The sequence below is a fragment of the Gossypium arboreum genome, chromosome 4, assembly GCF_025698485.1.
Source record: "Gossypium arboreum isolate Shixiya-1 chromosome 4, ASM2569848v2, whole genome shotgun sequence".
In the NCBI taxonomy this organism is placed as follows: Eukaryota; Viridiplantae; Streptophyta; class Magnoliopsida; order Malvales; family Malvaceae; genus Gossypium; species Gossypium arboreum.
In genome coordinates this window covers 13,177,557-13,249,645 of record NC_069073.1, presented here as the reverse complement: position 1 = coordinate 13,249,645, position 72,089 = coordinate 13,177,557, and the positions used below count along the sequence as shown (strand labels likewise).

General features: G+C 35.7%; 1 protein-coding gene and 2 non-coding genes across 3 annotated transcripts; 1 reads left to right on the top strand and 2 right to left on the bottom strand.

Moving 5' to 3' along the window:
* Positions 1–12,469: 12,469 nt before the first annotated feature.
* On the top strand, positions 12,470–12,578 carry LOC128292048 (small nucleolar RNA R71). The gene has a single exon (XR_008282032.1). It is a non-coding gene; the product is annotated as a small nucleolar RNA R71 (small nucleolar RNA).
* Positions 12,579–35,454: 22,876 nt separating this feature from the next.
* On the bottom strand, positions 35,455–38,911 carry LOC108458045 (protein SIEVE ELEMENT OCCLUSION B-like). The gene is made up of 7 exons (XM_017757284.2): positions 38,232–38,911; positions 38,057–38,158; positions 37,498–37,946; positions 37,306–37,415; positions 37,063–37,211; positions 36,478–36,972; positions 35,455–36,350 (listed from the first exon to the last, which is right to left on the bottom strand). The coding sequence occupies exons 1-7, from the start codon at positions 38,826–38,828 to the stop codon at positions 35,709–35,711; spliced, it is 2,544 nt and encodes an 847-aa protein (XP_017612773.1). The 5' UTR covers positions 38,829–38,911; the 3' UTR covers positions 35,455–35,708.
* A 12,854-nt stretch (positions 38,912–51,765) lies between these two features.
* Positions 51,766–51,872, bottom strand: LOC128292246 (small nucleolar RNA R71). Its single transcript, XR_008282230.1, has one exon. It is a non-coding gene; the product is annotated as a small nucleolar RNA R71 (small nucleolar RNA).
* Between the last annotated feature and the right edge of the window lie 20,217 nt (positions 51,873–72,089).

Here is a 72,089-nt window from a genome sequence, read left to right as displayed (position 1 = left end):
TTTAATTAGTCGAACTAAAACATAACACTATAATCACATTCGGTTTCCATATTTGGAAACACATATTCATGTTTTCATATTACATAAACAATTTGATAGAGTCAATACTCGTTGAATATAACTTATAACCATCTCATAAGTGATTCCCCAAGTACATTTGTAATACAAACGAAATCGAATTCACATAGCAAGTAAGTATCACTTACCATATACTTAACCTTTGTACACTTACCGTTTCTATAGTTACCAATTACCAATTCAATCTTTCAATACCTCTAACCACTTAATCATATGCACTCATTTCGTGCACATACATAAATATATATATGTATTTAGGAGCTTAGTTCTTTAGTTCATATTCACATTAATATTTCAAATAAAACATAACACTATAATCACATGTTACCACATTTCACACAAACTATCACCATTGTAATTCATTAACCTCATTCGAATATAAGCATATAGCGTATACCTTAACTTCATGTCCTAATATCATTCGACTTTAATACATATTTATATATATATATCTATATATATCCCTTTCAATAAAATTCCAACTAAATAAGAAAATACACACATGACTTACATTCTTCTCATGACAACCATTCGGCTAAACAACATATAAGTCACTACACCTTCAATTTATAAAACTATCAACACATATTACATATACATTACTTACGTTTATAAAATAGCCATTCGGATAACTTGCACACATTTAAATTTTAGCCATTTTGGCCTCACCACCTATATATTTATCTTGTGCATCAATTCAGCAATAGCTTATAAGCAACTCAATTAGTTTCATCAATGCTTACAACAAAATCACAGATTCACTACAAGCTGTTTTCTTGAGCAACAATCATTAGATTATTTGTAACTGGAGCTACGGAACTCCAAATGAAGTTCCATAAATTTTCTCTGAAAATAGACTCATATATCTTCTATCCATAAAATTTTCATGATTTTTGGTTTGGCCAATCAAAATCAGAATTTTCTTAAAGTTTCCCCTATTTCACTGATATACTATACTGACCACTCTTCACTACGAATCAAATTTCTCATTGTACAGATTTCAAAATATGTTCTTGTTTATTTCATTTGGAACTAGACTCATTAAGGAGTCTAAGAATATAAATTTTATCTTATAAATTTTTTTTAATATTTATAATGATTTTCTAAAAATAGAATAGGGGATTTTAGATTCATTCTGACACTATCACAGACAACTTTAAATATCTCTCTATAGGAAATTCCTTTGCTTACACTGTTTATTTTATAAGAAACTAGACTCATTGAGCTTTGATTACATATTTTATTCAGTCTCTAATTCCACTCCAACAATTTATGGTGATTTTCAAAATCACGCTACTGCTGCTGTCCTAAGTAGGTTATTACAATTTGCTCTTAAATTTCCAAGTCCAAACACTTAAGAACTTAGCATTTGAGTTTAAAAATATCATCATATATAAGTACTTCTTATTATCACATACAAATCATAATTTAAATATCACTTTTCTAATAACAAATCGGCTAAGGCTCATAGAAGTAACTTATTCCTTATCATTTTACTATAGGTAATTACACCAATTCATAGTCCCATCTTTACCCGTATTCCATATCATTCTTCATTATAACTAAACTTATATGCTAGAAACTTACCTCGGATGTTGTCGAACGATTTCAACGGCTATTCGATTACTTTTTCCTTTCCCCTATCCAACTTTGATCCTCTAAGCTCTTGAGCACAAGGGCAGATAACAAGATTCTGCCATGTAGGCATAAACAGTTCCATCAACCATGGTTTCTACCCGATTTTTCCCTTGATCCAACTGTTCTTCCCAGCATCAAGGTTTCGTAATTTTTTTTTTTGAACATTAGAAATTTCTTCCTAGCTGAAATTGCCTACACCACTTTCTCCTTCCCTTTAACTCTTTGTCCTCCTCCTTCTTTGTTAGCAATGCTTGAGAATCTAGCCTTAAAATGAGTGAAATTTTTTGTTTGCCTCAACATGCAAGCCGTGGCTTTCCTTTCCCTCTCGTAAGACTAAGAGAAAATGAAGAAACTATGAGCTAAAACTAATGTTCTCTCCCCTCGGTTGATAAAGATGAAAAGAAAATATTTTTTCTCCTTAACAATATAAAATTATACAACCATCATAAGTAATTATTTATGTCTATTTTAATATAAATTCCTCATCATGGCCGCCACTATAAACAAAAAGGAATATTTGACATGCAAGTACAAGCATTTTATAACATGCATTAATAGGCCACTTTAACATTTAGCTAGCACATTTCTAAATTTTCTCACACAAGTCCTATTTAATAAATTTCACATACTATTAACAAAATTTAAGCATGAAATTTTCACACATGCATATTCATATATAATCATCATCAAATATGTCGGTTAATTATTTTTATGACTCGGTTTTGTGGTCCTAAAACCACTTTCCGACTAGGGTCAAATTAGGGATGTCACAACGGGCCTGTCTGGTGGCCGTGTAAGGCACACGGCCTGTTCACACGGGCATGTGTCCCTTAAATGTTGGAAATTTTATAAGTTTATCAAAGTTTGCATATGTTATCGGTTTAGTCCCGAACCAATTCTAAGGATGTTTTAAGGTCTCATAGAGCCTTGTAAGGGACAATGTGAATGTTTTGAATGGATTTTGATTATGACTGCATAAATTTGTGTGAATGAGGTGTATTATCTAGTAATGCATCGTAACCCTATTCCGGTGACGAATACGGGTTAGAGGTGTTACATTTTGAATCTATGTTTTGGAATATATGGCATGTATAGGGACTTTGGTCATTTTGGTTCATAATTTGATAATGAATATAGCAAAATGAATTGGCTTGTAAATGTCTAAGGTTTAGTTTTGTGTATAGCCATGTAAGTTGGCCTATGTTGTTTGGTTGGTGTTATATATTTATGTATGTGCCGATGCTCTATTTGTGATGTAGCTTATAATTACTTGATGAATGATTGTGGTGGATGAGTAGCTTGAGTAAAAAAATGGTTGAATTTGAGATTTGTACGCTTGAAATTTTAAGTAATTGTTGCATATTTGAATGAAACCTTTTAAGTAAATTTTTAGGTGAGAAATTGGTATGTTTAGAATTGGAAAAACATGATATCATGTGCTTTGTGGTTGATGATATTGAAATGGCATGTTTTAGTCTTGGTTGTGGATGTTTTAGATGCCTATTTATGCCTTGTTTTTGTGCAATTTGGTTTAGTGAAGGTTTGTGCAAGTTTGGGTGGCAAATTGGCTTGGTAAATAGCCTATTTTTGTCCACACGGGCAGAGAAACGGGCGAGTGTCTCAGCCGTATGTGATACACAGTCATGTACATGGTCCTATGTCCCCTGGTGTTGAATTAGAAACCAAGTCAGTATGCTCTACACGGCCTCACACACGAGCGTGTGACTTGGCCGTGTGGCATAAGTCATTATACCCTACAGGTTTGGCACGGACTAGCACATGACCTGGTACACAGGCGTGTGTGGCCATTTTTAAGGCACACGGGTGTGTGTTGGTCGTGTGACCCAAGTGAGAGAGTTACACGGGGCCGGACACGGGCTAGAACACGGCCATGTGGTTTTATTTTGAATGTCCACACGGCCTGTGACACAGGCTTGTCTTTGGTAGTGTGAGAGACACGGCCGGGCCACACGGGCATGTGTCCCTTATTTTTGAGAAAATTTTCTAAGTGTTTACTAAGTTTTTAAAGTTATCGGTTTAGTCCCAAGCCACCCCAAATGCATTTTTTTAGCTTCATAGGCTCGTATTCGGGACGATGAATGTAGTTGATTGATATTTGCATGAAATTGAAAATGTATGAAAAAAATGTATGTGTAATTGTATTATATGTTTGTTAATAATCTGTAACCCTATTTCGGCATTGAATACGGGTGAAGGGTGTTACATTCATTGGTATAAGAGCTACGGTTTAATCGCTTCTCAGACTAATGTAGCGTGTGTGAGAGTCTTGCTATACATGCCATATATAAACTGTGATAGTGTGATGACTCTTGATAATTTAAAACGTGTTTTCGTATAGTAAATGGATCCCAATCGAGCTGTAGCTGATGATGTCGAGAGTAATGCACCAGCTCTCACTCAAGGGGCAGGGCCATCTGAATCTAGACAAGTATCGAGTAGTTACGGAGGAGAGGCTAAATAAGCCTTTTTCCAAATGATGAATGAGTGGTTTTCAGACAATGTTCGAACTAATTTGTCTATTCAACAACCTATACCCCCACCTAATCCATAATTTATTCCCATAGCGCCTCAAGGTGTGGAACTTCTACGATTAATTAAGCCATCAGTTGAAAAGATTCAAAAATATAGGGCTGAAGAATTCAGAGCTACTATTGATGATGATCCCGAGAGAGTTGAATTTTGGCTTGAAAACACTATTCGGGTATTTGATGAGCTTTTGTGCATGCCAGTCGAGTGTTTAAAGTGTGCTATTTCATTATTGAGTGACACAGTGTATCAGTGGTGGAATACTTCAGTGTCTATAGTACCAAGAGAAAGAGTTACCTGGGAATTCTTTCAGACTGAGTTCTGGAAGAAATACATAAGTCAGAGGTTTTTCGATCAAAAGCATAAAGAGTTTCTACAATTGAAGTAGGGTCGTATGACTGTGACCGAGTATGAAAGAGAATTTGTAAGATTAAGTAAATATGTTCGGGAGTATGTTTCTACTGAAGAAATCATGTGCAAATGGTTCATTGATGGGTTGAACGAGGATATTAAACTTCTAGTCGGAATTCTAGAATTGAAAGAATTTGTTGTCTTGGTTGATAGAGCTTGCAAAGCCGAGGAGCTTAGCAAAGAAAAGAGAAAAGCAGATTCAGAGGCTAGATACTTAAGAAAAAGACCGATGAATAAGGCATATCAATCTTTGTCAAACAAATCCAGAGATTCGTGCACTCGTCCAAATGCTTCAATCGAGTATTCGAACAGAGATCGTGGAAAACAATACTCAAGTCCTAAAGCTCAAACAATTTCAGTATCGAGTGTTGGCAGTGTGAGAAACGATAAACCCGAGTGTCAACAGTGTGGGAGATGACATTTTGGAGAATGCTGGAATAAAAGTAATAAAGCTTGCTTTAGATGTGATTCACCAAATCATTTTATTCGGGATTGTCCTGAGTTAGCTGAGAAAGACCAATTCCAAAATGTAAGACCGAGTAACACAGCCAGTAGAGGGAGGTGATCGCGTTATTTCGTGATAGGTTTTAAATATTTATAATTAATCGTTCTTCAAACTAACTATTATCGCTATGTAGGCAAGTGTACCTATCGAACAGTAATATAGTTTTAGCAAGACAGGATTGTCGAACCCAAAGGAACTAAAAGTACTAGTAATGACTGTCTTTTTATTATCTATCCTAAGAATAAAGAGGTTTTGTTTTGACTAACTAATTATCTAAACTAAGAACTCACAGAGAATGAAATTGGGGAATTGCTTTTTGGAAAATCGATTGAATTAAGACAATACCTAAGGAAAAATCCACCTAGATTGTACTTGTTATTCTGGCTCCGAATCGGACGATTTATTCATTTAACTTGTTCCGTGGAGATCCCTGAGTTATGTTATTATCCCTATTCAAGACTAATAACGTCTAATCCCTAGATTGAATAATTGAGACTTTTCTTTAATTAACACCCTACGGTTGCATTAACTCGATCTATGGATCCCCTTATTAGGTTTCACCCTAATTCAAAAAAATCTTGTCACCCTATGTCTAGGTGTGCAAACAACTCCATTTAATTATGACAAATGTACTCTTAGACAGGGTCTATTCCTCCTCTGAATAAGAGCTTATCTTGAATCAATATCCTGGGATATCAAAACAAGAATTAAAAACACATAATTAAGAACAAGGTAAATATTTATCATACAATTAAAATAATAATAACAAGATTCGACTTAGGTTTCATTCCCCTTAGGTATTTAGGGGTTTTAGTTCATAAGTAAGAAAACATCTCAGAATAATAAAGAATACAAAACATAAAGAAAACCCAAAACTTCTGAAGGGGAAATTGAGGAGAGATCTTCAGTCTTGATGGTGAATCCAACTTCTGAGATGGATCAATCTGCTTCCTTGGAGTAATTTCTTACTCCCTCCCTGTGTGTCCCCTTTTCTTCCTCCTATAGGGTGTATTTATAGGTTTTGGAATGCCTAAGAGCCCTCAAAATTAGCCTTTTCTGAATTGGACTCAATTTGGGCTCGGCAGGGACACGCCCGTGTGACACGCCCGTCTGCGATTACTTCAGGCCGTGCTCGAGCCTACCAAATTGACACGGCCGTGTGGTCTGCCCGTGTGAGGAAGTCCAGGCCGTGTTGATTTCGTACTTTGGCCCATTTTCTCCGTTTTGGCCTGTTTCTCGTTCCTTTCGCTCTCCTATGCTCTCCTAAGTATAAAACATGAAATTAAAGCATTTGGAGCATCAAATTCACCAATTCTAATGGAAATCATCCATAAAACGCGTTAAACATGGGGTAAAAATATATATAAATTACGGTTTATCAAATACCCCCACACTTAAGCATTTGTTTGTCCTCAAGCAAAATTCTCAACTAATAATCAAAATAAATTCTTCTCAATTTATAATTTCTATCGATAATATCTCAAAATAATCCATAGGTAATCATACATTGAGAATTCAACTAAAAGAACATCACAGTTTCAATCATTCCAAGTTGAGCATTATTCCGAAAACATAGGTGTCTCCCCTCGTCTAGGTAATTACCTTGTATTCAAAATGTCACAGAGTTTTACATCCTCACTAAAGATTCACTCAAATCACTCGAGGTGTTTAAGGACAATAAATGAAGCACTCAATAGTCAATAATGAAAAGTCATTACCATAGGCTTGCATGAAAATCAAAACTCCACCACTATAATTTGAGATGATACATCAATCAAAAGATCTTTAGAGGGTTGTAATGAGGCTTGGTTAGGGGGTGTGGTTACAAGATGAAAGAAAAGGTTAGAATCAAGATTGACTTGAAAAATTTGCCTAACTAGAAAAATGGCTAGTCATTAATTGCGTACAACGGAGCTTTTTCTCAGAATATGGAATTTAACTTCTTTAGCTCAGAAGATTACTACTATTAAGATGTATACACACTCTTTTTTTAAGAACAAGTTAAATAACATAGACTAACTATTAAGAACAAGACATAGCTAAGCAATTTATTCAACTCAAATCTTGACAAAAATAGGGATCAAATTAATTAGGGGATTTCAACAATAATGGGTTAAGGATTAATATTAAGGGTAATACAAGAAATGGTTTGTTAGGCTCAAGGGGGTTTACTAGGGGTTAATCGTGGAGGTAGGCTTTTCATGGCATGAGTGGGTTAATCCTAAGTGTCTTTCTCATTTTGACATATCAAATCAAATGGTGTGGTCTTGACACGCATAATCAAGCAAGTTCTAGAATAACAATTCAATACTGATGCACTCAAAGCAATAATAAAAGTGAGCATGAAAGAATTAGTAGATGCTCAAAAGGCTCAAAAATCTCACAAAAATTATGGCTTTTTGATGTTTAAAACTTGTTAATTCTGACTCAAAGTAATACCTAAACTTTGGGGAAACAACCTAAGATTTTAAATTCTTAAAAATCAACTTATCATGCTTGATTCTCTAATGTCTTAAGGTTTAAACAATCAATGAATAAATGCCTATGTTTTAATTCAAGATATATCAATAAAAATCATAAATCAATCAAAATTTATCCTAAATATGATATGAGAGCTTTTCAAGAGAACAAGACAGTCATTCAGGGATTTTTCTGATAGGGAAATGAAGTAAATACCCCCCACACTTAAGATGTACATTGCCCTCAATGTACAAAAATAGATATAAGAATATAGAAAGAAGATAGGGAGAGAAGTGAAACTTCCTGTATGATGAATTCCTCAAACTAGAGTTTTGGAGAGTAATCGGTGCAAGAGTGGAGGAGGATACGCCGGCAGTGGTAAAGGTTCATTAGTCCATAAGTCCTGCGCCAAAATAATATTTATATCCAGTGGTAGCTATGGTCGTGGTCGATCAGGACATAGTAGTCATGGAGAACCTTTCCCGGTGGAGTTTTTAGTTCCTATGCGATGATAAGCTTAGGGGCTCTATATAACTGTGATAAAATCAGGAAATTTTTAGGGGATATTAGTAAGAATAATTACTCTTTATGAAATAACTGAAATTTATAATAAAATAAAATTCTAAAATCTTAGTAAAAATAAAAAGTAGTTTTATTAAAAATTAAAAACATAAAATAATAAATAAATATTTTTAAACATCTTCATCGTTGGATGGTTCGCGAGGTGGGACTGGCGATGAGATATGGAGGTGCTGACAAATCTGTTATAGAGTAGCATCAATGCTGTCAAATCATTGAAAACACTGCTACTCAAATCGAGTGAGGCGCTTAGAGATGTCAGCATATGAAGCCGGCACATGAACTGGACGAGAGGGTGGTGGTGGCTGAGTCGGTGGGTCCTTGTGCTGTGGAGGGACATCATTAGAAATGTCCTCGTAGGCCTCCTCCTCAGTAGATTGGGCGAGACGATATTGAGGAGGGTAGGTTCCTCGGCGCTTTTTGATCGTCCTCATTCTAAGCATGCTCAAGATGCCTTGTGGAGACATCTGGCCAATGAGGGTTAAAGATGATTCTTGGGCTGCGGTGCTGAGGAGCCCGAAGTGTCAAGCCAACCGAGTAACATAGGGGCCAATGGAGATGACCCCCTTCCTATGCCGCTCCGTCTGGTGCTGAATCACGAGGGCGATGAAATAGGCAAGGTCGATGACGTGCCCATGCTACATACACCATAAAAAGTAAGCGTCGTGAGTGTTGACGACGTCGGTGCTCTCTCGCCTTCCTGTAATCATGTGAGCCAAAATGGTGTGTAGGTACCTCAGAGATGGATGGAGAACTGATGCCTTGGAGCGGCTAGGATTGTAGGTGGCCCCACCTTGTACTAGTACGTCCCAGCACCGTGAAGGAGAACGATGGATGTAGCGGTTGAGAGCATGTAAGTCATTCTCCTCATTGAATTCCTCCGAATATAAACCCAGCGCCGTACCGAATTCTGGGACGCTGAGCTGGTGGACTAACCCACATAGGTGAAATTAGACCGTGCCGGGATCATCGTAGTTCGTCATTACGGTCTGAAGATGGAATGTTGAGAATAGTTTCATCGTGATCTTGAGGTATGTTGGCTCGATGATCCCAAAGAACAGCTCCCAAGGGTCGGTGATTAGGAGGGCCTGAATCGCTTCAGCCAACTGAACTTGTTCTACTGCCGTCCAATTAATGTAGCGCTCCGCAATTAAAGGTCAGGCCCGGAGTATTTGGAATAGTTCTTCTTAGGGCCCGATGAGGAACCTCAGGAAAGGGTGACGAACTTCCACGGTAGGACCCAAGGAAGATGACGCTCCCTTCCTTTTCTTTGAAGCAAGGACAGCGGCCTTTTTACCACGTGAAGATGACATGGTACCTGCGACTAGAATCATCAAGTCATCTTGATGAGTGGTCAAAGTAAAACGAAGACAAATTTTAAATAAAAATCATAATTTCAGACCACAACTACTAAAACTAACTAAAACAATAAGTTCAATGGCATACTTTTGTGGCACTAGATGGTGATATGAGTAAAAATGGTAAAGAATTTAATAGAAATATAAAGAGCATAAATTTAGCACATGGTATGAGTTGTAATGGTAAATGACAAGAAGCAATTGAAAATTATGAATATTGATTTAGAATAAGTGAATAAGGCATGAGAGTTTCATAAAAATATGTCATGTGGAATGAATGATAACTAATCTAAACGAAATGAAACTTGAATGATAGCATAGTGTGAGATACATAAAGATTATAGCATTAAAAATGAGTGGAGTTAAAGGTAAAAGAGTGAACAAACACTACAGGATTGAAGAATAAGCGTCAGGAATGAAGTTGGAAGCGGTGTACGGGCATGGCAAGGAGGCCGTGTGGACTTGTAACAGCTAGGGTTAGGGTTTTTGAGTGGGGAAGACAATAAATAGTGCAGGGTATTTATAGATTTTGGGGCACACGGCTAGGAAACACACCCGTGTTCCCCAATTTCAGCCCGTGTGATTCGCGAATTTTGAATTTGGGCTCGTCTGACATTTAGTACACGCCTGTGTTCCTTGGGAGTATGGGTGCACACGGTCGTGTCGCACGGCCATGTCTGGCATTGTTCACTTCTCCCACACCCGTGTATGTAGACCCACGCCTATGTCAATCTAACAGGTTTGACCATGGGTGCTGGACAAGGGCGTGTTGCACGCCCATGCTGTTTTAACAGGTTCACCCACGGTTCTTCCACACGGGCGTGTCGCAGGCCAGTGTTGTTTTGGCAAGTTCAACCACGGCCATGTCGCACGGCTGTGGCGTTTTATTGTAGCCCGTGTTTGTGAAAATCGTTACCCTGTTTTCACACAGCCCTAAACACGCCCGTGCTCTTGGCCGTGTCTTTATGGAAAACCTGTATTCAAGAGCTCTGTTAGTAAGTTAGGTATTGAAGACTAAATTTTAAAGAAGTTAATACAGTTAGTGCTCGGGTTGCCTCCCAAGAAGTGCTTATTTATAGTCTAAGCTCGATGTGGTAGTGACAATGTGGGGATCTGCGGCATCTAATAAGACTCTATCTCCAACCTTAAGTTGATTGGGAAAGGTATTGAGCTCTCCTTGGCGTAGTTTTGGTTTATCGTGTGTTCTTGGTTTATGCGTCCACCATTCATCTAGCTCCTCGATTTGTAACCTTCGATCTTCATGAACAGGTCCTCTACTATTGCTTGAGAATGACTCATGTGCTTCCTTCAGACTCATCTCCTGCAAAGTAGGTTGTACCATATTGCCAATTTTAGTAAAATGGGTGAAACGATCACCTTCAATTTCTGATGTGTTGCCAAAATTACGAGCTTGAAGAGTGATTGTTTTGTCTCTCACACGGAGTGTGAGTTCACCTGCGCCAACATCAATAATCGTTTTAGCAGTTGCTAAAAAGAGCCTTCCTAGAATTAAAGGAATGTTGCTATTCTCTTCTATGTCTACAATAATGAAGTCCACGGGAAATATAAATTTATCGATTTTAACTAGCACATCTTCAATAATACCTCTAGGAAATCTTATAGTTTTATCTGCTAATTGAATGCTCATCCTAGTCTGTTTGGGTTTCCGAAGACCTAATTGTTTGAATATTTTGTAAGGCATGACGTTAATACTAGCCCCTAAATCAGCTAATGCATTATTAACATCTAAACTACCAATTAAGCAAGGAATTGTAAAACTCCCTGGATCTTTTAATTTGTTCGATAGCTTATTTTGCAGAATAGCTAAACACACTGCATTTAGCTCCACATGCGACGCCTCGTCCAACTTCCCCTTATTTGCTAGAAGCTCCTTGAAAAATTTCATTACGTTTGGCATCTGTGATAGAGCTTCAATAAACGGTAAGTTAATATGTAATTTTTTTAAGAGTTTAAGGAATTTACCAAATTGTTCATCTGAGTGGTCTTTCCTTGTCGCGTTGGGGTATGGCACACGAGGTTTATATTTGACATTCACTGATTTGTTTTTATTATGACCTACCTTACTTTGACCTTTGCTTACCACGATTTCTTGCCTCGGTTCTGGTTCAGGCTCAACGACTCCTTTGTTATCTTGAATATTAATTGCGTTGAGCTGTTCCCTTGGGTTGGGTTCAGTATTACTTGGCAAGCTACCTTGTGGTCGTTCGGAGATTAGTTTAGAAAGTTGACCTATCTGAGTTTTGAGCCCTTGGATTGACTCTTGTTGATTTTTAAGTGCTATCTCGGTGTTCTGGAAATGGGTTTCTGACACCGAGATAAACTTTGAGAGCATTTCTTCAAAGTTCGGCTTCTTTTCCTGTTGATAGGGTGGTTGTTAAAAACCCGGAGGATGTTGTGGTCTTTGATGTCCTTGATCGCCCCACGAGAAATTGGGATGGTTCCTCCAACTTGCATTATAAGTGTTACTATATGGGTTATTTTGGCATCGAGAGTTATTGTTACCCATATATTGGACTTGTTCCTCCTCGATGCTAGGGTTGAAGGGTTGATACTCTGTGCATGCTCCTCCTCTATTCGTCTCGCACCTCATTACTGGATGTACCTGAGAAGAACTAAGAAAACCATCAATTTTCTTATTCAAGAGTTCTACCTGATTAGAGAGCATGGTAACCAAATCGACGTTATAAACACTGGCTATTTTCGTTGGTTTTGTCCTTATGACTTGCCACTGATAGTTATTCAGTGACATCTCCTCTATAAACTCATAGACATCTTTAGGTGTTTTATTATTGATGGTTCCGCTAGTAGCTGCGTCAACCATTTGCCGAGTCGAAGGATTCAAGCCATTATGGAACGTTTGAACCTGAAGCCAAAGTTGTATGGTGATGACACCTTCTCAGTAAGTCCTTGTATCTCTCTCATGCATCGTAAAAAGTTTCTAAGTCCATCTGCACAAATGAAGAGATATCATTATGTAATTTGGCCGTTTTAGCCGGCTAGAAATATTTTAATAGAAATTTTTCAGTCATTTGTTCCCAAGTAGTGATTGACCCTCGTGGTAACGAGTTCAACCACTGTTTAGCTTTGTTCCTCAATGAAAACAAAAACAACCAAAGACGTATGGCATCATCAGAAACACCATTGATTTTAAATGTATCGCATAACGTATGGCATCATCAGAAACGCCATTGATTTTAAATGTATCGCATAGTTCCAAGAAGTTTGCTAAGTGAGCATTGGGATCCTTATCCTGCGAACCATCAAACTGAACAAATTGTTGTATCATTTGAATAGTGTTAGATTTTACTTCAAAAGTATTTGCAGCTACAACAGGTCTAACTATGCTTGATTCAGTTCCTGTTAAAGAAGGTTTAGCATAATCATACATAGTGCATGGAGCAGGATTTTGATTAACTGCAATTACAGGAGGTAGCTGATTGTCTTGTTTTTCAGCCATCTCTTTGGTTGGGGGTTGAGTATCGTCCTCTTGCTCGTTCTCTATGTATCTTAAGCTTCGCCTTATTTCTCTTTGGTTTCTACAAACTGTACGATCGATTTTTTCGTCAAAAAGTAGTGGTCCCGATGGGTTTCTTCTAGTCATAAACTATAAAAACTTTCCAAGAGAAAGAAAAAGTAAATTAATAAATAATAATAAAAATAAAAAAATAAAAAATTTAAATTGCAAGAAAAATAAATGGCTAAAGAAATAAAAATTGAGCGTTCCTAATATCTTAATTCCCCAGCAACGGCGCCAAAAACTTGATTGCGTTATTTTGTGATAGGTTTTAAATATTTATAATTAATCGTTCTTGAAACTAATTATTATCGCTATGTAGGCAAGTGTACCTATTGAATAGTATTATAGTTTTAGCAAGACCGGATTGTCGAACCCAAAGGAACTAAAAGTACTAGTAATGACTGTCTTTTTATTATCTAGCCTAAGAATAAAGAGGTTTTGTTTTAACTAACTAATTATCTAAACTAAGAACTCACGGAGAATGAAATTGGGGAATTGCTTTTGGGAAAATCAATTGAATTAAGACAATACCTAAGGAAAAATCCACTTAGACTGTACTTGTTATTCTGGCTCCGAATCGGACGATTTATTCATTTAACTTGTTCCGTGGAGATCCCTAAGTTATGTTATTATCCCTATTCAAGACTAATAATGTCTAATCCCTAGATTGAATAATTAAGACTTTTCTCTAATTAGCACCCTAGGGTTGCATTAACTCGATCTATGGATCCCCTTATTAGGTTTCACCCTAATCCGGCAAAATCTTGTCACCCTATGTCTAGATATGCAAACAACTTCGCTTAATTATGACAAATGTACTCTTGACAGGGTCTATTCCTCCTCTGAATAAGAGCTTATCTTGAATCAATATTCAGGGATATCAAAACAAGAATTAAGAACACATAATTAAGAACAAGTTAAATATTTATCATACAATTCAGAAAATAATAACAAGATTCGTCTTAAGTTTCATTCCCCTTAGGTATTTAGGGGTCTAGTTGATAACTAAATATGAAAACATCTCAGAATAATAAAGAATAAAAAACATAAAGAAAACCCAAAACTCTTGAAGGGGAAATTGATGAGAGATCTTCAATCTTGATGATGAATCCGGCTTCTGAGATGGATCAATTGGCTTCCTTCGAGTAATTTCTTACTCCCTCCCTGTGTGTCCCCTTTTCTTCCTCCTCTAGGGTGTATTTATAGGCTTTGGAATGCCTAAGATCCCTCAAAATTAGCCTTTTCCGAATTAGACTCAACTTGGGCTCGGTAGGGACACGCCCGTGTGCGATTACTTCAGGCCGTGCTCGAGCCTGCCAAATTGACACGGTCGTGTGGTTTGCCCGTGTGAGGAAGTCCAGGCCGTGTTGATTTCATACTTTGGCCCATTTTCTCTGTTTTTGGCCCATTTCTAGTTCTTTTCGCTTTCCTATGCTCTCCTAAGTATAAAACATGAAATTAAAGCATTAGGAGCATCGAATTCACCAATTCTAATGGAAATCATCCATAAAATGCGTTAAACATGGGGTAAAAATATGTATAAATTACGGTTTATTAGGAGACCACTGAGAAATGCTGGAAACGTGACAAGTAGTAAAGGTACAAAAAAAGACTCTGCTTTGAGATCCGAGGCGATATCACCTGCTAGAGCTTACGCTATTCACGCTCGTGAAGAGGCTTCATCACCAGATGTTATCACCAGTACATTTTCTCTTTACGACATTAATGTTATTGCATTGATTGATTTTGGATCGACTCATTCGTATTTTAGTGTTTAGTAAGAATTTGCATGTTGAGTCTACAGAGTTTGTGATTAAAGTATCAAACCCCTGAGGCAAGCATGTTCTAGTTGATAAAGTTTGCAAGAACTATCCTTTAATGACCCGAGGTTACTATTTTTCAGCTAATTTAATGCTTTTGCCATTTGATGAGTTCGATGTAATTCTGGGTATAGATTGGTTGACGTTACATGATGCTGTTGTGAATTGTAGACGAAAGACTATTGAATTGAAATGTTAGAATAGTAAAATCATTTGAATTGAATCAGATGAGTTGAGTGGGTTTCTAGTTGTGATTTCATTGATGTTAGCTCAGAGATATGTGAGAAAAGGTTGTGAAGCTTATCTTGCTTATATTTTTTTATACAAAATTGTCTGAATCGAAGAACGAATAAGTACCGATAGTTTGTGAATTTTCGGATGTGTTTTCAGAAGATTTTCCTAGGTTACCACCAATATCGATAGCTCCGTATAGAATGGCTCTGACAGAGATGAAAGAGTTGAAATCTCAGTTGCAAGAGTTAATTGATAGAGGTTTTGTACGACCTAGTTTTTCGTCCTTGGGTGCGCCAGTGTTATTTGTGAAGAAGAAAGATGGATCAATGAGAATGTGTATTGACTATCGACAACTTAATAAAGTTATAATAGATGACTTGTTTGATCAGTTGAAAAGGGCAACAGTATTCTCGAAGATTGATTTGAGATCTGGCTACTATCAGTTGCAAGTTAAAGATTCAGATGTGCCAAAAACTAATTTCAGAACGAGGTACGGACATTATGAATTTCTTGTTATGCCTTTTAGATTGACTAATGCTCTTGTAGTTTTTATGGAATTGATGAATCGGATTTCTAGACTGTATTTAGACAGATTTGTTGTTGTATTCATTAACGACATTTTGATCTATTCTCGAGATAAATCTGAGCATGCCAAGCATTTGAGGATTGTGTTACAAACCTTGAGAGATGTATACGAGCATGCCAAGAAACTATTTGCTAAATTTAGTAAATGTGAGTTTTGGCTCAGAGAAGTCGAATTTTTGGGGCACATTGTTTCAGCGGAAGGTATACGAGTTGATCTAAGCAAGTTTTCAGCTGTTATTGATTGGTAACCACCGAGAAATGTATCCGAAGTCAGTAGCTTTCTAGGATTAGCTGGCTATTATCGACGATTTGTTAAAGGATTCTCGATGATTGCTACACCGATGACTAGATTTTTACAGGAAGATGTGAAATTCGAATGGTCTGAAAAATGTCGGCAGAGTTTTGAATAGTTGAAAGCATTGTTGACTGAGGCACCAGTGTTGGTTCAACTTGAATCGGGTAAAGAATTTGTGATTTTCAGTGATGCATCATTAAACGGTTTGGGTTGCGTTTTGATGCAAGAAGGAAAGGTCATAGCTTATGCCTCTAGATAGTTAAAACCACATGAAAAGAACTATCCCACGCATGATTTAGAGTTGGCCGCTATTGTTTTCGCATTGAAAATATGGCGACATCATTTGTACGGTGAAAAGTTTCATATCTTTACCGATCACAAGAGTTTGAAATATATAATGACTCAAAAAGATCTAAATTTGCGACAACGAAGATGGTTAGAGTTGCTAAAAAATTATGTGTTAGTGATTGATTATCATCTGAGAAAAGCAAATATAGTCGCAGATGCTTTGAGTAGAAAATCTTTATTTGCTTTAAGAGCTATGAATACTCAACTAACTTTGTCCGATGATGATTCGATTCTAGCAAAGTTGAAAGCTAAATCTGTTTTTCTTTAGTAAATTTGTGAAGCTCAAAAGTGTGATACTGAATTGCAAAATAAAGAATGCAATGTGAGTCGACTTGTGATTCAAAATTTTAGATCGGATCTGACGATTGTTTAATGTTCCGAGGCAGAATATGCGTACCAAAGAATTTTGAGCTCATTCAGAAAAGTTTACATGAAGCACATAGTGGTTGTCTATCTGTTCACCTAGGGAGTACTAAAATGTATAATGATTTAAAACAGTTGTATTGGTGGTTGGGCATGAAACGAGACATTTCCAAGTTTTTATCGAGATGTTTCGTTTGTCAGCAAGTTAAAGCTGAACATCAAGTGCCTTTGGGATTGCTACAACCAGTGATGATACTAGAGTGGAAATGGGATAGAGTTACAATGGATTTTGTATCGGGTTTACCTCTGTCTCCAAAAAAGAAGGAAGCTATCTGGGTTGTCGTAGATCAACTGACGAAATCAACACATTTCATTTCGGTATGTACTGATTATTCACTTGATAAATTAGCTAAATTGTACATTTTCGAGATCGTTAGATTGCACAGAGTGCCAGTCTCAATTATTTCGGATAGAAATCCATGGTTTACATCACGATTTTGGAAGAAATTGCAAGAAGCTCTAGATGCAAGATTGAATTTTAGTACCGTATTTCATCCACAAACCGACAATCAATCTGAGAGAGTAATTCAAATTCTCAAAGATATGCTTCATTGTTGTGTTTTAGAATTTGAAGGCAACTGGGAGAAAAATTTGTTGTTGGTTGAATTCATGTATAATAAAAGCTTTCAATCGAGCTTAAAGATAGCACTGTATGAAGATTTGTATAGTTAAAAATGACAAACTCCATAGTAATCGATCGAACTTAGTGAGAGAAAGATTCAGGGGGTTGATTTGATCTGAGAGACTGAAGATAAAGTGAAAGTAATTCGTGATAGTTTGAAAACAACTTCAGATCGAAAGAAATCATTCGCGGATTTGAAATGAAAAGACATTGAATTTCAGATCAGTGAAAAAGTATTCTTGAAAGTATCTCCATGGAAGAAAATACTTCGTTTTGGTCGCAAAGGCAAACTGAGTCTGCTATTCATCAGGCCGTTTGGAATCATTGAGAGAATAGGACCAGTAGCATATTAACTAGCTTTACCATCAAAATTAGAAAAGATTCACAATTTATTTCATGTGTTGATGTTATGCTATTATCGATCAGATCCAACACACGTAATTTCGCCGTCAGAGATTGAGATTCAACCTGATATGATGTATAGCAAATAACCGTTCAGAATTTTAGCTTGTGAGGTTAAACAGTTGAGAAATAAAAGCATCACTCTCGTGAAAGTACTTTGGCAATGACACAGTGTCGAAGAGGCTATGTGGGAGCCTGAGGAAGCTATGAGAAAATAGTACTCTAACCTTTTTGTTGGTAAGATTTTCGGGGACGAAAATCCTTAACGGGGGAGAGTTGTAACAGCCCGTTTTTAGTCAAAGTAGAACAATGGTTTCAGGACCACAAATTCGAAGTTGAAATAATTATTTCATTATTATTTTAATATTTACAGCATGATAATATGATGGTGTGAAATTTTCATTAAGAAATTTTATCGTTTAAGTGTTTAATTCGATAAAAATGACTAAAACGCATAAACTGTAAAAGTTATGTTCTATTAGTTAAAGGTATCTAATAGCTATTGATTATTAAAGTAGAGGTCCTTATGTTATAATTAGACCGTTTGAAACATGAGTGGACAAAGATAGACATGGTTAGGTGAATTTTTAATGTTATACATTAAGGTTAAATGGGTAAATAGTTAATTAAAAGATGATTTAATAAAACAAAAGGTAATTTTATTCATTCATCATCTTCTTAACCGAATCTAGGGCATAGAAAAACCATGAAAAGAGTTTGAAGCATTCTCCCTTGTCTTCTTGAGCATGTAAGTTCATTTTTGTCCCGTTTTTAATGATTTCTATGTTTTTGAGATCGTTGCAAGTAGGTTTAGCTAGCCTAGGGACTATTTTGCTAAATTGTTAAAGATTTTAGATGTTTCCATTGATGAATACATGAGTATTTTTATGTTTAATGATAGATTATGAATGTTTGATGATAGTTATACAAGTTTTGTTAAGTGATTTTTAGTGAAAATGCAAATTAGAGACTAAATTGTGAAATATGGAAACTGTGGTTAAAATGTGAAATAAATGAAAAATATGGGTTTCTAGGGACCTAATTGTAATTCGAGTAGCATGGGTTTGGTTGAATTGCATGAATTTGTGTTTTTATGAAATAAGGACTATATTGTAAAAATGTGAAACATTAGGGGAAAATGTGTAAAAGCTCCTTAATGTGAATTTAGACTAAATTGAACAGAGAGATAATTAAAAAAGTAATTTTGATTATATTTATATCGAGAAAGGAGAAATACAGACTTAGATCGGGGGAAGAACATGGTTTCGGATTAGTTGACTCGTGTTGTCGTTTTTACATCCGAGGTAAATTCGTATGTAATAAGCATTGCTATATTTTTGCTTTAAATGCTTTGATATTGCATAAATTTTGAATTACGATCTTGTGGATACATTCGATGAAGATTCGAATTAGAAATCTCGGTTGAACCTTAGGAATAGATTAGGATACGAATGACATGTCATTAGGGGATACATTGAGTTGGCTTCGGGCCATGATATTGGCACTTTGGGTGTGAGTTACATTGAGTTGGCTTTTGGTCATGATATTGGCACTTCGGGTGCAAGTTACATTGATTTGGCTTCAGGTCATGATATTGGCACTTAGGGTGCAAGACTCTCAAATATCCGAATTTTATTTTAAATGGTTCAATGCGTATATTGAAGTTATGAAATGGTAAGAAATGGATACGTATCAGTACAGGTATGTATGGAAAACTATACGAGCAATGAGTCTAAAGAGGTTGTGAGCTTATAATCAATTATGTGATTAAATTTCATATTAGCTTGAGATTAATGCATTGTTGTATATTATGTCATTTAATTTGAATGGTAAATGAATGGTAAGACTTGCTTATTATTTTCAAACGAGCTTACTAGGCTTTATAGCTTACATTGTTTATTTTTTCCATGTTTTATAGTGATTTCAAAGTTAGCTCAGATTCGGGATCGTTGGAGACTTCATCATACTATCAAGATATCATTTTGGTACTTTTGAATCTATGTTTTGGAATATATGGCATGTATAGGGACTTTGGTCATTTTGGTTCATAATTTGATAATGAATATAGCAAAATGAATTGGCTTGTAAATGTGCACGGTTTAGTTTTGTGTATAGCCATGTAAGTTGGCCTATTTGGTTGGGTTGGTGTTATCTATTTATGTATGTGCCAATGCTTTATTTGTGATGTGGCTTATAATTGCTTGATGAATGATTGTGGTGGATGAGTAGCTTGAGTAACAAATGGTTGAATTTTAGATTTATATGCTTGAAATTTTAGGTAATTATTGCATATTTGAATGAAACCATTAAAGTAATTTTTTAGGTGAGAAATTGATATGTTTTGAATTGGTAAAACATGGTATCATGTGCTTTGTGGTTGATGATATTGAAATGGCATTTTTTAGTCTTGGTTGTTAATGGTTTAGATGCCTATTTATGCCTTGTTTTTGTGCAATTTGCATTAGTGATGGTTTGTGCAAGTTTGGGTGGAAAATTGGCTTGGTAAATAGCCTATTTTTGTCCACACGGGTAGAGACACGGATGTGTGTCTACGGTCATATACACGGCCGTGTGTCCCCTAGTGATGAATTAGAAACAAGTCAGTATGCTCCACACGGCCTTATACACGGGTGTGTGACTTGGCGAATAAGTTAGTATAACTTACAAGTTTGGCACGGACTAGCACACGGCCATGTGCTTCCATTTTGAATGTCACACGGCCTGTGACACGGGCGTGTCTTTGGCCGAGTGAGAGACACTGCCCGGCCACACGGACGTGTGTCCCTTGTTTTTGAGAAAGTTTTCTAAGTGTTCACTAAGTTTTTAAAGTTATCGGTTTAGGCCCAAACCACACCAAATGCATGTTTTGAGGCTCGTAGGCTTGTATTAGGGACAATTTGAATGTAGTTGATTGATATTTTCATGAAATTGAAAATGTATGAAAAAAATGTATGTGTAATTGTATTATATGTTCAGTAATACTCTGTAACCCTATTTCAGCGTTGAATACAGGTGTGGGGTGTTACAGATACCCCTTTAGGGGTTTCATGGAAGAGGTGGAGAACTTGTTAATTGAGAATTTGTGTCAAGGTGGAGATTGTTAGAGTTGTGTGACCTGAGTCCTTGTTAAAAAAATAAAATATAATGAATAAACAAAGGGATCTGTGTAGGGCTTAAGGCCGAAGGCTGAAACTCTTCTTATATTTGACACGATGCACAAGTAGAATCTGTATAGAACTACAATTCTTCTATTTGACATTGATTAGAATAAGTTTTTTCAACCTTTAAACAGATATAGCCGAAACTCCACTTGGATCATTTGTTTTTCAACATTAGTGAATTTTTTCTCCTCTGCCAGTGTTTTTTCGAAAAACGTAAAATCTGTGGGTTCCTATTTTTCTTATTTTTGCAAACATACTATTTCCATTATCGACGTCTATTATAGCAAACATGTATCAAAGATTTTCGGGTTGCTTTTCTTGATCACGGTAATGGTGAAAATAAAGTATGATATTTCGGTGTTGGATCACAACACTAGATTTGTGTTATGGTAGGTAAAGATGTAGACAGTTCTTACATAGATGGATTTAGAGGATTCCCTCTTAGGGTTAGATAAAATGCCTTTGACATTGATGGATGAAGAGAATAAGCATAAAGATTGAAAGGCTTTAACACAATTACATCTACATCTGTCAAATGAAATTCTACAGGAGGTGTTAAAAGAGAAGACTACCCGTTGCATTATGGACAAATCTGTAACAGCTATGCATCTAAAAAACCCTAACTAGCAAGTTTCATATGAAACAGCATCTTTACTCTCAACGTTTGGAAGAAGGTACGTCTTTTCTCGAATACTTAACCATGTTTAAGGAAATTGCCTTAGACTTCGAGGCTATAGAGGTTTAGTATGAGAAAGAAGATTTAAGCTTAATTCTACTTTGTTCGTTGCCCCTATCTTATTCAACCTTTACAGATACAATTTTATATAGTCATGAATCTATCACAGATGATGAAGTCTATGCTTCCTTATCCTTGTATGACGACATGAAGTATCTTGTGGCTAGATCTGAATCTCAAGAAGAGGATCTCATTGGTCATGGGAGATAAGAACAAAATGCTAATGATAATCATGGGAAGACACAAAAACAAAATCCTTGCAGTAAATCTAAAAGTAGATTGAGATCTTCAACCAGAGGTTAAACTTGTAATTTCTACAACAAAAAAAGGAGGCTCATTAAGTCTGAGTGTTATATGTTGCAGAATAAGATCAAAAGGGAGGCTGTAAATAAAAAGGGAAAACAACCAGAATAATCTGATGAAGATGATGTAGTAGAATACTACATCGATGGTGAACTCCTAGTTGCCTCTGTTGACAGCTCTAAAGTAAGCGAGGAGTGGATCCTTGATTTTGGTTTCACTTTTCATACGAGTCCCAATCAGGATTGGTTTACAACATATGAAACAGTGTCTGAAGTTTTGTTTTGAGGAGAAATAGTGCTTTATGTAAAATCACATGTATTGGCATGATTAAAATTAAGATTTTTGAAAGAGTCGTCAAAACACTTAACGGCATACGACATGTACAAGAATTGAAGAGAAATTTGATTTTGTTGAGTACTCTTGATTCAGCAAGGTACAAGTACACAACTGAGAGTGGGGTTCTAAAGATTAGCAAGGGTTCCCTCATTATGATGAAAGATTAGAGAAAGACTACTAAGTTATAGGGTTCAATTGTTACTGGTGATGCAACCGTTACTTCCTTTTCCTTGTCAGATGATTATGTTACTAGACTTTGGCATATGCATTTAAGATATGTGAGTGAGAACATCATGACAAAATTAAGCAAAAGTGGACTTCTTGATGGACAAGGCATTAATAAACTAAGTTCTGTGAGCACTACATTTTTGGAAAGCAAAATAGAGTTCGATTCACTAGAGGAATCCCTAATATAAAGGGAACACTGGATTATATTCATTCTAATCTTTTGGGACCATTTAGAGTGCCTTTGAGGAGTGACACTAATTATATGCTAACGATCATTGATGATTTTATCAGAAAAGTTTGGGTATTCTTCCTTAAGCAAAAAACTGATGTGTTTTCCACGTTTAAGGCTTGGAAAACTATGATCGAGAAGCAGATAGGAAAATGGATAGTTCACCTCCGCACAGATAATGGCTTGGAATTTTGTTTTGATGACTTTAATGAATTGTGTAAATCAGAAGGGATTGTGAGACACTTGATAGTTCACCATACTCCAAGCAAAACAACGTTGTAGAATGAATGAATAGAACAATTATGGAAAATGTTTTATGTATGTTTTCGAATGCTTGTTTACCAAAATTTTTTCGGGTCGGAGTGACCTCTACTACATGTTTTCTCATTAACCGATCTTCGTTCGTTGCCATTGAGAAAAAGACTCCATAAGAGATATGGTTTAGTACTCTTGTTATTTATTCTAATTTGAACATATTTGAGTATCCTGCGTATGCTCATGTTTATAATGGTAAATTGGAGTCTAGATCTATTAAATGTGTTTTTCTTGGTTATAAAGTTGGTGTTAAAAGGTATAAGTTTTGGTGTCCTAAAACAAGGAAAGTTGTAATTAACATATATGTTATTTTTGATGAAACTGCTATGCTACCTAACTTACCTCTTAAAGACTCTTCCAATAAATACCAGCAAAGTTCAAACACACATGTGAAGCAGGTGAAGCTTCAAATTGACTTAGGACCTACAATAGAGTTTACTCCTCAGGTTAGTACGGAAACTCAAAGTAGAGTTGCTTCTTCACAATAATATTCTATTGTTAGGAACAGATCTAGAAAATAAATTAAACCTCCAAAGAGGTTCACCGAGGTTGATCTAGTTGTTTATGCTTTAAACGTAGATGAAAATATATATGCAAATCAAGAATCATGTACTTATTCTAAGGCAGGTAATTGTGAAGATTTAGGAAAGTGAATGTTTTCCATGCAAGAAAAGATGGAATTGCTCCAAAACAATGAAAAATGGGACCTAGTGAAGCTTCCTAAAGATAAAAAGATTGTTCGTTGTAAATGGGTGTTCAAGAAGAAAGAAAGGACTTTAAGATTTAAAGAACCTAGATATAAAGCAAGTTTGGTTGCAAAAGGCTATAATTAGATTCCAAGTGTAGACTTTACATATGTGTTTTCTCCAATTGTTAAGCACAGTTTGATTTGAGGCTTGCTTAGTATTGTGGCCATGTATGATTTTGAGCTTGAGAAGTTAGATGTAAAAACAACGTTATTGCATGGAGAACTTGAGGAAGATATTTATATACAACAACTAGAGGGTTTTATATCTCAGAAAAGGAGGAGTATGTTTGCTTGCTGAAAAAGTCCCTATGAAATAGTCACCTAGGCAGTCGTACAAGAGGTCTAATTCATTTATGACCACTCATGATTTCAAAAGAAGTAGCTTTGACTGTTGCGTTTATTTTAAGAAATCATTTGTATATTTACTCATCTATGTTGATGACATGTTGATAGCAGCCAAAGATAAAGGAAAGATAAGAAAGGTTGAAGCCTAACTTAGTAAAGAATTTGAGATGAAAGATTTGGGAGCAGCAAAGAAGTTACTCGGGATGGAGATTCTCAGAGATAGAAAAGTATGTAAATTGTATTTAAGTCAGAAAGAGTACATTGAGAAAGTTCTTTGTAGGTTCAATATGTAGAGTGTCAGTCCTATTAGTACTCCATTAGCAGCCCACTTTAGACTTTCATCGGCTTTGTCTTCGCAATCAGATGATGAGATTGACTACATGTCACATGTTCCATATTCTAGTGCAATGGAATCTCTTATGTATGCTATGGTTTGCTCACGTCCAGATTTATCATATACAGTTAGTGTAGCTAGTAGATATATGGCGAATCCTAGTAAAGAACATTAGAAAGCAGTTCAGTGGATTTTCCTATACTTACGAGGTGCTACTAATGTTTTCTTATAGTTTGGAAGAAATAGAGATGGAGTAATTGGGTATGTTGATTCTAATTTTGTTGGAGACATTGATAAAAGAAAATCTCTCACAGGGTATGTCTTTACTATTAGGGGTTGTGCAATTAGTTGGAAAGCCACTTTGCAAACTACAGTTGCTTTGTTTACTAGTGAAGTTGAGTACTTGACGATTACTAAGGCTTCTAAAGAAGCTATTTAGTAAAAGGGACTCTTTGGTAAACTCAGTACATGTAACACCCCTAACCCGTGTCTGTCACCGAATTAGGGTGAAGAGGTATTACCAATCAAACTCAACATTTAACTAACATTTCACAACTCAGTAAATATTCATTATCAAATAACATTCATTCACATACAAAATATCCCTTAATTAGGTCTACAAGACCTTAAACATGCTTTAAATAAGGTTCGGGACTAAACCGATCACATATGCAAACTTTGAAAAACTTAGAAAATTTTCAAACATTTAAGGGTCACACGCCCGTGTGAACAAGCCATGTGCCTCACACGGCCACCAGACACGCACGTATCACAGGCCATGTGAAAACAGGGCATACATACTGACTTGTACCACATGACCGAGGACACGCCCGTGTGTTAGGTCGTGTGAAATCTAGAAGGGGTTACTGACTTGGCCACACACCCGTGTACCAGCCCATGTGCCACACACGACTAGTAGACACGCCCATGTGTCTAGGCCATGCCAAACTTGTAGGGTATACTGACTTTAATTTGAAGGGCATCCCAGGGGACATGTAACACCCCTTACCGGTATCCGTCGCCGGAACATGGTACGAGGTATTACCGAATCATAGTACATACCATTAAATAAAACCAAGGAAAAAATATGGCATACAATTAGATCATGAATCATTATAACATATGCCTTTAATAATATTAGCCAATTTCAAAGGCTTCGTACAAAATAATCGGTCAAATACTATACTTAATATTTTAAAACCTAGACAATTATGACACGTAACAAAATAACTAAGTCTACTATACATGCCATAATTCAAAATGTTTAGTTCAAATACCCAAAAATATTGATAGTGCAGGCAGATCTTCAACGATCCTTGACTCCTGTGCAAGCTGGATGGCACTATAAGACAGAAGAGAGAAAAGAAGGTAAGCTTATAGCTTAGTAAGCAAGTATGTAAATAATGAATAAAGAATCTAATATGTTTACACAATAACTCAAGTGTATCTACTTTTAATTTCACTATTTACTCCACTTTGGTCAAGCTGTCTCTACTGCATCATACTCACTAAATAAATCATAACTTGAGTTACAAAACTCAAAATTCAAATCCGGAAAATTTTCCTGAAACTAGACTCATATTACTTGAGTTAAAATTTTCCCCTGTTATACAGCTCGACTGATCTGACCTCTGTTCACTACGAATTTAATTTCTCCTAGTACACAATTCAAATAGCCATGGGATTTGTTTCATTTAAAACTAGACTCAATAAGGAATCTATACATATAAACTATATTTCTTAATTAGTTTTGTAAAATTTTTAATGATTTTTCAAAGTTAGAACAGGGGATCACATAGTCATTCTGAGCAAGTCACACACAAATATAAATATCTCAAAACATAGAGTTCCTTTAGTTGATCTGTTTCTTTTACATGAAAATAAACTCATTAAGATTTATATTCATATCTCATTCAGCCTCTAATTAAATTTCTACTATTTTTGGTGATTTTTCAAATTCACATTACTGCAACTGTCCAAAACAGTATTATTACTAATTCACTCTTTCACACTTTCTTTGTATTTACCTCATTTAGCCTACATATCACAATTCACTTTCACCACATTTCATACATCACAAGTGTAGGTTCATGATTACAATGTCACTATAAAATCATCCCGTTGAATAATTCGGATCAATCCTCGATACTTGGTGGTTTCAGCATACAACTCCACCATCATATTTCATATAATTCGGCTCTCTTGTACACATGGTGAACACTTAGTACCACCTATGTGACCTAGCCGATTTATCTCGTAGCTCTCTTGTCTACATGGTGTCCTTCACTTGGAATCACACATGCGACCTAGCTACATTTATCCTCTCCCGTAGCTCTCTTGTCTACATGGGATACATCCCGTATCACACATGTGACCTAGCCACTACATAGTATCTCGTAGCTCTCTTGTACACATGATGTGCACTCAGCACCATACATGTGATCTAGCTACATTTCATCTATATTATTCAATCTTTCCGAAAGTTCAACCGCGATTTCTCTCACTATTACTTATTTCCATTCTTCCAATAGTCGATTTATGATTCACAATCAACTAAAATATATAAAATAGGCTGAAATACAAAAATGTAAATGAAGTTAATGTATTATTTACATACAAACTTACCTCGGTGCAAACTATGGAAATTTTGCAATTTAGTCCAAAACCTTTTCCTTCTTCCGTTCGAGGTCGATTCCACGCCTTTCTTGATCTATAACAACACATTTAGCTCATTTAACACTCACACTATTTATTTCAATCCAAAAATCACATTATGAAAAAATTACATTTTTGCCCCCTAACTTTTACAAAATTATGATTTTGCCCCTAGGCTCGGAAATTTAATTTCAGCCCTTATTATTATGTTTTATGACATGATGAACATTTTTCTCTTCTATAACAACATCAAATTCTCACTCTAACATGTACTTATGAGCATTAGGTATTTTTACCGATTATACCGTTTTGCTCGTTTTCGCTAAAAATCGCTTAGAAAAGATCGTTCTCCTAACCTCAAACATTCATATTCTACCATAAAACATCAAAATACATGCATATCATTCATGGGTAAATTTTAAACATAAACCCTAACTCAAATAATGGTAGAAATAGGTAAACCGAAACTACGAGGTTTTCAAAATGTAAAGAACATCAAAAAGCAGGCTTGAATGCACTTACTATTGAGCTTGAAAGCTTGGAAAAACCCTAGCTATGGTGTCTACGAGAGTTTCGGCCAACTTGATGAAGATGATAGCAAATTTTGGCTTTGTTTTCCCATTTTATTATTTTATTTACTAAATGACTAAATTACCCTTCATTAAAAACTATGATGTTTTATCTTCATTTAGGTATTTTTGTCCAAACTAGTATAATGGTCTAATTACTATACAAGGACCTCCACTTTAAAAACCCATTAATCACAAGTACTTAGTACCTTTGTGAACTAGAACACACATTTTACAACTTTTGCAATTTAGTCCTAAATGCCAAATTGGACCCTCTATCGATAAAATTTCTAAACAAAATTTTCACACAATCATGAAATCATGCCATAGACCTTAAAATGATAATAAAACTATTATTTCTATCTCGAATTTGTGGTTTCAAAACCACTATTCCGTTTTGGCCTTAAATCGGGCTGTTACAGGACACACGGCCGTGTAGCATAACCGTGTGTCGCACACGGCTGAAACACATGCCCGTGTCTCTACCCGTGAGGACAAAAATAGGCCATTTGAAAAGCCAATTTTGTCATCCTACTCTCATGCACACAAAGTAACCAAAATAGTACCAATTTAATACATATAAAGGCAGCCAATTCATACACATATCATGCCATCTATCCACAACCATTTCAACTACTCAATTCCATATTCAAAAACATACCATATCATCACCTCAAAATCAAACCCCAATATACCAACTTCCAAGCAATAATACTCCAACTTACAACTATCCAAAAGAGCAATCATATAACCATACCAAACAAACCAACACATAAGGCATTATATACATCATATTTATCACTTATCAAACACATAATTTGAGCTAACTTAAATGGCCAAATACATACCAACATTTACAAGTCAAATCTCATAGCTTAAAATCATAACTCAAAACATATCAAGATAACACTAGCTTATACATGCCATATACCATATATATATATAAGCTTCAAAAGTACCAACAAAATGATCGATAGTGTGATGACATTTCCCAACGATCCATGAGTTCGAGCTAGCTTTGAAATCACTATAAAACATGGAAGAAACAAACAAGATAAGCTATAAAGCTTAGTAAGTTTGTACTAAATATACACAATAGTTCATAAAATACAAATCATCAATTTGAACTAATTAATGTCTAAATCATGGTAACCAACAAACTTTCCTCATACTTACTCAAGTGTTTATGAACAAGTTCATAACTTCTTCTATTTGGATTTCATGCTTTATATGTACATACCTATACAAATTCATATCAAATTCATACCTTTACATGATACTGTCGAATACTCAATATCTTGCACACTAAGTGCCAAAACATATCGAAGTTATTATAGTCTCGCACTCTAAGTGCCTTTCATAGTCGAAGCTATCTCGATCTCGTGCACTAAGTGCCATATATATCCGAAGTTATTCCAATATGCACACTAAGTGCTATATATATAGCTGAAGCTATCTCGAAACGCACACTAAGTGTCAATCATAGTCGATTTATCATCGTACAGAACCGTAGTCTCATATATACAATTTATGCAATAATAAAGCATTAAAACATAATTGTAACAATGTTTATCACGTACGAACTTACCTTGGATACTAAAACGACAAATCGAATCGTTCAGTCAATAACTTTAGTTTTCCCTCGATCTAGATCCAAATTCATCCTTTCTTGATCTAAATGTATTCAAAATTAACTTATTCAATCACATATTTATTCAATTTAGTCCAAAACACTATTTAAGGCACATTTACACAATTGCCCCTAACATTTCACATTTGTACAATTTAGTCCTTATTGCATAATATCACACAATTCACAAAATTTCATTACACCCATGCCTAGCCGAATTTCAAGTAGGTCCCCAACAGCCCAAAAATTTCATTTATTTCACAATTTAACCCCTGAATTTACATATTTCACAATTTAATCCCTAAATTGGATTTTTACCCAAAAACCACTATGTAAAACATATAAAACTATCATCAAACTTCCATATTTTATCATCAAACATAAAAAATCTTGAATATTCATCAATGGAATCTCAAAAAATAATTAATAATTTTAAAATTAAAGGTACGGACTAGCTAGTACTCGATGCAACGATCACAAAAATATAGAAATCATAAAAAAACTGAGCTAAAACAGACTTACCCTCAAGCTTGAAGATGGTCGAATGCATGAAAGCTTCCCAACCCTTATTTCTTTCCTTAGTTTCTGTCAAAAAGATGAATAAAGATGAACATTTGGTTTTGTTTTACTTTAATTATCATTTAATTAACAAATTACCTAAATAACCTTATTAATACACATTTAAATCATCAAGTATAAGGCTACCTATGTCAAATTCCACTACCAATGGTCTAATAACAACATAAGGACCTCCACAATTCAATTTGATAACCACTAAACACCTTTAACTATTAGCATGCTACTTTTGCATTTTACGCGATTTGGTCTTTTTATCAAATTAAACACTCAAACGATAAAATTATTTCACGAAACTTTCAAACATAGATATTCACATGCTATAAACACAAAAAATCATATTAAAATAATTTTATGACCTCGGATTAGTGGTTCCAAAACTACTATTCTAATTTAGCTAAAACCGGGTTGTTACAGTACAGACCTTCAAATCAATACAATGTTTTGTGATAGTCAGAGTGCCATCTTCCTTACGAAGGATAAAATGTTTCATAAGAGAACAAAACACATTGATGTTTAGTATCATTTTGTGCGTGATATTATTGCTCGTGGTGATATTGTTGTGAGCAAAGTTAGTACTCATGATAATCCTGAAGATATGATGACTAAGTCACTTCCTATAACCATGTTTGAGCATTGCTTGGACTCGGTTGGTGTTCATTGTTGAAGAATACCCCTTTAGGGGTTTCACGGAAGAGGTGAAGAACTTTTTCTTTGAGAATTTGTGTCAAGGTGGAGATTATTAAAGTTGTGTGACCCGAATCATTGTTAAAGAAATAAAATACAGTGGCAAAACAAGAGGATCTGTGTAGCGCTTAAGGCCGAGGGCTGAAACTCCTCTTGTATTTGACAATATGCACAAGTAGAATCCGTATAGAAATACACTTTTTCTATTTGATATTAATTAGAATAAGGTTTTTCAACCTTTAAATAAATTTAATCGAAACTCCTCTTGTATCATTTGTTTTTCAACATTAGTGAATTTCTTCTTCTCTGCTCGTAGCTTTTTTCGAAAGGGTGTTCACGTAAAATCTGTGTATTTTTATTTTTCTTATTTTGAGATCAAATTGCCATTATCGACGTCTATTATAACAAATACTACAGTAATAATGAAAATTTTAATAATTATGATAAATAAGAAAATAATTATAAATTTCATGATTAAAATTTTAAAATTTGGATAAACAATTTGTAAGTATTATTTTTATTCCTTTACAAATGCCATCATTATTGTAACATTCAATTTTATATTTTAAATTATATCAAGTTTTTAAGTTAGCTAGCAAGTATATACCATTACATTGCATGTTTGTATAATTGCAAACCTGTTGAAAATAAATTTAATAATTCCTTTTATAATTAGAAATTAATTGAAAAATAAAAGCAAAAATTGATTGTAAATATAAAGATTAGTAACTGTAAAATAATAATGAATACTAAAAGTAATAAACCATCAATAAAATAGTAGTATATAATTTATAATTAAAACGTAAATTATAATTATGATCACAATAATATTTTAGAGATTTGATTTCACATCAATTTAAGTATAAATTTAATGACATTCAAGATTTTATAACTCAATTATTATTCACTAATAGTTAGGTTACATGAAAATGTAACATCTATCCGTTGCGGTAATATTTATTAACTAAGTAAAATCAATTATATATTTATATTAATACCATAATATTTGTTACTAATTAAAGATATATACTTACATTAAAAATTATTCTTTAAAAGATTAACTTATAATTAAATTAATGATTATATGTTTTTAAAATTGTCAGACCAAATTAATTAATATAATTTTATTGTAAAATATTCTAATATTCATGTTTTAAACAATTCACTGTAAATGCATATAAAATATAAAAATAGATAAAGATTATATATTTATTTATTTGGTTGATATTACACTTTGAATTTTTATTATATTTATTTATATTTTGAATTCAAATTTATATTTTATATTGATGTAATATAATGATGGTTACTTTATTTATATATATTTGAGTTAATTCCACCAAACATTCTCAAATTATAATCTTTATTCTAAATTGATAGTTAAATTTTAAAACATTTTAATTATATCCTTAAACTATTGATGTTATATCAATAAGGTCCATTTGTTACTAAAATTATTAATTTAACTGTTAAATAAGACGATAAATCTTTTGTAACTTAATTTAAAATAAAAATTTAAAGAAAATGACTATTACAAAAATGAATGTTGTAAAAATCTTAGTTTTGAGGTTTTTGAATCTTTTGTAAAAATCTTGGTTTTGAGGTTTTGTATCTTTCATAGAAATTATCGTTCATTCTCTTCTTTTTTTTTTTTCCGATTTTACTTTATTTTAGCTTTTAATTTTAACAGCTATGTGTACTTTTCTTTAAAATTTTCATTTTAAATTATATCACATAAGGTTTTACATGTCATTTAATGGTTGAATTAATAATTTTAATAATAGAAGGACATGATTGACATAATAACGATAGTTTAGGGATGAGATTAGAACATTTTAAAGTTTGAGGGTCTATTTAGAATAAGGATCATAGTTTGGAGATGTCTAGTGCAATTAACGCTTTATATTTCTATAAAATTATTAAATAAATTTAATATATTATGATTGGATAAGGTAATGTATACAACACATGCCATGAAAATTAGTATTATATACCATCAAGTGTTGAGTATAGACGTAAAACATGTTGCATTCTTAAAGAAGAGATACAGATTCAAACCTTGAAGATAATATTTTTAGAAATGACAGTCACAAATCTTGAATCATAAAACAATTATGACCCGATAAAAAGAATAGTATTATATATTTGAATAAATTCTACAAACACAAACACTTTTAAGGATTGTTTTGGACAAGATAGTGTGTGTGTGTTTATTTTCCCTTGCAGCTTCAGTGGCTGATTTGAAATGGCAACTAATATTCAAGGTGAGAATGATAGATAGTCAATAGGACCAATCTCTCAGAACTTCCAAAACTAGCAAACCTAGATTGGAATGCTACCGTCATAAAAATTTTGCTAGATTCATTGTTATAAGTTACAGTAATGTCGAAGGTGGGGTTCGCACAACATGTTTTAGCCATATTAAGCCAACAAAAAGTGCAGAAGAAAGGTCTATGACTTTTTAATCCACAAATGAGACTTCGATTACCAGCAAGGTGACAGAGGAACCCTTATCAGTAAACTTTTTTAAGTCACATGGGCACAAAAGCTGCTTTTTTTTTTTTAAATTCTTCCTGCTTAAATGGAAGGACATAATTGTGTATCAATAGAAAAATATCACTTCTGTCTGTGCATTGCTTCAACCCCGATGTGTGTTGAAACCTGGCTACCACGTGAAATCCTCGTTTAACAATTCTAGCTCCATAAATGGATCAAGAACTTTGGCTTGTTTACCAAGAAAGGAAAAAAAAATAGTGGTGACCTCAACCCTGGAAAAGATTCATGATGTCAAAGAGGGTTGCTTTCTCCAGCACTTTAAACCCTGTGTTAAAAGTAGCTTCTTCGGAACAAAATCTAATCAATTCTTAGCCTCTGCAATCATTTTTCCTATTAAGTCCAACACTGGAGCAAATAAAGCAAATGATGATTTAATTTGATTTGATATCGTGTTCATAATGAACCGGGTAGAGAAATCTTTTCAGTTGATTTGAGATTCAAGGAAAAATGCTAATTTGGTAAAAACTCAAAACAAGTCATGTTGATCTGGTCTAGAAATGCTGCAAGTTGGGCCATGGGAGACCCTGCCTTCAAAGAACAACTGCAAAAACCATTAACCTTAGGACCCAAATATTCTAACTTTGTCGGAGAGAAAATGACTCGATAACAACTCATATATTATAATCAAAAGGATAATGAGAGATGAGACTAATGAAAAGAATAATGGGATGCTTGTTTCATTAGGGTGTTCATAATATTAAGCAAAATGGAAACAGAAGCAGTGGGCCACCAGGGTCCCAATTCATCTTTAACCCCATCTTATTATCGTTACTCTAATGAGATGATGGACACGTCTGTTGCAAATAAGTTTCAAATAGAAAACAAAACCATGAATCCAGTTCAACTTCGAGTTTGAATTCAACTAATATATTTGGATGGTTCTCAGTTTTGATATGCTTCTATTTTCAGCAATCAACGATGTTGTGCTCTTATACTGGGTTCAGCAAATCGGTTCCGGTTCATTAAAAAAACAAATTTAATGCAAACTTTTTTTTAATAATTTTATTGTAATGTCCCAGCCATTATTCAAAGGACTAAATTAGAAATGTTTAATAATGTTAGGAATTAAAATGAGTAAAAAAATTTTAAAAATTAAAGTTTCTTTTAAGCTATTTTAAAAAAAGAAAACTATATAATAATTCAAATCTAAATTATTTTTAAGAAAAATAAACACTTCATCAATAAACAAAGTGAGCATTGGAGTGATTTAAATTGGTCCATTATAGGAGATGCTGTCCCCTTTATTAAGAACAATGGGCCAAATGAAAGGGAAAAAAAATCAGAAAAGAACAAATATCCCCTAAACGCATCAAAGAAAATTGAATTTACCCGCTTAAGGCACATTACTAGACACATACAAAGTTTTTTTTCTTCTTTTTTCTCTTTGAGATTTTTTGATATCTGGTAATTATATTATATCTCGATTAAATTTGACGTGAAATTGAATCAGAATTTTAAACTAGAGCAAATTCTCTCAATTTTATCTTTTGACGTATAATATTCAAATTCGACAAGAGACTTTAAATTTCTTACCACTTAACACAAAAAAAGGAACTTGACCAAATAGACTGAAACCAACTATTGCAAAGCTGAAACTGACCTTTAAGAACTTCAGCTTATAACGATACGTTTCTGAACCATGCCTGATTTTAAGTCTCTTGGAATGCATTTCTTTTGTGACAGCGAACCTTGTTTGGAAGACCCGTTTACAAGTAAACACTTTACCAAATATCAAACAAAACTCATTGTTGTGGATGCTTTGTGGGCCCAACATATGTTAAAAACCATTGATTTTTTTTATTTAGTTAAAGCCTACCTTGTGATTTTGTTTTTTTATTTTTTTTAATTGGGACTTTTTTTTTTTTTTTTTTTGTATATTTCCAATTCAAATACTTTTTATCTTTTTAATTTTCTTTCTGTTCTATCAAGCAAAATGAAAAAAACGTTATATCGCTGATGAGTCTTAAAAGTTTCGTACTTCTTTTGATAAATTTTGAGTTGTTTTATTATTCATCACTCATAATTGAATTTTAAACTCGAAATTGTAATACTTATATGGATTTTGGAATTGAGATTATAGTTTGTTTTGATGGGTTGGCTCACTTCATGATGAGAGATTACTGAAGTTGAAACCGGGAAAAAGCTACATTTTTCTGAAGACATGCAGAAATCAAGATGAAAAGCAAAGCCCAAAGAGTCATCGTTAAATAAACTTTATTCTTTATTATATTCATATCCCTGACAATAATGTGGAAATCAAACATGATTATTTTACTCTTAACTGTTATAGATAGGTTGCCAACTAGGCCATAGTGGCTATTGGTGATACATCTCAGACACAAAACCTTAACACGCAAAGTGAAATTTTAGAAGAAAATTATTGATTTTGAGTCCCATAGGAACATCATTATTTAGCAGCAATAGTAGTAGGAAAAACAGTGAAGGGCTGATCCCCGCTTAAAATAGTGAGCCTGGAATGCCTTGCTCATCATGGCAGCAAAGGAAAGCGGTGTATTTCTCCATGAGCCTGGGGCACTCTGGGCACCTCATCGTCTCTGGGATTCTTATGGTATTCGGAAACTCGAACCGGCAGCAAGGGTGAGCAGCATCATGAAGCTTGTCATGGTACTCCTTGAATGCCCCATCAAAACCTTTTTCAGCCACATTTATCTTCCATTCATCATAACCACCCAAAGCAGGCAAAACTGTGCTGGAATGGCCATTCACCGCTATATTAGACCCTCTACTAAGCACTGCCCATCCACCTTCTCTGCCATAGCTAAGCAGCTTCTTTATTTGTTGCAGCATTGGGTCTTGGTCATCACCTCTGCCTAACTGAATCTTTGAAAATAGCATGCTCTCTAACCTGCTCCAGAAGAACCATATCATGGCTTGATCTTGCCAAGCATAGCTAAGCTTCTCCGCATTGATAATTCCTGTCACTTTCTTCACTTGCTCCCTTTTGTTGCTTTTCCCCACATACACCATCTCAAGAGGAATGCGAGACGCAGATGCAACACTGCGTGCTGAATTTGCAAATCTTCTTATCCACTCGATATCGTCCCCTCCATACAAGAAAATGTATTTTTCTTCTTTAATCTGAACACATACAAGTTCAAAATATCTTATTAGATGCATGGACTTATGGTAAAAGTGAACATTTATTTAACAATATTTCTAACAGGTCAATGGAGAAAACTGGTAAGCTTGAATCTAAAATATATACCCAAGTGAGGACCGTCGGGTCAATTCCATCAACCAGAAGATCAAGCCTCCATGTTTCTTCCCTCCAAAGAGCTTCTTCTCTCAAACTAGTGAAGGGGAAAGCAGTGCTTCCCCAAATCCACATCATATGAATTGCATTAGGGGAAACCACCTTCCCTTGAGGATCAAGCACCACAAGGATTGGCTTTGTCCTGAAATGCCAAACCTCCTTGATGAACCTGATGACCGGCTTCTTTATGAACAAAGGGTCCTGCACTGAGTACCATGGCATGGGACTTTGTAGGTTCTCGAATTTGGTTTGCATTTCTTCAGGCAATGGGATGATGGAATGATCCACAATTGGGATCCAAACGACTTCATACTGACTCTCGAGCCTCGTTGCATGGATCCTTGATTCATTATATATCTGCTCAAGAATTGCTAGCTCATCGTTGGCGAATTCGAGGCTTGAAATGAGCAAGAGCACATTTTTCCTTCTTAGCACGTCCAGGCTAACCTGTTCAATGTCGCACAACATTATGAAATATATCCTACAAACTAAATGATTAACAAACGAACTATTATAATTTTTGTAAGAATGCAATACTTGTCTCTTTGTAGCACCATCAAGGAGGGGCTGTTTATCATCCTTGTCATAAATCAAGGCCTTGAGAGCTTTCATGTTGTCAATGTGCAACACGTTCGGGTCAAAGATAGCCAGAAGCATCTGATAAATCTCAACATCCATCCTTTCATCTGCAATTAACAATGATTATATCATCCGTAAGTCTTTTAAATCCTTTTTTTTTTTTTTTTTGTACTAGATAATATTTAATGGTTATTTATGAACCTATATGTTTGTAGCAGTAGCTCAGCTGCTGCTTCAGATGTTCATATATGTTTCTGAGTTTGTGAGCCAAGGTTGACAACTCCCATGACTCTGTGGTTGATACTCCAAACCTGAAATTAATGTCAACTGTTAATCCAACTATTTTTAACTTTCAAAATTCACAATATCGGACATAAATGAAGTAAAACATACTCATGACCCGCATTAGTAAGGCTGGAAATTTGAGTTGCACAAGCCACCATGCTCCTGATGGTCCAATATACAGCAGTTGGGATGTGGGTCATGGCAGTGGCCAATGCCGGTGCATCCGGAGAAATGTACTTTAATGGCAGCTCTTTGAACTGCACGACACATCTAGTCACGTCCATCATTGTCCGAATCAAACTGTTTAGTGCATCAAACCGAGGTTTCAGAGGAGCAGCGTGCTCTAGCAAAGATGGCAGTTGCCTCAAGACTGCCATTGATTTGGCAAGTTGGTTTGTGGAGTAAATCTGAGCAAGAAGCCAAAATTCTCCATAGTTCAAGGCAAAGGCTGATAGGGATATCACTAGCTTAGCATCCCACGTATAACTTGATAGCAAGTTGAAAATTGCAGTTGTTGTTGCGTGTGCATCAGAACCTCCCAAAGCCTTGTATGATAGCTGGCATGTAAAAATGTTTATAATGTCGACATGTTAGCATACATGAATAACAAATACGCCTAGATTGTACTAATCAACAAAGACAGTTTCTTATAATAAAATGGCAGAACCTCGCATGCAATTCGATCAATAGTATATGTAAGAGCTTCAAGCATAGCTATATGATTTGCTGCTTGGGCTCTCTCTTCCAGTTCAACCTGATCTAGAGTACCCTGCAGTAAGCATCAGGAAGTATGAACATTTTACACCATTGATTTAACAAGATAGATGCAATACATGTTATACCTTAACAAGGAAATCAACATGTTGGGTGGCGCGGTTGAGGATGTCCTCAACCAAATAGAGAAGAGGTCTGACATCAAATTCTCGACCATCAGGAGCATGAGTTGCCAAAATTTGGTTCATCATCACATTGTCATCCGACATGCTTAACATGCTCCCACGGTCACCCCGGATGAGTGCCCGAGAATCACTAGGACTCCTCATCAGTGCTTGAGCAGTACTAGGTTTGTTGATGGATCCCTGACCAGATCCAGGAACACCCATGAGCTGACCAACACCAGGATTGCTGATGTGTTGCTGACCAACTCCGGGATAGCTAATTAGTTGCTGACCAACACCAGGATTGTTGATGTGTTGCTGACCAACTCCGGGATAGCTGATGAGTTGCTGACCAACCCCAGGGTTATTGAGGTGTGGCTTATGAGTAACACCATGGTTGCCAAGGAGTGCCTGAGCAGCAGTAGCAGCAGTTGGATTATTATTGAGTGCTTGAGTAGCACCGGGGTTATGGAGGAGTGCCTGAGCAACAGCAGCGGGATTGTTGATAGGTCCAGTCATTGGTGTCTGAAGAGCCCCTGCGGTTGTTTTGTGCTGATCCATTGGATAAGTTACAGAAAAACAAAGGCAATATTTATATATTGAAAGACAAAGGCTTGTGTGTTTATTCCCATGAACCAAGCCTATTTATAGTCATTTCAAAGAGAATAAAGCTCAATTGAATCAACTTCCTTGCTTCATATCCAATTAAATTGCTAGTTTGTCAATAAGAAGCCTTTACTTTAACTGTTCTTCATGTCCCACCTCTTCTCACTTTATTTTATTTTGCTTGGGACCCTGCTGCTCTGGTGTTTAACCTGCTTTAATTGATTTTAATCAAACCCAATAAAAACTACTATTGGCTAACCAGAATATACTGATGACCTTAGTATGGAACGAATTTGAAAATAATTTAGAATATGAACATCTGTCTTTTTCCTTTCCTTTTTATGCTTATTTAGCCTTGCAACAATTAAACAGGTGCTTTTATTTATTTTACTACTTAATATTAATTATATTCAGGTTGGTATGATATTTAACTAAATCCTCTTAATAATGACAATTCTAAAATAAAATAATTAAATAATATTAAAAATTCTATTTTTACAATGTTTTAAAAATATTTTAAAATAATAAAATATTATTTATTAATAAATTTTATATTAAAATAAAAGTATAAATCAATATGAATTCAAATGTAATTCAATATGTATTGGAGTTTACTTATTTAAAACTTATAAAGGCTTGTAGAAATACTAAATGTGTAAAAATATCTAGTAATTTATTGGAGATAATTTTATTGTTGGATAAATAAATTTATTTTATATATTTATTTTAATGTTGTAATTGGTTGAATGTTTGGATTTTTGCTCAATTAAATAACTAAAAATAATAAAAATTGTTTATAGGATAATTGAATAGTTTAAATTATAATGAAAATATAATTCAAGATTTTTAAGGGTTGATATTTTTGAGAATTTTTTGAAGTGTGTCTCTTGGATAATGGATCGACCCTTCAACAAGTGAAGGTATTGTCCCCATGTTGGGGTTTTGTCTCTGGCTCAAGTGTGTCATAGGATGGTGGTTCAAGTGAGCTCTTATAGATTGTTTCTCCACCAATCGAAGCACTCTCCTTTCGTAAACCATACACGACTCTTCATGGAGGTTGTATCACAAAACCCTGACATGAGAATAATAGGAGACCGATCAACTGTTTGAAAGACAGCACTTTGAAGACTTCTCTTAAAAGACTCGATCATTCTCAACTATATATTTATTAATTGAGTAGGTTATATAGTTTAAATTGTAGTGAAAGTGGTAATAAATAAATTTTAAAATTTAATTTATTGATTGATTTAGTTATAAATCTAAATTTTTTTTCAATGAATGAAATGAAGGAAATAATGGAGCGAAGAAATGTGCCATCAAACCTTTTAATCTCATCGAAGAATCAAATAGATTTATTTAAATGCATTTGGTTGCTTAATTTCCTTTGTTTTAACACAAACATTATGATTATTGGTTTTCCTGTTGCCCTTAACCTTCACGAGCAATGTGTGTTTTACTTTGCTTCCTTGCTTGATTCTGTTTTAGGTGTGCCAACAAATGAGAATATATCCTTTTATAACAAACAAAAAGTGACATACATTAAAAAAGAAAAAGTAGGAAATTTGATTCTTTGCTCTTTATAAGGTTAATATTTTAGTTTCATTTCTAGTATTGAGTCAGAACCAATCAATTAGGCTGCTAATATCTTCACTTTTACTGCTCAAACTATGTTCTCTTTAGCTCTTCATTGCATTGCCTTATTACTTATGCTATTCAGATTGTTGGATAAAAAGTTCATTTTTTAATTGTTTTTATGTATTTGAAATATCATAACTGCATATTTACCTTTAAAAATGTAAATATTTTAAGAAAATTGAAAAATTCAAACAATATAACCGTGATACTTCGAAATTCAAGATTCAAAAAAATTAACTAAAACAATGTAAGAATTTCGTGAAACAAATGCGTTAATTTGGGACCCTGTGTTTCCTTCTTGTTTTTGAAGACACGTTGTCTGCAAATTTAATATTTACTTACTTTTTTATCTTTGCTTTTCGTTTAGCTTAGACTTTGTATTCAACCCTTTTCAATTATTACATTTAGAAATAAAAATTTTCTCTTGGGAATTAACTCATCTATGCAACGAACAAGTAAATAAAGTAAAATAAAAAAGATCCAATACACAAATTTTACGTGAAAAAATTCTTCAAAAGAGGATAAAAAATCACAAGTAAAAGGAGATTTTACTATAATAAATGAGAGTACAAAAGATAGAGATAATTAAAGGAGAAACCCAGAGTCCCAAAAGAAAAAACCCTTCGAAACAAAGAACATAATTCTCTCAAACTAAATATTTTTGTTGTATGTAAGCTAGAGTAACAAAGGCCTATTTATAGGCTGAAATTCGTAGCATATATGACTAGAATAATCCTAGGTTAATTAGAGTTTAAACTAAAAACATAGTTTAATTGGGAGAAGAAAGTCGAAAACATTGAGGTGCACGTTGCCACGTCGTGACGTGGCATTCGCATCGTCGGGACGAAGGTTCTGTTCTTGTTGTGACATCGGTTGTTCATCGAGATGAAGAACACTTCCTTGTTGCGATGTCACACACTGCTTAGTCCGAAAATGCGAGGCATAACTCCACAAATCTCCACCTTGACTCATATTTGACTTAATTTCCTTGCCAAGCCCTATTATGGGTCTAATTTGTTCTTTTTCGGATACTCACCAAGTCCAAGAAATGCTCGAACTTTGAAACCGGAAGGATTTTTGTCAACATGTCATCTAAATTGTGTTCTGTGCCAATTTTAAGAATTTGAACATCCCCTTGTATGATCACCTCTTGAACAAAATGATAACAAATGTCTATGTGCTTCGTTCTTTCGTGATGAATTTGATCTTTGTTGAGATGTATGACACTTTGACTATCACAATATACGACAACTGCCCTTTTTTCACTAAACATGCCTTTTAACCAAATCATTTCCTTTACTACTTCGGTAATTTTCATGTATTCTGCTTTAGTAGTAGATAAGGCTACTGTAGCTTGAAGTGTAGCTTTCCAACTGAAGACACAATCTGCAATAGCGAATAGATAACCTGTGAGAGACCTCCGCCGGTCTAAGTCTCTTGCATAATCAGAATCAACATATTCAACTTAGCCTTTTTGGCTTTTTCTAAACTCTAAGCACATGTTAGAAGTACCTCGTAAATATCTAAATATCCACTTAACTACATGCCGGTGTAACTTGGTTTGGCCATGTATCTACTAACAACACTAACTACATATGAAGTACCATTTACCTTACAGCCATGGCGTCTTTCATCCATGGTTTTACACCATTACCATTTTATCGTGTACCATGTCACCGTGGCATCTTTCATCTATAGTCTTACACTTCATACTAGATTGTCATAACCTATTTCATCTATATTCTTACGCCATTTAGCTTGTACCCGACTGCCATAATCTCTTTCACTTATGGTGTTATGCTATATACCGTCGTCATGGTGTCACCCCGAAGGACTAGTCGATACCGCTGTTGTAGTAAATACCATTCTGTAATTTCATTTCCCAAATCCTCCTCCTATTACTTCTTTAACACCACCTAACCTTGATGCTCGAACACCTTAATGTTCCCTCCGCAAGTCTAGAGCTTTGCCCAAGGCGGTATCTAATAGGTTCATTCCCCATTCCCATTCTAACTTCATCTAATCCCCTTGAGGTTTACCCACAATCATGCAATGTATGCTCATGCCATCATATCTCATGTTTATGGAACATGACATATTTAAACAGTGTAGACCATAACAATAGGTTTAGAGTCTGGAACTCATTTAAATCATTACCGTTCCCATAGCTTAACTTCCTCGAACGCTAGATCTTCCATTCTCCTGGCAGTAGCTAAGTATTCTAACCAAAAACCATGGGTTATACTCAATATCTCAACTTAAACCTGTTTTCCAGAAACATGCAAACCCCTTAAGACAATTATGGAAATCCATAATTTTATTTCTTAACTCTTATGTACATAGAAAGGTTATGAACCTTACTCGCTTATTGTTTTCCCTACTTTTCCAGCTTCAACCTCATGAAGTCTGTTCCACGCAAAACCTTCCATGACTGCTCATTGTTCGAGCTATCAAAGAATATGAAGCACGATAGAATTTGGAACAAGGTCGGGAAGAAAATCATCCATGGGAAGTTGTTTCTTAGCTATTTATAGCCTTTCTCGTACTTTTTCCAACTGTAGGAGAACTGTGCATTCTCAATCATTATGTCTCCCACTAAGGAACTGACGAGTTTCATCCTAAATGAATAAGAATTAGATCTCAACCATGTCAAAATTGGCTTCTAGCTTTCTTTTTTCTTCCAATATAGGCTACCAATTTGCGGTCTCTTTCAATTTAGTCCCTTAATTATTCTTAATTTTGGGTTATTATAAATTTATGTCTTATAGTTTAACCCGATGAATAATAATAAACATATACGGATACACAGGTAACCACAAAAACACACATGATTGCTCGTTCAAGTGACAATAACAAAACACACTTGAGCACCAAAGTGCTAAGCCCGTAGGCATCATCTTTCATAAGACAATACATCCCTCCAGAACACACTAGGGTCTCCATAAAGACAAGACTCAGTTATTCGCAACAAATGTTGGATTTTGGTTTAAATAGTGTATTCTCCATACATCAGAATCATCTCGTATCATATCTCGTACAATGTGCAAATACCCCTATTGGCATGTCAATTGTATCCTATCTTATCTTAATTTCATCTAAACACATTTAACACATTAGTTCATTTATTTATAATTCAGTCCAATCCTCACCTTTTTGTACCAAGTTGTAAATAATTTAAAGTATATTTATATAACATAAATACAAAATTGAAACAAATACATCACAATTACATATATAACTATACTATATGAACTAACTAGGTAAAATCAATGATAATTGAAGTGTCAGAGACTAATATGCAATTTTCCCCTTTCCTCGATTATCTATCAATCGATTCAAATCTATACGGTAATTCATTTCAATTTATCAGTTTCAATTACATAATAACAATTTATTTTATGCATATGACAGTTCAATTTTATTTTACAAAAATTCCTTGAATTTTTACATTTTATTCAATTTACTCTTTAAAACTTAAATTATCATAACTTTCATATTTAAGCCCGTTTTTCAATCTAATTTCAATCACATCCCTTTATATTCATCCAGCATTAATATTTACAAAAAATATGCTAATTTCAAAAAATAATTGCACTTTAGTCCCAATACTTAAAACTATCAAATTTCTCTTTACAATTTAGTCCTTATTTATATCTAAGCAACAAAATCTATCAATTTAACACTAAAAGCTTTACTATTCAACAATGAAAACATTTCAAATCTTTAACATTTTTGAAAATCAATAAATGGGTTAGTTAAACCGAGCTGCAATGGTCTTAAAAATATAAAATTCATGAAAAATGGTTTAGAACACCCTTACCATGCAAGGGCCGAACTTCCTTGAAGCTAAAACAAGGGCTTCTCCAACTCTCCTTTTGTTTTTTGGTGAAATAAGGTAAAAAAAAAGAGATGAGTTGGTTTCTTTTTCTTTTAGATTTTATGATAAAACATTTTTTATTACTTTAATTAATATATTTTTTATGCAATCAAGACATTAAAGCCCCACCAACCATCCATCAATAATAAAAAATAGCTTAATTTCCATTTTAAACCTTAACTTAATTGATAATTAAGCCCTTGAACAAATAAAATTCTAGAGACCCCAAATAAGATAAAATATTATAAGATAATGATGTAATGGTCATGTTAGTAGATATATAGTGTTGAATAAATAAAAATCATGCAACAGTTGATTGTTGTTGCTTCGAGAATAGATGTGACATCTTATAGCTTAGACCTATCAATCGGGTCGGGCACAATTTCAGCCATCTCAGTTGGGCCTACATGAGTGTGGCATGCTTGACAAAACAAGTAGCTTGGTTCAGCTGGGGTGCCAAGTCTTCCAACCGATTCCTTGGTGTACTTGAGGTTATTGGATAAGTATTAAAGTCTTATAATTATCTCTTTGGTGATTAAAGATTTATTTTAGAGATAATTATTATATTTTCTCAAGGTATTTTTCAAAGGTTTATCTGTTGAATTAAAATAGTTTATCTTACTACTATCTCAGCCTACAAATAGGCATTTTTCTCCCTTAGGGCGACACAATTTGTGAAAGTGAATCACTTTTCAAAGCTTGAATATTTTTCTTATCAGCTTGTGTTATTTCTTCTTGTTTTAAGGGTTGATTCGGTTAGCTGAAGTGTTGAGATACACTTGAGTGAATTCTTGTTTTATTGTTGTTGTGTGGTGAGGAACAAATAGTTCTCTACTAGGGTTGTATGAACTTGTTTGCTAGAGGAGTTATGAACTTTAGCTGATAGGGAAGGAAGTGTATCTGTAACACCCCTAACCTGTTTCTGTTACCGGATTAGGATTATGGAGTATTACTGTACAAAATAGAAATTTTAACTTCAAAACAAAATAATAAGTCAACTTACAAATTAATTACTAATTACTCAATTTAATCATGGAAATAATACACATTTGGGCATTAATCGAGCTTTCGAGGCCTTAAAAATAATTCGAGGACAATTAGGGATCAATTTAAAAAAATCAGAAAATTTTGGAAACATATAAAAATTTGAGAAATAGGGGTCACACGGCTGTGTGACATGGCTCAGACCATGTGGACATTTGAAGAAGGGTCACATGGTTATGTCCCAGGCCGTGCGTCCGCTCGTGTGTATATTCGAAATAGGGTCACATAGCCGTGTCGTAGGTTGTGTGCTCCAAAATTAGCCCTTAAAACAAGCCATTACAAATGAAACCTTACCCAAAAAGCTATCCATTTTTACATACAATCAATGGACCTAAACACACCTCAAACATTCATAAACATACAAATTAAAAGAACCTAAATCTTCTAACCAATATGCCATTCAAAAACACCTTATTTCATACCAAAACAAAATTAATTAAGAACAAAGCTATAATGCCACTTCTCAATCACTAAACTTAGGTAAAATAGCTACCTAATGTCAACCATTATCATCCCATATTACCATTCAAAATAAGTATATAGCTTTTAACATGTACAAGCCAACTATACTATATATGCATATAATCGTACAAAAGTATAAATGACATTAAATCCTATATATTAAGCCTTATATATGCCATTTATAACCAAATCCAAAATATTCAAAAACTACCAAGGTGACTTTTGGATAGTGTGATAAGACTCCGACAAGGTTCCAACCGGTCGAGCTTTCGATAGACTACAAAACAGAAGAAACACAACTACATAAGCATTAGTCGCTTAGTAAGCTAAACTTACTGAACATTAATTGATAAACCATTCAACCAAGTTCATTTCAACATTTAAACATTATACCTTCTTATCCACCATAATCTACATGGTTAATAACCAACATATAAACATAACTTCTATGTGATATAGCATATACTAGGACATGAATTTCCAAAATTCATCTTTTCCATCACATGATAAAAACTCACCATTAACATTTCATATAGTCATGAATAACAATCAATTGTAAACAAGCCTTTCTTCAACTTTTACTTACCCGTTGAGCTTAATAGAATCATAACGGTTATCTAATTCACTGCACTAGCACAAAGGCTACTAGGCTTAAGGCCTAATTTCATACACTGACACGAAGTCTGCTAGGCTCAAAGCCTAATTCATTACACCGACATGAAGCCTGCTTGGCTCAAGGCCTAAATCGTTACACCAACATAAAGCCTGCTAGGTTCAAAACCTGATACATGTCTCCAATAAAACTCAATTTCCATCTATTAACAAAATTGTGATAACAACCACTTTGACTAATTAAATAGAAAAATTAACTAAGAATTTAATATAACAATTTGTATAATATGTGCTTACCTCGATAAATATGGTTGTAAAAATAGAATCGAATGCTAGTCCAAAGCCTTAGCTTTTCCCCGATTTAAGTCTGGTTTTTGCGTATCTTGATCTAAATAATATTTTCATTCAATTAAGTGTTTCAAATAACTTCAAACATTCAATTCAAAACTATAATCCAAATTAATCAAAAAATAAAAAATTACCCCTAATATTTTAACCTTTATACAATTCAGCCCCTAGGTTTATAACTTGCAAATTCATCATTTTTATTTAAAACACTGTAACAACCCGTTTTTAGTGAAATCAGAACTGTGGTTTCGGGACCAAAAATATAATGTGAAAATATTTATTTTATTATTATTTTTAATTTCTTCAGCATGATAGTAGAGCCCTATGAAAATTTTATTAAGAAATTTTACTGTTTGTGTGCTTAATTTGATAAAAAGGACTAAATCACGTAAAGTGCAAAAGTTGTGTTCTAATAGGTAAAGGTATTAAATAGCTATAGAACCTTAAAGTATAGGTCCTTATATGGTAATTAGCTCATAATTATTGATAGTGGAATATGATGGCTTGGTATTGTTGAAATTTGTGATAATTTAAAAGGTTATAAATGTAAATTAGTAAATAAAAGAAAAATAAAATAAAACAAAAGGTTGTATCATCTTCAACCTTGAGAATTACCACCTAAAATTGAAGAAAAATAAATAAAATTATGGCTTTGAAGCATTCAATCACATCTCCCTACTGCATGTAAGCATTTTCCATCCATTGTTAATGTTTTCTATGTTTTTGAAGTCGTTGTAGCTTAATCTAGCTAGCCCAGTGACTAATTTGCAATAATGTTAAAATTATAGAGTCCCATGAATGTGCGTTAGGTGTTTTTGATGTTTGATCGATGAAAATGAAAGTTTAGTGATAGTTAAACAAGTTTAGTAAAGTGATTTTAGTTTAAAATGTCAAATAGGGATTTATTTGTAAAATGTGAAAATTTTGTGGTGAAATGTGTGAAATAATGAAATGTGTGGGCTACTATAAAGATATATATAATTTGGTTAGTATGGGTGTGGATTAAATTGCATGAATTTTCATTTTTATGAGATAGGGACTAAATTGTAAAGAAGTTAAAAGTATAGGGGCAAAATGGTCATTTTGCCATAACATGAAATTTGGATTAAATTGAGTAAAATATGAATTAAAATAGTTAAATTTGATTATATAGATCAAGAAAAGCAATGTATAGAATTAGATCAGGGAAAAGCTAAAGTTTTGGACTGAACGATCATTTTCCTTCATACGAGTTCAAGGTAAGTTCCTATGTTAATAAGCATGTATAGGTATTTTGGCTAATGAAAGTCTATATGTTTTGGTTATGTAATTAGTCATTTAATATGGCATGATATGATATATATTGGTATGCATATATGTGTGGTTTGTGATGGTCGCTAAACTAACTAAAAATTCGACTGAGGCAAGCGCACCTACCGAACAGTAGTATAGTTGTGGTGAGACCGGAAATATCGTATCCACAAGGACTAAAAGTACTAGTACTTACTATCTTTTTATTATCTACCCTAAGAATTAAAGGGATGTTTTTAACTAAAATTAACTATTTATATAACTAAGAACACGAAAGAAATAAAAGTTGGAGAATACTTTTGGAAAACCGATGGAGAAGACAATACCCAAGGAAGAATCCACCTAGACTTCACTTATTACTTCTGAATTAGATGATTTATTCACTTGACTTAATCTGTAGAAATCCCTGATTTATGTTAATATCTCTCTCGAGACTAAAAACAACAGACTCTAGGTTGATTAATTGAAATCTCTTTCTAATTAAAACCCCTATTGTCGCATTAACTTGATCTATGGATTCCCTTATTAGATTTGACTCTAATCCGACAGATTTACGTTGTCCTATGTCTAGGATTACATTCAACTTTACTAATTATGCTATATCTACTCTTAAACAGGGGCTTTTGCTCCACTGAGTAAGCACATTAGACTTGAGTTAATATCCTGAAATATTAAAGCAAGAACTAAGAACACATAATTAAGAATAAGAACAAGTATTTATCATATAATTCAAATAGTAATAAGATCTGTCTTAGGTTTCATCTCCCTTAGGTATTTAGGGAGTTTAGTTCATAACGATGAGGGAAAACATCTCAAAATTGGAAAACAACAAAACATAAAGAAACCCAAAGAACTTCTAAGGAAATTGAATGGAGATCTTCAGCCTTGAAGTAGATTCTACTTCCGAGCTGATTCTGATGGCTGTCTTCGAGTATTCTCTACCTTCTGCTCTCTATGTCTCTCCTTTGATCCTCTTCTAGGGTGTTTATATAGACTTTAGATGCCCAAAATAGCCTAAAATTAGCCTTTTTCGAATAGAATTAGACTTGGGCTTGACAGGGACACGGCCGCGTGCCACGCCCGTATGAAGGTGCTTAGGCCGCATGCAATTCTGACGTGGTTTAATGTCGACAAGGCCATGACACACGGGCGTGTGGCCTACCTATGTAGAACATTGAAATTAGCCTATTTTGTCCCTTTTTGGCTCGTTTCTTGCTCTTTTCACTTTCCTATGCTCTCCTGAGTATAAAACATGAAATTAAAGGATTAGTAACATCGAATTCAATAAAACTAATGATAAATCATCCATAAATATGCCAAGCATGGGATAAAAATATGTATATATTATGGTTTTATCAAATATCCCCACACTTAAGCATTTGCTTGTCCTCAAGCAAAATCTTCAACTCACAATTAAAATGCATTCTTCTCAACTTATAATTTTTATCAATAGTGTTTCGAAATAATTCACAAATAATCATACATTGAGAATTCAACTAAAAGAACATTAAAGTTTCAAACAATCCAAGTTGAGCATTTTAATCATAAGATCATAGGTATCCCTCTTTATCTAATTAATTACCTTTCATTCCAAATCGACAAGTGCTGACATGTTTATAAATTATACATATTTTTATCCCAAGCTTAGCATAATTTTAGATGAATTATCCTTAGAATTGGTGAATTCGATGCTCCTAATCCTTTAATTTCATGTTTTATACTTAGGAGAGCATAGGAGAGTAAAAAAAGTAAGAAACGGGCCAAAAACGGAGAAAATGGGTCAACATGGGAAATCAACACTGCCTAGACTTCCTCACACGGGTAGTTCACATGCCTGTGTCCATTCAATAGACTCGAACACGGTTTGAAGCAATTGCACACGGGCATGTCCCTATCGAGCCCAAGTCTAGTCCTATTCGGAAAAGGCCATTCTTGAGGGTTTAGAAGCATTCTAAAGCCTATATAAACACCCTAGGAGGTACCTAAAAGACACACGGAGTAGGAGGCAAGGAATTACTTGAAGAAAGCCAATTGATCCATCTCAGAAGCTGGATTCACCTTCAAGACTGAAGATCTCCCTTCAATTCCTTTCAAGAGTTCTTAGGTTTTCTTTATGTTTTGTTATCATTATTCTTTTGAGATGTTTTCTTTCATAAATATGAACTAAACCCCCTAAATACCTAAGGGGAATGAAACCTAAGATAGATCTTGTTATTATTATCTGAATCATATGATAAATATTTGACTTGTTCTTAATTGTGAGTTCTTAATTCTTGTTTTAATATTCCAGGGTATTGATTCAAGTATTGATGTGCTTATTCAGAGGAGCAAAAGTCCCTATCTAAGAGTAGATCTAACATAATTAAACGGAATAGATTGCACGTCTAGAGATAGGGTGATATAATTTTTCCGGATTAGGGTGAAACCTAATAAGGGAATCCATAGATCGAGTTAATGCAACACTAGGGGTTTTAATTAGAAAGAGATTTCAATTAATCGACCTAGGGTTAGAAGTTGTTAGTCTTGAGAGAGATAATAATATAACTTAGGGATTTCTACGGATCAAGTCAAGTGAATAAATCGTCTGATTTAGAGTCAATAACAAGTGAAGTCTACGTGGATTTTTCCCTTAGGTATTGTCCAAATCATTCAGTTTTCCCAAAAGTTATTTCCTCAATTTACTTTCTGTGTATTCTTAGTTTAGTAATTAGTTTAGATAAAACAAACCCCTTTATTTTTAGACTAGATAATAAAAAGAAAGTTAATACTAGTACTTTTAGTTCCTTTGGGTTCAACATCCCGGTCTTGCGATAAGCCATACTACTGTTCGATAAGGTGCGCTTACCGTTGTCGTGATAATAGTTAGTTTTCAAGAACGAACATTCATAAATTATAAAACTTATCACGATTTACATCACATCAAGTTTTTGGCGCCGTTGTTGGGGAAGTAAGATATTAGGAACACTTAATTTTTATTACTTTAGCCATTTATTTTATTGCAATTTAAATTTTATTTTGATTTTTGTTACTAAATTTTCTTTTTCCTTCTGGCAAGTTTTTATAGTTTATGACTAGAAGAAACCCTTCAGGACCATTACTTTTTGATAGTGAGACCGATCGCACAGCTTGCAAAAACTGAAGAGAAATAAGGCGAAGCTTAAGATACATAGAGGAAGGGCAAGAGGACGATATTCACACCACATCCGAGGAGATGGATGAAAATCATGAAAACCCACTACCTCCTGCGATAGCTATTGATCCAGTATGTATGATTATGCTAAACCTACTTTAACAGGAACTGAGTCAAGTATAGTTAGGCCTACTGTTGCTGCAAATAATTTTGAACTGAAACCTAACACAATTCAAATGATCCAACAGTTTGTTCAGTTTGATGGATTGCAAGACGAGGACCCAAACGCTGGTTTGGCGAATTTCTTAAAGTTTTGCGACACTTTTAAGATCAATGGCGTTTCTGATGATGCTATTTGCCTTCTGTTGTTTCCCTTTTCATTGAGGAACAAAGCTAAACAGTGGTTGAACTCGTTACCATGAGGGTCAATCACTAATTGGGAACAAATGACCAAAAATTTTTTACTTAAATATTTTCCGCCGGCTAAAACGGCTAAGTTGAGGAATGATATCTCTTCTTTTGTGCAGATGGATTTGGAGACACTTTATGATGCATGGGAAAGATACAAGGATCTATTGAGAAGGTGCTCTCACCATGGGTTACCTTTATGGTTTCCATGTTCAAATGTTTTACAATGGCGTGAACCCCTCAACAAGACAACTTATCGACGCAGCTACTGGTGGGACTATCAATAACAAAACATCTAAAGTGGCTTACGAATTTATTGAAGAGATGTCACTGAATAACTATCAGTGGCAAGTCATGAGAACAAAGCCGACAAAAGCAGCCGGTGTTTTCAACCTCGATGCGGTTACTATGCTATCTAACCAGGTAGAACTTTTAAATAAAAAGATTGACGATTTATGTGGTTCTACACAGGTACATTCCGTGATGAGGTGCGATTCTAATGGAGGAGGAGTACATACAGAATATCAATCTTTCAACCCTAGCATCAAGGAGGAACAAGTCCAATATATGGGTAACAATAATTCTAGATCTCAAAATAACCCATATAGTAACACATATAATGCAGGTTGGAGGAACCATCTCAACTTCTCATGGGGTGGTCAAGGGATCAAAGGCCACAACATCCTCCAGGTTTTCAACAACCAATTTACCGACAAGAAAAAAAGCCGAACCTTGAGGAGATGCTAACAAAGTTTATCTCGGTGTCAGAAACTCACTTTCAGAATACCGAAACAGCACTTAAGAATCAACAAGCATTGATCCAAGGGCTCGAAACTCAGATAGGACAACTCGTTAAACTAATTTCTGAATGACCACATGGTAGCATGTCGAGTAACACTGAATCTAACCTAAGGGAATAACTCAATGCTATTACCGTTCAAGATAAGGAAGGGTTAGTTGAACCTGAACCAGGACAGAGGAAAGGAATTGTGGTAAGTAAAGGTAAAGGTGAGGTAGACCACAATGAGCAGAAACCGGTAAGTAGAGAGTACAAACAACAGGTGCCATACCCCAATACGACAAGGAAAGACAGCACAGATGAACAATTCGGTAAATTCCTTAAACTATTAAAGAAATTGCATATTAACTTACCATTTATCGAAGCTCTTTTGCAAATGCCAAATGCAGTTAAATTTTTAAAGGAGCTTTTAGCAAATAAGCAGAAGTTGGATGAGGCGTCGCATGTGGAGATGAATGCAGTTTGCTCAGCCATTCTGTAGAATAAGCTGGCCAACAAATTGAAAGATCCAGGGAGTTTTACGATTCCTTGTTTAATTGGTAGCTTAGACATTAGTAATGCTTTGGCTGATTTAGGGGCCAGTATTAATGTCATGCCCTACAAAATGTTTAAACAACTAGGTCTTGGGAAACCCAAACAAACTAGGATGAGCATTCAGTTAGCAGATAAAACAATTAGATTTCCTAGGGCATTATTGAAGATGTACTCGTTAAAATTGACAAATTTATATTCCCAATCGATTTTGTTGTTCTAGACATAGAAGAGGATAGTAACGTGCCTTTAATTTTAGGAAGGCCCTTTTTAGCAACTGCTAGAACTATAATTGATGTTGGTACAGGTGAACCCACACTTCGTATAGGTGATGAAACAATCACTCTTCAAGCTCGAAATTCTACTAATACTGATCATGTGGTGCAACCTTCTTTGCAGGAAATAAGTTCGAAAAGCATACATGAGCCTTGTTCAAATAACAACAAAGAACCCATCTATGAAGAAAGAAGGATACAAATCGAGGAACTAGATGAATGGCAGACACAAAAATCGAGAGCACACGATAGACCAAAACCACACCATGACGAGCTCAATGTTTCACCAAATCAACTTAAGGTTGGAGACAAAGTACTACTAGATGCAACAGACCCTCATATTGCCACTTCTGAACCTAATGGAGCAATCCCTCTTATGGTACTCAGCATTTTTCCATATGGGACAGTCGAGGTAATTCATTCTAAATTTGACACCTTTAAGGTAAATCGTACTCGTCTAAAACCTTATTTTGATGAGATTGATAGCAGAAATGTGGAGTATAAACTCCTCGCACCACCATGACCATGCAACAGAGAGGTAAGTCGAGCTTAGACTATAAATAAGTGCTTCTCGGGTGGCAACCCGAGCACTAACAGTGTTAACTTCTTTGAATTTTAATTTTTAACATCTAAATCACTAACTGAGTCCTTGAACACAGGTTGTCCAAATCCCCACGGCCAGGCACACCGGCGTGCCTTAGGCTGTGCTCATACCACGGGCGTCGACATGGCCTTGCGATACGACTGTGTAAAAATAGAGCGAAAGTTTTCCCCAACACGGGATTCGATACGTTGCCACAGCCGTGCGACATGGCCGTGGATAAAACTGTCAAAATAACACAGGCGTGTGACACGCCCGTGTCTAGAAGCCATGGTTAAAACTGAGAAATTAACACGGGCGCGAGACTGTGAAATTAACACGGGCGTAAGAGAAGCAAATGAAGCAGGACACGACCGTGTGACACAGCCGTGTGCACCAATATGGCCAAAGAACACGGGCGTGGGCTGAATTTTAGACGTGCTCAAATTTGAAAATCATGAAACACAAGGGCTGAAATTAGAGCACACGGGCATGCCCCATGGCCGTGTGCTCCAAAATCTATATAAACCCCTCACTTTTCATCACCCCTTCCCCAAAAACCCTAACCCTAGCTGCTGAAATCTCCTCTCCCACCACCGACCGGCCACTCATTCCTCCTTTTCATTCCATTTTTCTTCTCTCTTCCTCTCTTTCATCCCTTCTTCTCACCCTTGCACACACAAACAGCCTCATTACCCACGCCCGTGGCCGACCACATCACTCCTCCACCAAGAACTATTACGTTTGTCCATTCTTTTCTCTCTATTCTCTTGTTATTTATTGTTATTTATTGTTTATTTGAATGTTTTGGATGATAATCATGCTTATACTCTTTGTTTTTATTTAGAAACTTGCCATTTTAATTGATGCATTATGATATATCCATCCTTGTGTTTCTATAGATTTCATGCCATATTCCATATTATCATTACCATATGCATTAGGTATTTCGTTAGCACTATTCTTGTACTTTTAATGCTAATAATTAATTGCTATATCTATTAAGACTTAGTCGTTTTCAGTAGATTTTCCCTTTAGTCAGTAACCCCTATGAAGTATTCTTGTTTAGTTTTAACATGCTTGCATACTTTTACATGATGTTCTTGGGGATTATTCTTATAACTTTGTCTTTTCATTGCAGATACCATGACAAACCCAAAAGGCAAGAAGACTGTCGTCCCCGCATCGAAGAAGAGGAAAGGAGCAGCATCATCTTTGGGTCCTACCACTGAGATCAGGCACCCATTCCTCCAATTTTCACCGGGACCACAGGAGGAAATTTTCCAAACATTACGGGCTCGACCCCTAGGTGTGGGCCGTTGCATTGACTGGGCCGCACTAGAACAAATCCAACTGGCTGACGTAGTTCAGGCCCTTCTGACGACTAACTCGTAGGGGCTATTCTTCGAGATCGTGGAGCTAATGTACCTCGAACTCACACTCGAACTCTGTTCCACTTTTCACCTCTAAGTCGTTATGAAAGAGTTTGATGATCCTGGAACGGTCCAGTTTTATCTCAGAGGTCTAGTTCGCTAGCTGAGTATCCCTGAGTTTGGAGTCGCGTTAAGACTGTACACGAAGGAGTTCATGGACGACAATGACTTCACTAGCCTCCATCGCCACATCCACTACTCGCCTTCAGACCGTTGGAGGGCCTTCGTTCCTGCTTCGGCCACCTATGACCCTAGCCGTTCCAAGGCATCGGATCTCGCCCCATCCCTGAGGTACCTACACGCTATCCTAGCCCACACCTTGACAGGGCGAAGAGAGAGCACTGGCGTCACCAACACTCACGATGCCTAATTCTTATGGAGCATGGTGAATGGACACGTCTTCGACCTTGCTTATTTCATCGCCCTTGCCATTCGCCATCAGATGGAGCGGCACAGGAAGGGAGTCATATGTATCGGCCCTTATGTGACTCGTCTGGCGCGGTACTTTGGTCTCCTCAACACGGCAGCACAAGCATCCTCCCTCACTCTCATCGATCAGATGTCCCCATAGGGCATCTCAAATATGCTGCATATGAGGATGATCGAGTGACGATGTGGATTCGATCCTTCCCAGTACCGCCTCGTCCAGTCAGCTAAGGAGAAGGACCCAGAGAACATTGCCGATGATGCCCCTCCACCTCACGAGGATCCAGCCTCTCAGCCACCACCTATTCATCGTCCAGTTCATGCGGCGGCTTCACTTTCTGACATTTCTGAGTGCCTCACTTGTAACACCCCTAACTCGTGACCGACGCCGGTGTCGGACACGAGGGGTTAACGGCCAAACCTTCTCAAGATACCAACCAATTTGACATTACCAGTCAGGCTGGAAAACTGCGTCACCATCGCCTTAAAAATCATATCTCGAGTTTCAAAACTCGGAAACTGGTTTCGTAAATTTTCCCTGAATTTAGACTCATATACCCATCCATGGATTTATTTTTAGAATTTTTGGTTGGGCAAATTGGTATAGTTTATTAGTTAAAGTCACCCATGTTACAGGGACCGACTGCTCTGACCTTCGTGCGTTACAACTTGAATATCTATCTGTAAAGGGCTTTAATACTGGTGCCGTTTGTTTCTAATGAAACTAGACTCAAAATGGAATCTGTACATATAAGGCATGACTCCTAATTCTTTCTGGATAATTTATGGCAAATTTTCAAAGTCGCGACAGGGGACCCAGAAACCGTTCTGGCCCTGTCTCACGAGAACCTTAATATTTCTCAGTATACTGCTCATATGGTCGTTTCGTTTCATCCATATAAAAATAGATTCATCAAGGTTCAGTTCCATAATTTACTCACTATTTAATTCTACTTCTACTATTTTTAGTGATTTTTCAATCTCATCTCACTGCTGCTGTCCGCAACAGTTACTGCAGAGACTATGCCAATTTCATGAATTTTTCCTTGGCCTTAATCATCCATCATACATGACACAAATTATGGCCACCTTATCAAAATTTGAGTTTCTAAGACTCGTGGCTATAGGTTCTAGCATCCCACTCGACGACCACATAGGCCATTTTCACATGGCTTAAAGTTTACAACCCACAATTCGACAAAATATAATAGCCTATACATGCCAAATGTTCTTCAACAACAAAACAATACCACAAGATTTCAGCCGTGTGATGACTTCAACGACGGTCCCGATCACGCAAACAATACGAGTCCGAGAAACCTAAAATGGGTGACAAGAAAACACCGAGTGAGTTTACAACTCAGAAGTCATAAGCATTCATTAATCCATCGATAAAGTTACTACTACATGTACAACAAATGAGGCTAGGTACTCGTCCATATCGAATCTATACCATAATACCTCGGACCTTTCGGTCCAATCTCGCACCAATTCATACATCCACATTTCATATTCTACACAACAAGATAATCAAGCATTTTTACACATTAACTCATTTTCCAGCACAACCATACAATTTCAATCATCACATAGATTTAAGGCTTACCAATTTCAACCCCAAGCATGAACGTATTCTCTATTCGTCATGAGCTCGAGGTACTTACCCGATCCGCTGTCCATACTCAATTCAATGGAGACACACCCTCCATATATTTAAAGTACGCACACACAATGCTTACTACTCGATTTCGCACACTTAGTGCCACGTAATTTAAGCCCGCACACACATTGCCATACCCTCCGAGCTCGCACACCCAAAGGCCAGTATTTTTCCAGCTTGCACACTTAGTGCCATATATTTCCAGACGCACACTTAGTGCCATATATTTCCAACACGCACACTTAGTGCCGATCTCGTCACCGCACACACGTATTGCCAAGACACTTAGTGCCGAAAGCAAACTTTCTACACATTTCACTATTTCTTTTACATTCAACAAATGTCATTACTCCATACACATACATTTTCATTCATATATATATATATCATCCCATTAAACACAATTGTATAAATTTTACAATCATTTAAGCAATATCAAATACGTGCTTAATGACTTACCTTGTTTGGGGTAGAACGGTTCCAAATCGGCTACTCGTTTGCTTTCTCCTTTCCTTTGTCCAATCTAGTTCCCTTTGCTCTTGAGCTAAATCAAACAATTTACCTCTCCATCAAACACAAACATACGGCATTCACATGCATTATTATGGTTATTGCTTAAATACTTAACACAACTAAGCTGAAAATTTACTCAATCTCATCTTAATTTATTGCTACTTATTTATCAAAGTTTCCAATACAAGGTATTTAACACCTATGCCCATTTGTACCCCATATGGCCGAACGCTTCATTCCTTACCCAATTAACCATCCAACAATTTTTCAGCCTCATTACCACCCTTTTCATGTCTAATTGTTTAAATACTCTCAAGCTCATTCACAAGTACTATTATACATCTCATTAAGTATTAATCATGTTGCAACATAAATTATATAGCATGGCGAATACTCATGCACACACACATAACAACAAGAACTCAATGGCACAAAATTTCCTTTTGTTAAACATTCGAACTTACTCATTTCCATGCTTTCATCACAACAACATCAAAACACTCACCAAGGAAAACAACATGCATGGCGAATTTTAACTCACCTAACAACTTAGTTTCGATTTGAGATTCAAGGAAAATTTTGAACCAATCCTCCAAATCATGCATGCATTTTCAAGAGTGGCATAAAACATACCTTCTTGTATCAAAACACCTTAGTCTAGTAAGCTCCCATGGCTGATTTTCTCAAGCTTTTTCCCCTTTCTTCTTAGTATATTCGCCAAGCAAGGAGAAAATGAGAGAATGAACACCCTTTTTTTTTTTTTTCTTTCTTTGCTTTTGTTTCTCTCATGTACGGCAAGGGGGAAGCATCCACACTCTTTTTTTTTTTTGTTATCATCATTTTCTTTTTCCATTTCTTTAATGCTAACTTTCTTATTTTATTGTTTCCTACATGCATCACTAGTCTAACATGTTGGAGACATGTTTCCACCCATAGCATGGCCGGCCATCATGCTTCATTTTGGCTAATTTGACATGCAAGGACAACACTTTCCCACATGTATTAATAGGCCACCTTACATTTGCCTAGCACATTTCTAAATTTTCTCACATAAGTCCTATTTGATAAAAATTCACTTACAATTAACAAAATCCAAACATGAAATTTTCACACATGCATATATACATATAATGAGCATCAATTATGATGGTTAATTATTATTATGACTCGGTTTAGTGGTCCCGAAACCACTTTCCGACTAGGGTCAATTTAGGGATGTCACAACTCTCCCCCACTTAAGAAATTTTCGTCCCCAAAATCTTACCGTAGAATAGGCTCGGTATCGCTCTTTCATAGAGTCCTCAAGTTCCCGGTGGCTTCTTCCATTCCATGTTTATGCCACAACACCTTCACTAACGGGATTTTCCTATTAGCAACTCTTTTACTTCACGCCTCATAATGTGAACCGATTCCTCTTCATAGCTCAAATTAGGTGAATCTCAATCTCGGATGGAGCAATTACGTGCGATGGATCGACCTATATCGTCAAGCATCGAGACATGAAAACGTTGTGAATCCTTTCGAGCTCGGGGGCAAAATTAATCGATATGCGATCGCCCAATTCGTTCAGATACTTCATATGGCCCGATGAACCTCGGACTCAATTTGCCCTTACGACCAAATCTAAGCACCTTCTTCCAAGGTGAAACTTTGAGAAAGACCTTGTCTCCAACACGATATTCAATATCTTTTCTTTTCAAATCCGCATACGACTTTTGGCGATCCGAAGCGACTTTCAAACTTTCACGAATTACTCGAACTTTTGCTCGGCATCCTTAACCAAATCAACCTCAAGAATTTACCTTCACTAAGTTCACCAGAATAATGGGTACGGCATTTACGACCGTATAAAGCCTCGTAAGGTGCCATCTTAATACTTGATTGAAAGCTATTGTTGTAAGCGAATTCAATCAAAGGCAGATACCGTTCCCATGAACCACTAAACTCAAGGATGCAACATCTCAACATATCCTCGAGTATTTGAATTATCCGTTCGGATTGACCATCGGTTTGGGGGTGAAAAGCAGTGCTAAAATGCAGTTTGGTACCCAAAGCCTCTTGCAATTTCTTCCAAAACCGCGACGTAAATCTTGGGTCTCTATCCGACACGATAGAAATAGGTACCCCATGCAATCGAACAATTTGGGAGACGTATAATTCTGCCAACTTATCGAGCGTAAAATCCGTGCGGACAGGATAAAATGAGCGACTTGGTCATCTATCAACAATGACCCAAACCGAGTCTTTCTTATTCGAGTCAATGGTAACCTGCACACAAAGTCCATTATTACTCGATCCCATTTCCATTCGGGTATCATGATCGGCTGAAGTAATCCCGATGGCACTTGATGTTCCGCTTTCACTTGTTGACATATCAGACACCTTGAAACAAATTCAGAAATGTCTCGTTTCATACCGGGCCACCAAAATTGGTGTTTCAGGTCATTGTACATTTTAGTACTACCCGGGTGGATTGACATTCGACTACAATGGGCTTCATTTAGAATTATCGAAATAAGTTCCGAATTCTTTGGAACACACAGACGACTTCTGAACCTCAAACAATCGTCATCATCAATTTGAAACTCGATTCCTTGTTCGAACACACTCATTTCGTTTTGCAAGCAACTCCTCATCAACTTTCGAGCTTCACGAATTTGATGAGCCAATAATGGTTTGGCCTTTAATTCGCTACTAACACATTGTCGGGTAGAATAGACAAGTGTACATTCATCGTCAGAAAGCAAACAAAGGTGATTTCGACTTAAGGCATCCGCAACCACATTAGCCTTTCCCGGTGATAATCAATGACGAGTTCATAATCTTTTAACAACTCGAGCCATCGTCTTTGTCGCAGATTTAAGTCTCTCGAGTCATCAAATATTTGAGACTTTTGTGATCCGAATACACATGGCACTTCTCACCAAATAAGTAATGTCGCCATATCTTTAAGGCGAACACGATGGCGACCAATTCGAGATCATGGGTTGGATAATTTTTCTCATGTGGCTTTAATTGTCTCGGCGACGATAGGCCACAACTCGCCTTCTTGCATCAATACGCAACCCAACCCAAGTAGGGATGCGTCACTATAAATGACAAACTCTTTGCCCGATTCGGGTTGCACTAGAATTGGGGCTTCATCAAATAAGCTTTCAGTTGATCGAAACTTTTCGACATTTCTCCGTCCATTCGAACTTAACATCCTTTTGGAGTAGCCGTCATTGGCGTGGCTATCGTCGAAAACCTTTACAAATCGTCGGTAATAACCGCAAGCCCCAAAAGCTCCTAACTTCGGTAACATTCCTTGGTGGTTTCCAATCGACTATGGCTAAAATTTTGTTCGGGTCCACCTCGACACCCGATCACGGACACCACGTGCCTCAAAAGCTAACCTCTTTCAACCAAAATTCACATTCTTGAACTTTGCGTATAATCGCTTATCTCGTAAGATTTGCAACACTAGCCTCGGTGTTCAAAGATGTTCGGTTTCATCTCTCGAATAGACCAAAATGTCATCGATAAATACAACTACGAACCGATCCAAGTATGGCCTGAAAATTCTATTCATTAAATCCATAAACACCGCGAGGGCATTAGTGAGCCCAAACGGCATCACCAAGAATTCGTAGTGACCGTACCTCGTTCTAAAAGCGGTTTTGGGTATGTCCGATTCTCGGACCCTCAACCGATAGTACCCGACCTCAAATCTATCTTTGAAAACACCGAGGCTCCCTTTAATTGATCAAACAAATCGTCAATTCGTGGCAATGGATATTTATTCTTTATCGTCACTTTATTGAGTTGACGATAGTCGATGCACAACCTCATGGTTCCGTCCTTCTTCTTCACAAACAATACAAAAGCGCCTCATGGAGAAAAACTCGGTCGAGCGAAACCTCTATCCGTCAATTCTTGCAATTGAACCTTCAATTCCTTTAATTCCGTTAATGCCATACGATACGGGCTATTGAAATCGGCGTAGTACCGGTACAACCGATGCGAATTCCACTTCTCGAACCGGTGGCAATCCGGTAACTCCTCGGAAAAACATCTGAATACTCACAAACCATCGGTACCGATTCGAGTTTCCTTTCCGTCTCTTTACTTCCAAACACATACGCAAGGTATGTTTCACACCCTTTTTCACATACCTCCGAGCGGTCATAGAAGATATTATCGCCGGTGCTCCTTTTAAATCAAGAGACTCGACTCGGACTACCTCATTATTTGCACTCCTCAACTCAATGGTTTTCCTTTTACAGTCCACCACAAGATCATGTACGGTCACCAATCCATACCAAGAATAACATCGAATTCATTAAATGGTAGAAGCATCGATCGGTAGGAAAAGCAGATTCTCGAATTATTAGGGGCATCTCTTGCACACTTTATCAACGAAAGCACGTATTGACCCAAAGGGTTTGACACTGAATTACGAACTCGAGAGACTCAGCAGTAGAGTCTTACTGGATGCTAAGGTTTCACATACATATGAGTGAGTAGAGCGGGGTCAATCAATGCAATCACAATAGTATCAAAGAGAGTAAAAGTACCGTTGATAACGTCGGGGAGGATGCCTCCTCTCGTCGCGGATGGCATATGCTCTAGCTGGAGCACGGGTCTCGGATCGGACAGCCGTATTAGAGGCTCCTCTCGATTACCACCCCTACCTCCGAGATTCTCGGGGCCTACCTCCACCGTCGTTCCACTAGGTCTTGCACCTTGCGTCTTATTCCTCTCATCTAGCTCCGTGCAATCTCTAATGAAGTGGTCCTTGAACCGCATCCATAACAGCCCTATTAATGACTTACCCCAACATTCACCTAGGTGTCGTCTTCCACATTGGGGGCATTCGGGTCTCTCTTGACGATTATTGCCCACACTAGCTACTCAAGTAGCTCGAGTCCGCCAATGGTCGGGCTCTAATGGAAATTCCTGATCGTCCTCGACTTCTCGGTGTCCTCCTGAACCTCTTTACACCGAGAATGGAGCTTTACTCGTCGATCTTTTACGGTAATCTCTTGCTTCAAATTCAGCCTTCTTCTTCTCCTTCCCAAGTTCTTCCGCCTTGCGTGCTCGTTCGACTAGTGTCACGAACTCCTTTATCTCTAAAATTCCCACTAGTAACTTTAACTCTTCATTCAATCCTTCTTCAAATCTTTTGCACATCGCAACCTCATCAGCCACACACTCCGAGCATATCGACTAAGTCTTACGAACTCATGTTCAGATTCGAGATCTGATAATCCGCCTTGCTTGAGTTCCAAGAATTCCTTACGCTTCGATCGATGAACAGTTGACTAATGTATTTCTTTCGAAATTGGATTGGAAGAAATCCCAAGTAACTCGTTCATTTGGGACTATGGAAATTAAAGTCCTCCACCAATAGTAAGTGAGTCTCATAACAAGGATATAGCACACTTAAGACATTCATCGGTGTGCATGACAGTTCATCTAACACTCTAATGGTGTTATCAAGCGAACTCGGCCTTTTCGGCATCATCAAGAACTATGGCCTTGAACTCCTCGCCCCACGCTTCCTAATCAAGTCCACGGTGGTTTACTCACCTCACAGGATCGATGAATCGGAGGCATTGCGGGCTCTTGGGTGGAGTATTTAAATTCGGAATGGTTGGACAGTAGGGTTGGTTCGGGCATATTATGCGACCCACTCATTCATCATGGTGAAGAAGGCTTGTTTCGCCTTTCATTTTGATTATTCGCGGATGATCGAGGCTCAACGGGCGGTGTCCCTTGCGCAGAGCAGCCGCTACACTTTCAACGTCATCCGCCAAGGGTCTCTCTACCCGGGTTCCATTGCTAATCAAAACAAAAATTCCAACCGTCAAGTCATCACATTATTAAGCGCTAACAATTTGGCATGTATAGCTAGACTCACACGCGCTATGGTAGTCCTAGAACCGACTAAACCATAGCTCTGATACCAATAAAATTGTAACACCTCTAACTCGTGACCGACGCCGTTAGTCGGACACGAGGGTTAACGCCAAACCTTCTCAAGATACCAACCAATTTGACATTACCAGTCAGGCTGGAAAACTGCGTCACCGTCGCCTTAAAAATCATATCTCGAGTTTCAAAACTCGGAAACTGGTTTTGTAAATTTTCCCTGAATTTAGACTCATATACCCATCCATGGATTTATTTTTAGAATTTTTGGTTGGGCAAATTGGTACAGTTTATTAGTTAAAGTCACCCATGTTACAGGGACCGACTGCTCTGACCTTCGCGCGTTACAACTTGAATATCTCTCTGTAAAGGGCTTTAATACTGGTGTCGTTTGTTTCTAATGAAACTAGACTCAAAATGGAATCTGTACATATAAGGCATGACTCCTAATTCTTTCTGGATAATTTATGGCAAATTTTCAAAGTCGCGACAGGGGACCCAGAAACCGTTCTGGCCCTGTCTCACGAGAACCTTAATATTTCTCAGTATACTGCTCATATGGTCGTTTCGTTTCATCCATATAAAAATAGATTCATCAAGGTTCAGTTCCATAATTTACTCACTATTTAATTCTACTTCTACTATTTTTAGTGATTTTTCAATCTCATCTCACTGCTGCTGTCCGCAACAGTTACTGCAGTAGACTATGCCAATTTCATGAATTTTTCCTTGGCCTTAATCATCCATCATACATGACACAAATTATGGCCACCTTATCAAAATTTGAGTTTCTAAGACTCGTGGCTATAGGTTCTAGCATCCCACTCGACGACCACATAGGCCATTTTCACATGGCTTAAAGTTTACAACCCACAATTCGACAAAATATAATAGCCTATACATGCCAAATGTTCTTCAACAACAAAAACAATACCACAAGATTTCAGCCGGTGTGATGACTTCAACGACGGTCCCGATCACGCAAACAATACGAGTCCGAGAAACCTAAAATGGGTGACAAGAAAAACACCGAGTGAGTTTACAACTCAAGAAGTCATAAGCATTCATCAATCCATCGATAAAGTTACTACTACATGTACAACAAATAAGGCTAGGTACTCGTCCATATCGAATCTATACCATAATACCTCGGACCTTTCGGTCCAATCTCGCACCAATTCATACATCCACATTTCATATTCTACACAACAAGATAATCAAGCATTTTTACACATTAACTCATTTTCCAGCACAACCATACAATTTCAATCATCACATAGATTTAAGGCTTACCAATTTCAACCCCAAGCATGAACGTATTCTCTATTCGTCATGAGCTCGAGGTACTTACCCGATCCGCTGTCCATACTCAATTCAATGGAGACACACCTCCATATATTTAAAGCACGCACACACAAGCTTACTACTCGATTTCGCACACTTAGTGCCACGTAATTTAAGCCCGCACACACAAGCCATACCCTCCGAGCTCGCACACCCAAAGGTCAGATTTTTCCAGCTTGCACACTTAGTGCCATATATTTCCAGCACGCACACTTAGTGCCATATATTTCCAGCACGCACACTTAGTGCCGATCTCGTCACCGCATACACGTATTGCCAAGACACTTAGTGCCGAAAGCAAACTTTCTACACATTTCACTATTTCTTTTACATTCAACAAATGTCATCACTCCATACACATACATTTTCATTCATATATATATATATCCCCCATTAAACACAATTGTATAAATTTTACAATCATTTAAGCAATATCAAATACGTGCTTAATGACTTACCTTGTTTGGGGTAGAACGGTTCCAAATCGGCTACTCGTTTGATTTCTCCTTTCCTTTGTCCAATCTAGTTCCCCTTTGCTCTTGAGCTAAATCAAACAATTTACCTCTCCATCAAACACAAACATACGGCATTCACATGCATTATTATGGTTATTGCCGAATACTTAACACAACTAAGCTGAAAATTTACTCAATCTCATCTTAATTTATTGCTACTTATTTATCAAAGTTTCCAATACAAGGTATTTAACACCTATGCCCATTTGTACCCCATATGGCCGAACGCTTCATTCCTTACCCAATTAACCATCCAACAATTTTTCAGCCTCATTACCACCCTTTTCATGTCTAATTGTTTAAATACTCTCAAGCTCATTCACAAGTACTATTATACATCTCATTAAGCATTAATCATGTTGCAACATAAATTATATAGCATGGCCGAATACTCATGCACACACACATAACAACAAGAACTCAATGGCACAAAATTTCCTTTTTGTTAAACATTCGAACTTACTCATTTCCATGCTTTCATCACAACAACATCAAAACACTCACCAAGGAAAACAACATGCATGGCCGAATTTTAACTCACCTAACAACTTAGTTTCGATTTGAGATTCAAGGAAAATTTTGAACCAATCCTCCAAATCATGCATGCATTTTCAAGAGTGGCATAAAACATACCTTCTTGTATCAAAACACCTTAGTCTAGTAAGCTCCCATGGCTGATTTTCTCAAGCTTTTTCCCCCCTTTCTTCTTAGTATATTCGGCCAAGCAAGGAGAAAATGAGAGAATGAACACCCTTTTTTTTTTTTCTTTCTTTCTTTGCTTTTGTTTCTCTCATGTACGGCAAGGGGGGGAAAGCATCCACACTCTTTTTTTTTTGTTATCATCATTTTCTTTTTCCATTTCTTTAATGCTAACTTTCTTATTTTATTGTTTCCTACATGCATCACTAGTCTAACATGTTGGAGACATGTTTCCACCCATAGCATGGCCGGCCATCATGCTTCATTTTGGCTAATTTGACATGCAAGGACAACACTTTCTCACATGTATTAATAGGCCACCTTACATTTGCCTAGCACATTTCTAAATTTTCTCACATAAGTCCTATTTGATAAAAATTCACTTACAATTAACAAAATCCAAACATGAAATTTTCACACATGCATATATACATATAATGAGCATCAATTATGATGGTTAATTATTATTATGACTCGGTTTAGTGGTCCCGAAACCACTTTCCGACTAGGGTCAATTTAGGGATGTCACATCACTCGATTCGAGCAGCAATGTTTTTAGCGCTTTGATCACATTGATGCAACTCTATATCAAATTTGTCAGCACCTTCACATCTCATCCCCGCCCCCACCTCGTGAACCATCTAGCGATGAAGATGTTTAAAGACTTTTATTTATTATTTCTATGTTTTTACTTTTATCTTTATTTGGTTTAAACTTACTTTTTTTTATTTTATTTTTCTTTAATTTTATTTTTACTACATCCTTAGGGTTTATAATTTATATTAAACAATTTATATTTTCGACCATTTCTTTACAAGTTATCATGTTACTTTATATTTCCTAAAGAGTTAGTGATTTTATCGCAGTTATACAGAGCTCCAAAGCTCACTATTACTTAGGAATTTGCAACTCCACTAGAAAAGGTTCTCCACAACTGCCATGTCCTGCTGACCACGAGCATAGCTACCATCAGATATAATATTCTTTTGGCGCAAGACTTATGGACTAACGAACCTCTACCATCACCGGAGTATCCTCCTCCACTCTCATCATTGTCTTGGCCGATTATTCTCCATAACTCCAATTCAAGGAATTCATCCACAAATTTAGGAAGTTTCACTTCTCTCCCTCTCTTATATCTATATTTTTCAGTAATATTATCTTTGTACATTGAGGACAATGTACATCTTAAGTGTGGGGGTTATTTATATCATTATCAGAAAAAATCCCTAAATTTAGTCTTATTCTCACGTGAATCACTCATATCACTATTAGAATGAATTTTGATTAATTTATGGTTTTTATTGATATGTCTTGAATTAAAACATAGGCATTTATGCATTGACTATTTAAACTTTAAATAAATTAAGGAATCAAGCATGAAAAGTTGATTCTTGAGAATTAAAAATTTTTAGGTTGTTTCCCCAAGTTAAGTATTATCTTGAGTTGAAATCACAGGTTAAACATCAAAAAGGCATAATTTTTATGAGATCTTGAGCCTTTAGAGCATATATTATGTAACACCCCTAACCCGTATCCATCGCAGGACTAGGGTTAAGCGGCATTACTAAACATATCTAAACACTTCGTATTCATTTCATAAACATCATAGCATCATAGTCAAACATCAACATGAGTCCCTTTCTTAGGTCAATGAGACCTTAAACATGCATTAGGAAGAGGTCGGGACTAAACTGAATATGTTCACAACTTTCAACACTTAGGAAAAATTTCTATTCTGTTAAGGTCACACACCTGTGTGACCAGGCTGTGTGCCTTACACGGGTATCAGACACACCTATGTGAACCAGCCGTGCCAAAACAGGGTGACCATACTGACTTTCAACCACGGCCAATAGGCACGCCTGTGTGCTATGGCCATGTGATACTAAGCTAGCTATTGACTTTAGCCCACGGCCATATGACACTCCCGTGTGTCAAGACCGTGTAATTTTTAAGAGAATACTGCTTTTCTTACACGGCCACAAGGCACACCCGTGTCCTCTGACCGTGTGGCACAATGCAGGCTTGGTTTAAGCCAACTTGCCACCCATTATGGGTCAACCTACAACAAGGAAACAAACATACATGTACAATCCAATCAACCATTCTTTTTGCTAAACATACATCATTTATGCCATAGTTGCAAATTAACATCACATATCATAAACCTTTCTCAACCATAAGTTCAAACACAAATTAGCCAAATCACATGGCTAAATATATATATATATCACAAAACATACTTCACAACTACTAGCCTATACATGCTATACTTCAAATATTTACATTTTCAAAAGTACCAAAATGAGATCAATAGTGTGGTGACGATCCTGGACTATCCCCGAGCATTCAGTAGCTACGATAACTGTAAAACAGACAGTAATCACACAGAGTAAGCTTTCAAAAGCTTAGTAAGCTCGTACTCAAAACATTCATAGTATATGAACATAAAATGATAACCTATGAGTATTTGCACAATTTCAATCCATATAACTATATCAACTCAATGAGATTCATATACATAACATCATCTACCACTTAGGCATTATACATACCTGAAACTTCCTGTACTTATTCACTTTTGTACTTACCTCATGTTGAATGTTATAAGACTTTCCATAAGTTATTCGAATTTTACACATCAGCACACTTAGTGCTATAAGGTTAGCCGAAGCTAAATATTTTCCGCACACTTAGTGCCATCTCAAATAACCGAGACTAGTGCCATCTCAAATAACTGAGACTAAGTCAGTATCGCACACTTAGTGCCTCAAGTAACCAAAGCTAGTTAAATCGCACACTTAGTGCCAAAGCTAGTTTAAATCGCACACTTAGTGCCAAAGCTTCTGATTCATCACCATATTATCCAATTCAATTATATACAAATGTAGAATAAAGGTATCAAAACTTACTTAACATCGCATTTTAAGTACGAACTTACCTCGTACTCGGAATTTGTCGACTCGGACTGTTTATTCTACAATCTTCGATTTCCCTCGATCTAAATCTGAATTCCTCTTTTCTTGATCTAAATGTATTCAAAATTAACCCTTTTATTCACCAAATAATTCAAAACAATCCATATGTACACAATTAGGACATTTTGAAAACTAACCCTCACATTTTCACATTCGACACTTTAGTCCCTATTTCACAAAATCACAAAATACACATAATTTGCATATACACAAGCTTAGCCGAATTCTCCTTGTACTCATACTAGTCCACACATTTCATTTATTTCACATTTTAGTCCTTTAAAATAATATTTTCACAATTTAGCCCAAATTACTCAATTTCATCAAAAATCCAAAAACAAAACATTTAAACCCAACATCAAGCTTCCAGAATTTATCAACTAACATCACAAAGCTCACATTTTCATCAATGGCACATTTCAAAATCATCACCAAAATCGTAAATTGAAGCATGGGTTCGATAGTATACGAAGCAACGATTACAAAAATATAGAAATTATAAAAAACCGAGCAAAACACATACCTAATTCACCAATTCAAAGTGTCGAACCCTAAGTGAGCTTTCTCTTTTCTTTTTATTTGTATTTTCAGTGGAATAGCATGAAAAAATGGCTAATTTCATGCTTTTGTTTTATTTTAATTACTTAATAAACATTTTCCCATTTTGCCCTTTTATGAACAATTATAAAACCTTTTAATGAATGGTTGTTTTAGTCCATTAACATTCCCAATGGACAAATAACAACATAAGAACCCTTACTTTAGAAAGCCAACTCAAATAGGCACTTTAACATCTAGCACTCAGCTTTTACATTTTATGCGATTAGGTCCTTTTTGCAAATTAAGCACACAAATAGTTAAATTTTCACACGAGATTTTCACACATGTCAATTCAATTATATAGGCACGAAAAACAATATAAAAATATTTTTATAACTCAGATTTGTGGTTTCAAAACCACTATTCCGACTAAGGTCAAAATCGGACTGTTACATATTATCTCTTTCATGCTCACTTTTATTGTTGCTTTGAGTGCCTCAATATTGAATCGTTATTCTAGAACTTGCTTGATTATGCATGTCAAGACCACACCATTGATTTGATATGTCGAGATGATAAAGACGCTTAGGTTTAACCCACTTACTCCATAAAAGCTTACCCTTATAATTAACCCTTAGTGAACCCCTTTGAGCCTAATAAGCCATTCATTGATTTACCCTCAATATTAACCCATAACCTATTATTGTTGAAATCCCCTAATTTGATCCCTATTTTTATCGAGATTTGATTTAAATTAATTGCTTAGCTATGTTTTATTTTTTTTTGTAATAATTAGCAAAGTTCTATGTTATTTGACTAGTTCTTAAAAAAAAAACATACATACATATTAGTAATAACTTTTTTTTTTGAGCTTAAGTAGTTAATTTCATATCCCATGAAGAAAAGATCAATTCTAGGATCTTCTAATCAGGAATTTAATTTATCAAGTTTTAGTATTTTTCTGGTTAGGTAATTTTTCAATTCAATCTCGATTCTAACCTTCTTTTTCAGCTTGTAACCACACCCCCTAACCAAAGCCACGTTACAACCCTTTAAAGACCTTTTGATTGATGTATCATCTCAATTTATAGTGATGGAGATTTGATTTTCACGCAAGCCTATGGTAATAACTTTTCATTTTGACTATTGAGTGCTAAATTTTTGGTCCTTAAACACCTCAGTGATTTGAGTGAATCTTTAGTGAGGATGTGAAACTCTGTGATATTTTAAACCAAATGTGATTACTTAGATGAGGGAGACACCTATGTTTTCGCAATAAAATGAACAACTTGGAATGTTTGAAACTTTGATGTTCTTCGAGTTAAATTTTCAATGTATGATTACTTATGGATTATTTTAAGATACTATTGATGAGAATTATAAGTTGAGAAGAATTTATTTTGATTGTAAGTTGAGAATTTTGCTTTAGGACAAGCAAACGCTTAAGTGTGGGGGGTATTTGATAAACCATAATTTATACATATTTTTATCCCATGCTTAGCATAATTTTAGATGAATTATCCTTAGAATTGGTGAATTCAATGCTCCTAATCCTTTAATTTCATGTTTTATACTTAGGAGAGCATAGGAGAGTAAAAAGAGCGAGAAACGGACCAAAAACGGAGAAAATGAGTTAACATGGGAAATCAACATGGCCTGGACTTCCTTACACGGGTAGTTCACACACCCGTCTCCATTCAATAGACTCGAACACGGTTTGAAGCAATCGCACACGGGCGTGTCCCTATCGAGCTCAAGTCTAGTTCTATTTGGAAAAGGTCCCTCTTGAGGATTTAGAAGCATTCTAGAGCCTATATAAACACCCTAGGAGGTACCAAAAAGACACACAGAGTAGGAGGCAAGGAATTACTCGAAGAAAGACGATTGATCCATCTCAGAAGCCAGATTCACCTTCAAGACTGAAGATCTCCCTTCAATTCCCTTCAAGAGTTCTTGGGTTTTCTTTATGTTTTGTTATCATTATTCTTTTGAGATGTTTTCTTTCATAAATATGAACTAAAACCCCTAAATACCTAAGGGGAATGAAACCTAAGACAAATCTTGTTATTATTATCTGAATTATATGATAAATATTTGACTTGTTCTTAATTATGAGTTCTTAATTCTTGTTTTAATATTCTAGGGTATTGATTCAAGTATTGATGTGCTTATTCAGAGGAGCAAAAGTCCCTATCTAAGAG

What these genes read in the sequence shown, in the direction of transcription:
- LOC108458045 (XM_017757284.2), bottom strand. Translation starts at nt 38,828, where the DNA reads ATGGATCAGCACAAAACAACCGCAGGGGCTCTTCAGACACCAATGACT. An exon ending in ATGGTGCTACAAAGAGACAA is followed by an intron (nt 36,973 to 37,062) that starts GTATTGCATTCT and finishes GACATTGAACAG; the next exon opens with GTTAGCCTGGACGTGCTAAG. An exon ending in ACCCGACGGTCCTCACTTGG is followed by an intron (nt 36,351 to 36,477) that starts GTATATATTTTA and finishes GTATGTGTTCAG; the next exon opens with ATTAAAGAAGAAAAATACAT.